Below are 72089 nucleotides of genomic sequence, written 5' to 3' on the forward strand. Positions count from 1 at the left end.
AGGAATAGGCAAAAGTAATTGATGGGGAGAGAAGTCAGAACAGAGGTTACCTCTGGAGGTGGTAAGTATTGACAGAGGAGGGATGGAAGGAGGCTTCTGGAGTGCTGAGAGTGCTCTATATTTTGTTCTGAGTGGTAGTTACACAAACACATAAATTTATCAAGCACACACTTAAAATTTATGCACTTTACATACATAACCTTTAAAAAGAGGGGAGAGGAGGAGGAAGAAGAAGGAGGAGGAGGAAAAGGAGAAGCAGAAAAAAAAGAAAAAGACTTTTTTTTTGAGATGCTGGAGGTAGTGACACAATCTTGGCTCACTGCAACCTCTGCCTCCTGAGTTCAAGCGATTCTCCTGCCTCAGTCTCCTGAGTAGCTGGGACTACAGGCATGCACCACCATGCCCAGCTAATTTTTGTATTTTTAGTGGAGACGGGGTTTCACCATGTTGGTCAGGTCTGTCTCCAACTCCTGACCTCAGGTGATCCACCTGCCTTGGCCTCCCAAAGTGCTGGGATTACAGACATGAGCCATCATGCCTGGCCCAAGAAAAAGACTGAAAACAGTGGTGAAGTGGGGGAGATCCTAGAACTTGAGTCAGAATAGTTATCTCAGCTTTTTAAAGACGGCCACATCTCTTCTACCTGCTCATTACACAACCTGTATAGGTTCTGAAAATTATGGGAGGAGACATCCACATGCTGATGATGAAGAATTTCTGCCGCCACAGCTGTGAGCAGATAGAGTGAAGGCGAACTAATCTGTGATTCAACCCAGGTGAAGGCAAAGCCTGTGAGCAGTGAGTGGGTGGATGTGATTTCCAGAAAAAACCCCTTGGCTCAAAGTGGCAGGGGCTGGAGACCAGGATGGACTGAGAGGCAGCCAGAGTTGAGTTGAGGGGTGAGTAGGGTTCGCTACCATAATTTCTGGAAAGTGCTTCAGGTGTGGGGCATCAAGAAGAGTGGGAATTCCCACATCAGCTCCCACACCTTTGTATGCCAAGCATACTACGCATGCCACAAGCAGTTCGGCCAGGGCTCTGTCCCAGCTACGTGCTAAGAAGAGGTGTCATGCCAGTTACAGAAAGAGAGCCCTTAACTCTAGCCTCTTCTTGCAAGCATGACAAACACAGTCCCACAGGCCCATAGGCCAAACTCTCTTCTGTAGTGAAGGAGCTCAAAACTGGCTCCTTCCAATGTCCTTATGAGCAAATTAAAACTATGAGGAATTTCCCCCCATTTTCCTTTAAATGAGTTGGAAAGATTCGAATAAAGACTCTTGTAAGCTCTGGTAACTACTATATGAAAAGGTTTAAAAGGAAATAACTTGGGGAAGTAAACAATAGGCCGTGAAAGATAGAAATGCTTTTTAGACATTGTCGGAATGAAAATGTTGGGTGAAAACTGATAAGAACATTAGCAAAAGTAAGCTGTCTGAATACCAAATTACACACAAGGAGATGCCAATAAAAATAGTCAACTTGTGCCACAGAACGCAAGACATAGGAATTGAAGGTGAATTAAGATATGGGGCTGGGGGAAAAAAAGGCAGATTCACGACAAAAAAGAAAAAGTGAAAGGAAGGACACCTCAGTCCCATCCACCATGCCCTGAAGGTAGCCAATAGCCCCATCACCACCCGGGTGGAAGGATTTATTATGTGGAAAACTTAAAGCACAGAGGGTACAAAGTGAGGACTCGCCACGGAGGCAGGGGAGTGGGGCCACACTTAACACCGTGAGAGTGACCCGGCTGAGAGTCTGCTCCCCACCCTGAGCCCCCATTAGCCACTTTGTTCCAAGAAGTTTGACTCTACCCATCCTCACCACCAGGAGGAAGTCTCCACTGGAGGAATTACAAGAGAAGTCCTACAGACACTGATATCGGGGAGTTCTCCAATAAAAGAGCCAACACCTGCCAGTCACCCTAAGAGTTCACAAGCCCCAGTCTTGCATGTAGACTTCCAGAAGCCTTACAATGCACGCAAGATATTTGAAGAAAGTCTCCATAGTGAAACAGCTCAAAACAAGCAAAGATTGGAACTGAGGGCTGGACGCAGTGGCTCATGCCTGTAATCCCAGCACTTTGGGAGGCCAAGGCGGGTGGGTCATGAGGTTAGGAGTTCAGGACCAGCCTGGCCAACATGATGAAACCCCGTGTCTACTGAAAAAAAAAAATGCAAAAATTAGCCAGGCCTGGTGGCAGGCAACTGTAATCCGAGCCACTCGGGAGGCTGAGGCAGAGAATTCCTTGAATCTGGAGGCAGAGGTTGCAGTGAGCTGAGATCACGCCACTGCACTCCAGCCTGGGCAACAGAGCGAGACTCCATCTCAAAAAATAAATAAATAAATAAATAAATAAATAAATAAATAAATAAATAAATAAAAAAGATTGGAACTTAGGAAACATAAATGCAAGGAGAAAAAATAGCTTGACCCGCCCTCAGAGAGAGAAAAAATATCTCAACCATAAAATGAGATTAGGAGGCCATGAGAAAATTCAGAGAGCTGTTGTAAATTAAATTACGATAGATGAAAAAAAATTCTGAAGAACAGCTGAATGTAGAACTGAGACAGTATCTTAGAGAGTGGAATAAAATAAGTTAAAATGATTGAATAGGAGGAAAAGGGAAGATTAATCAATCCAACATCCAACCAATAGGATTTCTGAAAGAAAGCAAAGATATAGCACAATCAAAGATATAGCACAATAAAATTCCCAGAACAGACAATATGAGTTTCCAGATTGAGAGGGCCCACTGGGTGTGCAGCACAGTGAATAAAAAAGACCCCAAAAAAATACTCATTATTGTGAAATTTCTAAAGACCTGGAATAAGATCCCAGTAGCTAAAAGCAACCACAGATCTCATTCAAAACACGGAGAATCAAATGGCACAGGGCTTCTCAACAGCAATGCTGAGACCAGATGAAAGAACAGCATTGGAAATATGAGGGAAAATAATATTCAGCTCAGAATTCTGCACCCAGGCAATTATCAGTCAAGCAGGACATTTTCACACACATCTGATGTCTCAAATTATATGCCACCCTTGCAGCTATCTGAGGAATTATTGGAGGACATACTCCAACAGAAGATGAAAATGCACCAAGAACAAGAAAGCAAATTCAGGAAACTGGAGTCCAGTTTAGGAGAGCAACACAAGAAAACCCAGCCCAAAGCCCATGCAGGTGGCTCTGAGAACGAATCCAGAGGACACAGGGCTGGAAACAAAATGAACCGACAGATGACCTGCTATGATCAGAAACAAATAGTCAGGAGTCTTCATAAATCAGTTAGCGGACTTGAGAACAATGGGTGAGAGTAATCTGGAAAATGAAGTAAACAAAGGAACTTCAGAAACAACAAAGCAGACTTCATCAGCTTCAACAACAGCAAAATATAGAGCAAGGAAGTGAGATCAGACACCATCCCTGCAGATACCACATTCTGCAGCAAGCGTTGCTAATATGGTCATTATAGAGCAAGTAACTATTAAGTGACTAAATCATGAAATAATTAAGCTTGAAGGTTGAAGGACAGGAAGAGGCCAGTAAAGATATTCAATCTCCATCTACCATTAAATTAAGACGGTAGGTTATGTCAAAAAAAATGGCAAATCAAGAAAGAACTGAGTAAGCAGATTTTGTAGATGTAAACAAGTAAAAATAATAAAATAGATAAAAGTGTGAAAGTGGAGGACAGGATTCAGGAGTTGGAAAAGATGACACAAAAGCCTGCTGTTTTCTGTCATATACTTGAGGCATTACTTTTTAACGATGTAATTTTCAAACTTATTAGAAAGTTACATTAAGACATGAAATAGTAGCAGAAAGACTGACAGATAGATGAATAGAACTGAGCTGAGAATCCAGAAATAAATTTTCACATTTACAGTCAATTGACTTTCAGAAAGGATGCAAGTAAACGCAATGGGGAAAGAATCGTCTTTTCACTAAGTGGTTCTGCGACAATTGGATATCTACGCATAAAAGAATGAAATTGGGCCTCTACCTCCCACCATATTAAAAAAAAAAACAAATGGATCAAATATGAAAATGTAAGAGCTAAACCTAAAAACTCTTAGAGGAAAGCGTAAGTGTACATATTCATGACCATGGGGTAGGCAATCGGTTGTTAGACGTCATGCCAGAAGCATAAGCAATAAGAAAAAATAGACACATGGACTTCATCAAAATTAAAATCGTGTGTGCTCCAAAGGTCACCATCAAGAAAGTAAAAAGACAACACACACAATGGGAGAAAATATGTGTAAACCACATATCTGATAAGGAATTTGTATGTAGAATATGTATTTTTAAATTCTTACAATTCAATAATAAAAAGACAACCTTTGTTTTTTTTTTGTTTCTTTGTTTGTTTTGAGATGGAGTCTCACTCTGTCACCCACGCTGGAGTGCAGTGGCACAATCTCGGCTCACTGCAACCTCCACCTCCCGGGTTCAAGCGGTTCTCCTGTCTCAGCCTCCCGAGTAGCTGGGACTACAGGCACGTGCCACCACACCTGGCTAATATTTGTATTATTAGTAGAGAGGGGGTTTCACCACGTTGGCCAGGCTGGTCTTGAACTCCTGACCTCGTGATCCACCCGCCTTGGCCTCCCAAAGTGCTGGGATTACAGGCGTGAGCCACCGAGCCCGGCCAAGACAACCATTTTTTTTTTAATGGACTAAGGCTCTGAATAGACATTTCCACAAAGAAAATGTATACATGGTCAATAAGTACATGAAAAGATGCTCAACATTATTGGTCATCAGAAAAATTCAAATCAAAACCACAAGCGACCGTTTCACACCCCCTAGGATGGATATAATTAAAAAGACAGACAATAACAAATGTTGGCAAGGATGTGGAGAAATTGGAACCTTCATGCACCGACTGTGGAAATATAAAATCCACTGACTGTGGAAATATGAAAGCTACTTTGGAAAACATTCTGGCAGTTCCTCAGAGTTTTAACATCAAGTTATCACAGGACCGAACAATTTTACTCCTAGGTATATACCCAGGAGAAGTGAGAACATACGCCCACACAAAAACTTGTACATACATGTTTAGAGCAGCATTATTCACAATAGCTGAAAGGTGAACATGACCCAAATGCCCATGAGCTGATGAATGAAATAAGATGAATAAATAAGATGTAATATATTCATATAATGGGACATCGTTTAATAATAAAAAGAAATGAGGTACTGATACATACCACAACATAGATGAAGCTTTAATTTTTTTTAATTTTTACTTAATCCCAGATGTGATAGTATACCAATAAATCTTGAAAACATGCTTAGTGAAACAAGCCAGTCTCAAAAGACCACATATTGTATGATTCCATTTATGTCAAGTGTCTGGAATAGGCAGATCTATAGAGAAAGAAAGATTAGTGGTTGCCTGGGACTGGAGGGTGTTGTTGAAAGAAAATTCAGGGATGATTAATGGGCACAGAATTTCTTTCTGGGCTGATGAAAATATAAAATTTATGGTGGTGATGGCTGCACAGTCCTGTGAATATACTTAAAGCCACTGAATAGTATACTTTAAATGGATGAACTGTATGGCATGTGAATTGTATCTCAATAAAGCTGTTACCAAAAAAAATGGATTTTGGCTGGTGGCAGTGGCTCATTCCTGTAATCCCATTACTTTGGGAGGCCAAGATGGGAGGATCTCTTGAGCTCAGGAGATCAACGGCAGCCTGGGCAACACAGTGAGACCCATCTCATCAGTTTCCTCTTCTGTAGGATAAGAGAATTGAACTCACTGATAACAGAAAGTAGCACTTAAACAAGTTTTGTGGGGGTTTTTTTGTTTTTGTTTTTGTTTTTGTTTTTGTTTTTGTTTTTGTTGAGACAGTCTCACTCTGTCACCAAGGCTGGAGTTCAGTGGTGTGATCTCGGCTCCCTGCAACCTCCACCTCCGAGGTTCAAGTGATTCTCCTGCCTCAACCTCCTGAGTAGCTGGGATTACTGATGTGTGCCACCACAGTCAGGTAATTTTTTTGTATTTTTAGTAGAGATGGGGTTTCTTCCGTGTTGGCCAGGTTGGTCTCGAACTCCTGACCTCAGATGATCTGCCCTCCTCAGCCTCCCAAAGTGCTGGGATTACAGATGTGAGCCACTGCATCTGGCCTTAAATAGGGGTTTATGGTTGATAAAGTGTGTTCTTTCTCTACTTCTTATTACCTCATTCATCTTAATTACACTCCTGTTACAACTGTGTCATTGTTATTCTCACGTTACAAATAATAAAGTTTTCACTGTCACATTGTTTCTATGTGGTGGAGATTCCCCAGAGGGCTTTGGTTTGCAACACTGTAACACTACTCCCCCACCAGCTCCCTGTCATTCCGTGAATATCATGGCAGACCTACTTTGAGCACCAGGCCACCTGCACGTTGAGTCACACCTGAACACACAAAACTTCCCGCTTTCCTGTGATGTTTTGCTCAGCAACCTGTTGTGACCTGCACCCTGGTTGGCTGCCCCTCAGCACACCCTAATTCTACCTAATAGGTATAATTGCTGGCTGGGTGCAGTGGCTCATGCCTGTAATCCCAGCACTTTGGGAGGCCAAGGCGGGTGGATTGACTGAGCTCAGGTGTTTGAGACCAGCCTGGCCAATATGGTGAAACCCTGTCTCTATTAAAAATACAAAAAATCAGCCAGGCGTGGTGGCACATGCCTGTAATCCCAGCTACCCCTTGGGACACTGATGCAGGAGAATTGCTTGAACCTGAGAGGCAGAGGTTGCAGTGAGCCGAGATCGTACCACTGCACCCCAGCCTGGGCAACAGAGCAAGACCCTGTCTCAAAAAAAAAAAAAAAAAAAGGAAAGGAAAGGAAAGGAGAGGAGAGGAAAGGAAAGGAAAAAGAAAAGAAGAAAAATTGTCAATTACTGACCTGGGGTCAGTAGCCAAAACAGGCAATGTATGATCCCCAAACTGCACTCTTCTCCCTTATGATTTCCAGAGACCACATAATGACTCGATTTGGATGACAAATCCTAAAAGACCTTGACCGTGCTCGTGCCTCTGCTAACACTGTACTCGTCATTCTCCAGAAGAAGAAAGGAAAAAGGGGAAGAAGAAGCAGGGAGGAGGAGAGGACGACAAGGGGGGAGGAGGAAGAGGAAGAAGAGGGGGAGGAGGAGGAGGGGGAGGGGGAGGAGGGACAGCAGGGGAGGAGAGGAGCGAGGAGAGGAGGAGGAAGAAGATAAGGAAAAGGAGGACAACAAGGAGGGCAAGGAGGAGGGGAGGGGAACGCAACACACTTTGCTTCTAATAATTTCTTGAAAGCAACAAATGAAACCTGAAATGACGTTTGTGTTTCTGGGGTGATGCTGGCTCTCACCGTTGTCTGACCTCTCAGCTTTGTCTTTGGCTCCTCGCTCAGGTCCTGCCCCTGAGCTCACAGAAAGCCGCCCCAAAATGAGCCAGTGGCAGATGGAGCCACAGAAAGCCAGAGCTACAGAAGTTGATGCCAAAGCCCAGAGACGTGAAATGACTTGTCCCAGGTCACACAGCTAGTTAATGTCAGAGCTAGGCTAGGACCTCAGGATTATGTCTGTTTATTCCTGATTTGGTCCTCCCTCAACCACCTTGTGACTTGACCATTTCTTTCTTCAGCACCTCCCAGAAACAGCAGAGAGCACTTTGTACCAAAGCCACCATGCTCCTTTCCTGCCTTGTTGCAGAGAAAGTTCTCCTGTCCCATATACGAAATTGTAGGGGTGAGCTCAGCAGAACTGAATTGTGTAACGCAGCAGCCCTGGGGTGTCAAAGCCTGCCAAGAATCAACCACACATCCAGGGAAGGTGTGTGGAAGGACTGCACCGCCCTTTCTTCAAGTAAGCCTCAGAGGACTGACTCATACAAGCATTACAGAGCTACCTCCAGGAGTAGGGAGCAATGATACTAGGAAATTTATTTTAAGCCTGGGCAACAAAGCAAGACCCTGTGTCTACAAAATAATAATAATAATAATAATTTAAAAAATAAATAAACTGAGTGTGATGGCATGCACCTGTAGTCCCAGCTACTCAGAAGGCTGAGATGGGAGGATTGTTTGAGCCCAGGAGGTGGAGGCTGCAGTGAGCCATGATTGCACCATTGCACCCCAGTCTGGGTGACAGAGCAAGACCTTGTCTCTAAAATTTTTTAAAAAATTATTTTATGTAGCTAAGGCTTTATCTTGGAAAAATCAATTCCATACATAAGAACACAGTGGGTGGGTGGGGGGAAGTATTTCCTAATATTCACCCTAGAGTTAGCCCTCTAGTGATTTTAGAGTTCCTCCAGTGGTGTTCTGAGACTGTGGCCATCACAAATGGGCCTCCTTAAACGTGTAGGCTACTTTAATAATATCCCCTTGAATTTGGGTCCCTCCCCATAAGAACTTTCCTGTCACTTGCCACACTGCTGTTCCTGCCATCCATTCATCATCCTGTGTCATCTCTGCATTCCTTCAGCCTCCGTAGTTACCTCCTTAATTTAAGGTGCTGTAGCTCCCACCCTAATGTGGAACTGCCACACTTTTCCTGCTTTTGTACTTTGGAAAGGATGTGTCTTCTGGTTTGCTTCTAATGCTCTGATAAACTCCAACATTTTCCTGGCTTATTGAGCACCATAGCTCGTTAGTTGCACTGTCTTCTTTGCTACATGGTAATTGGTGGTTGAAAGCCCGTCTTTCTACAAAGATTTTTATACTCTCTGCACCTCCTCCCTTTCATGAGGGAAAAACGCATCTCTTCAACTGTCCCACAGTGGAGTGGAGTGCCATTTTATGATACTTTCATAGAAAACTTCTTGCGGCTCATCCTTGCTGGGTGGCATTTTCATTGTTAGAAGAAATTCATCTGACCTGTGAATATGGGAAATCTACCGTGCATTCTCTTCTTTATATTAGTGGCCTTCTTTATAAGGCCACTAATAAAGACTAATTCCATTTCCTATTTTTGTGGAATTCTTCTTTTTACACTCTTCCATATATAGGTTACATTTATGATCTTTAACCTACCTCTGACCTATAATTTTAAAAAGTATCCTGACTTACTTTACAGTGTTTGGTGTTGTCTTATTATTTTTTGAGACAGGGTCTCGCTCTATTGCCCAGGTTGAAGTGCATTCGCACGATCATGGCCCAGTGCAGCCTCCACCTCCCAGGCTCAAGTGATTCTCCTGCCTCAGCCCTTTGAGAAGCTGAGACCACAGGAACATACCACCATGCCTAGCTAATTTTTAAATTTTTTGTAGAGAAGGAGTTTCGCCATGCTGCCCGGGCTGGTCTCGAACTCCTGAGCTCGAGTGACCCTCTTGCCTTGGCCTCCCAAAGTCCTGGGATTACAGACATGATCCACTGTGCCCGGCCTGGTGTTGACCCTTGACAAGAATTGTTTTAAAAGTCTCAAATTGTATCCACTGGCTTCCCTTTATCCACATCTTTGCGTATTGTTCAAACAATGTTAGCTGGCAAGCCAGGAATCAGTTTCTCTGAAAAAAAATTGTTCCCATTTTTTAAGTGTGTTCATTTCTGTAGCAAGCCCAGTCTTTATTATAAGCCCTGCCCCAGGTGGATGTCAGAGTCAGCAGGCTGTCATTGCCAGAGCTCCGCATCCTGCCCCACCCCACTGCCACCTGTGTAAGGTATCCCAAAGGTCATTCATTCACTCTGCATGTGTACTTACAGTTTATATATTTTGACAAACAATTTTATAATTTCACCTTTGAGCTCCTTCAAAATCTGAGAAAGATGTCATCCTGACCAAAGATGATTATAACACATCTGGTTTTGGAAATCAGGTAGTCTAGTTAATGCCAGCCCCTAAAAACATATCCATAAGTCAGGTATCTATCATTTGCACGATGAAGATTCATTGAAAGGTTCAGCTTGAATGTGCTCTTTGATTCAGGGTTTGTGTTGGAGTCCCAGACTCCTACAGAGCAGTGCAAAAATCAGAGCCTGGTGTCATTCCAGATAAAGTCTGAAAACCCCAATCTGATATTCAGGCATCCCAAAAGCCTGTCTGTGTGGGTCTCTCCATCCTGCTTCTTACCTCTATCTCTGCCATTATTTCCCACCCAGCCTATGAGCATCCCACCTGTTCACACTTGAACACAGAATGTATACTAACTTGCAGCATTAATCATTTTTTATACTGTGCACACCCTGTTTGCCCAAACAGATGGGGAGCTACTTAGGGGGATGCCATGTCTCCCACGTCTTTGAAATCCCATCACCCAATAAGTATTTCAAAAGGTAGAAAAGTGTGATAATATTTATAGTATTTGCTCTGTTTGCCCACACACTCTCTTGTGCTATAAAACAACATCTAGTTTACCAGGTCTGAATTAGGCAATAATGTATTTATTAGCAAGTATGAACAAGGTCTCATTACACCCCTCCTATTAGGAAATCTACAATCAGGAGGGATTTCAAGGCAGTTTCTTTTAACTTCTTCCCATGAAATCTTGGGTCTAATCAGTTATTTTTTCTGTCTTTCTTCTACTTTTATTTCTAAGAGTCTAAGAGGTTCAGAAAAGGTAGGAACACACAGGGAAGGTCAGGAGAATGTCAATAACTCCAGCAGAAGAGAAATGGGCTCCTGTTTCCGAAAGATAATGAAAATAGAAGACACTTTTCACTGAGGGTAAAGCCCTTTTAGCAGCTCTAGATTTAGCCACAGAAAAATCACTCACTTTATTAAAAAATAAATAAATGGAAAACAAAACAAAACAAAACTCTTCAAGCTGGCATTTGGCAGCAAGACAATGCTGAGAACATTTTCTCAACTCAGCTGGGAAAACCCGGGAAAGAACATGTTGAGGAAAAGAGGGTAACACTCTTCCGATCTGTTGGGACTATGCCAGAGAAAATCAGGCAACAGATTAACGAGGCTTGTCAGTTGCCCCACTGGTTTCAGGGGCACATTGCTCACTACCGCCTCCATGCAATGAGTCACCCCTTGCAGAACCCGTCACAGCTCAAGTTTAATCAACCTCACAGTAGCGGGAAGGTGCATCACTCTGTCTTCCCATAAAAGATGGGCCACTGAAGCACCAAGGCATAGAGGAAGAGCTACAAGTTACACAGGTGAGAAGAGTATCAGGGACAGTGTCCATGGGAGGGGAGGAAAGAAGATTCCCAGGCAGAGGTATGTGAAGCCCACTGAGCCGTGGGCTCAGCCATGGTGATCTGGTCCCAGGGAAAGATGTGGTCACTGAGGCATCATGAATTCAGGGAGCACCTTCTGCAGCTACTCCTCATGGTCAGGCTCCTCATCACTGTCCTCCCCCAGAGGAAATTCCTTCGTGGGCTTCTGGGTTGCATACATCCGGGTCTCCATGGGGCAGTCCTGACTCAGAATAGCCTGCAGAGAGAGGAAAGAAGAGAAACCACTGCACATTACTATTACTTTTTTTTTGAGACGGAGTCTCGCTCTGTTACCCAGGCTGGAGTGCAGTGGCGCAATCTCGGCTCACTGCAAGCTCCGCCTCCCGGGTTCATGCCATTCTCCTGCCTCAGCCTCCAGAGTAGCTGGGACTACAGGCGCCCATCACCACGCCAGGCTAATTTTTTGTATTTTTAGCAGAGACGGGGTTTCACCATGTTAGCCAGAATGGTCTCGCTCTCCTGACCTCCTGATGCGCCCGCCTCAGCCTCCTAAAGTGCTGGGATTACAGGCGTGAGCCACCGCGCCCGGCCAACCACTGCATATCTTTTTTTTTTTTTTTTTTTTTACCAATCTCCTCATTCCGTTCTCCCACTAGTTCATCCAAGGCTGGCATTGCTAAGTACTCAAGAAACATGCATAGGACCCTCTGCATATACATGCACCGGACCCTCTGCATGTACATGCACCAGCCTCCCGGGGTACCTAGTATATCAACCCTTGTCAGGACAAGTATCTCATACGCTTTTAACTGAATTTAACAGTGGTAGTGAAAGTTACAGCAGGAAGCCAAATGGAATCACCACCACTCCCTATCACACCTTCACGTCTTCTTTTGTTCCCTTGAGCAGCCTCTGTCGGCATCCCAAACCCATCAGGCCCTCAGGATGTTTGTGCTGCAGTAAGAGGAAAGTGCTTTATTAAAGAAAATCCTATGGTATGGATCTCTTCCCTGGGGTTTTTGTACCTTTAAAAACGTGACCTGCTGACCAACATGGATAAACCCCATCTCTACTAAAAATACAAAAAATTAGCCGGACATGGTGGTGCATGCCTGTAATCCCAGCTACTTGGGATGTGAAGGCAGGAGAATCTCTTGAACCCGGGAGGCAGAGGTTGTGGTGAGCCGAGATCACACTATTACACTCCACCCTGGGCAACAAGAGTGAAACTCCATCAAAAAAAAAAAAAAAAGTGACCTGGTAAGGATAATTGTGCACTAGAGTGAATGAGTGGATGAACGGATATGCCAATGGAATTCTGCCCACTTATGACAGAGTTAACTTGGTAACTCACATCTTGCTAGTAACTAGCAAGCTAAGAACAGTAACTACAGGATGTCTTTGATGGTCCTCTGCCCCCATTTCCCTTCTCTACTGAAGACCCTTCCTGATAGCCCCAGAAAGAGGGAAGTGGTTACTTAGAGAAAGGAAATTAAGGAAGTGCACAAAATAAATATGAAGATGAAAGGGGATTGGGAAACATGGCAAAGCAGAGAGAGTTATAAACAGAGCAATAGAGGGAGGAAATAACAGCCCAGGATGAAAGGGAATGAGAGAGAAGATGGAAAGAAACAGAAGTCAATTTCTCTTTTAACAGTCGGTGCTCCTTACAAGCTTCTCTTCCTTGGCCGGGGGGCTCCGCAGGTAGTAGCAGAGTGGAGCATAGACGATGTTGATGACCCCAGTGATGACCATGAGCCAGGGAAAACCGATGGCCTTTACAATGGCACCACCAGTGGATGGACCTGGGAGGGATACATCAAAGTCACAAGTGTCTATGGAGCCTCCATATGGAGCATCCTCCACGTAGGACACTATGCTAGGGGCAGTGGGTGACCCAGAGGATGTCTCAGCATCAAAGATCTCCGGAACCCTAGGAGGATAGCTTCCTGGCTGCACTTCCAGCTGGTAAAGAGTAGATAGGGGAAAGTGGGGCACCAGGTCCTGCCAACATACCTATAGCAAAGCCCATGCAAAAAGCCACATCAGCGATGGCGTAGACACTCCCATACACCGAGGTGTGGCGTAGATCCACCAGGTGCCCCATGATGGGCATCATAGAAGAATCCACCATGCCTGTGGCCAGAGCAAACAGGACACAGTCAGCCCCACCCACAGTCAGTACCATACCGCCTCTCCTCCTCCATTTAGTCAGTTTGCTTTGTCTGCTGTCTTCTCCCTCGGACCAACACCTGTTCCAGGTGGGAATTACGAGCTTATCTCTCCACAACCCTGCCAGCTGCCCTCCTGATCCTTCTGCCTCTCCACCTACCTCCTCTGATGAGAAAAGGGGGAGGAAAGGCATCAGACCCAAAGCCAACATGCAGGGGCTTCTTGTTTTCTTTGAGGGCACTTCTTACCTATGGCAAGGCCAAGCCCTGCATTGGGGCCAATGAGACCAAAAATATTGTGTGCCAGAGGAACCTGCAAGGGGAAGGAGGAAGAGTCATCAGGACTCCAGATGGGTCAGGTGGAAGCAAGGTTCAAAGAGTTTTCACATGAAATGCGTTTATTCAGAGTGCACTATTGGCCACATACATCATCCTCCTGCACTCACACTTTCTCATGGAAAAGAATCTATACCTCCATTTTAAGGATATGAAAACTTGACCAGCACTGTTGTGTTTATTTATTGCGCTATCCAAAGTTACAGATCTAATGAGTGGCAAGATCAAGTTTGGACCTCAGACTTGGCTCCATTATGCTCTAACGAGGGTCTTCCTCTGTTCCATGGATACTTTCTCCCCTTCCTCTACCCCTCTCCACCTAAACATACACTCCTGGTCTCATTCTTCATGGAATAAAGTTGCCTCTGTTTTCCATTATGGACATCACTGAAAGGTTTCATTTAGACTTCTAACTTGGTAGCTGTTGGAAAAAAAAGATAGAGAAGAGGCCCCAACAACCAGTTAGCTGTAAGCTAGAGGGGGCAGGTGGTGTGGCTTGGGTCCCCTGTCAGGAAGCTTGTGAGACTCATTCCCGTTGCCCTCCCAATCCCCCAACAAAAACCCTTTCTTCCCTCTTTTTCACGTTCCTTACCTCCCTCTCTGGGCACCTGCCATTCAAACCTGCTACCCCAGGACACTCACCCCTTAAGGGTTTAGCATACCGTTTAGATGCTGCTGGCTGATAACAATTTTTAGGGTTCATGCCTCAAGAAACGTTTATAATTTATCAATAGTATTGGCTGAGATTCACTATGGGCTCACCATGTGCCAGACACTGTGGTTTATTTGGATTACCTTGACAACCCTGTGGACACCATCAGAACCCTCTCTACATAGATGAGGATGCTGAGCACATGGAGATGAAGTAACCTGCTCAAAGTCACATGCATAGAAAGTGGCAAAACCTGCCATGGAACCCGGATCCCATACTCCTGCTCAGGACCTCCAGCTGGTCTTGAGCACAGTTTACAGTGCCTTGTAGCCCTGTTATTCTCTCCCTCAAGCCTAGGAGGTTTGCGTGTTTCTCATCCCCAGTGGGGAGAGGAGGAAATGAAGGCTTTGAGAGCTTGAGGGGGATTCTTGGAAATGGAAAAGTCCTTCTTTCTTTCTTCTTCTATCAAGCCTCTGGTGCCAGAGACTGGGGCATAGATGATGGTTCCCTGGGGATTTATGAGGCTCTGTCAGGGTGGGATGAGTAAATGAAGTCATAAAACGCACCATTTTGCCATCCCCAGAAATGGATACCAACATGTATCACTCCATATGCCCACATGTACAGCCTCAGACCTCCGGCTCTAGCTGCTCTGCAGCCCTCTTCCTCTCCTTTCCCACTTCCCCTCAAAGGAAAGCCACTGCAGCTGGTGGCCTCTTCCCCCGTGCTAAATTCCTGCCTATTCAGAAGCAGTCTTTCTGACAGTCCTTGCCAAGCCAACTCTGCTCGTCTTAAAGGAAATTAGTCTTTAAATGTCTGGGTCTCTCTCTCTCTCTCTTTCTCTCTCTCTCTCTGTCTGTCTGTCTGTCTCTCGCTCTCTCTCTCTCCTTCCCCTCCCCCAGGTCTTCTTATACTTACACAGAGCAAGCTGGCACCTACTACCAGCATCCCGATTAGGGAACACAGCCACCTGGAGGAAAAAAGCCATCATCAAACACCACTAGGGGAGAGCTCCCCTCCACCTGTACCCCATCACCGCCATGCTGACCTGTCCCACCAGCCCTAATCCCAGCAACCCCTTAGGACCTGAGGACAGCATCCCTACATGACCAGTTTGTACCCAAATGAGCTCTCTCCCTGCCCTTTCCTTGTCCCCCCTGGCTCCATCCCTTTTTCTATAGAAAGGCAGAGGAGGGGCCGTGGGACACACTCTTCCTTCCCTTACAGGAGGAATCAGCTGACTCAGAAGACACTTGCTCCTTAGAAGTAGCCCTCAAACTTAACTCATGCTGTTGCCCAGCTCAGACTGCCTCCTACCTGTCCTATTTTATTTGGTCCTTGAGGTCTGTCTCAAAAAAACACAGAAAGTACCAAACTTCTTTCCTTCTCTGATATCCTATGGCAGTGCTTTTAAAATCTTGATGCTAAACTCCAAAGATAAAATTAAAGCTGTCCTTATTGTAGTGAAGGGACAGAATGGAGACTCGTAGCTCTTGGCCCCCAACCCTTCCTCCTCAGTGGCCTCTGGGGTGCCTCTATAGAACTCCTTAGGGTTCCACAGAACATAATTTGAAAACTGCTTTCCCAAAGTACTGCATTTTTCATAGCTGTTCTCTGTTGTGGTTATTTTATCTCTTCAACTGGACAGCAAATGGATGGAAAGTAAGGGGTGCCCCTCATGTATCCACTGCCTCTTCTATAACAATCAGCTCAGAGCTCACGACTATCCATTCTCCATACCACCCTCACCACTCACTCACTGCCCATCATCCCAGTGGGAAGTTTTTATCGGTGTGTACTCATCCTAAACTTTCAACCGTATGGAAGCTGTTCATCATTCCAAGATCAGGAACAGGCGCTCTTCCATCTTACATTTCTATTGTTCGTCCCAGATCCCCAGGCTACATACCGACCCATCCTGTTGGCCAACACACCAAAGAGGTTGGTGCCAATGAGGTAGGACACACTGGCAGGCAAGAAAGCTAGACCTGTGGAAGGACACAGATCCTTACCTTAGGACATGCCCAATTTACTCTAAAATGCCTTGTCTCCTACAAGACACTGAAGTCCACCCCTGTAACCTTCCAAGATCCCCAAACCACTTTGTTTTATGATCTGGGGACCTTTGCGCAAACCCACAGTAGTTGCCATAGGACCCCCACACCTCTCCTTTCTTCAGGAGCAAGGCTTTGTTTAGCCTCAGTACTTTTCTTTTCTTTTTTTCTTTTTTTTTTTTTTGAGACAGGGCCTCACTCTGTCACCCAGGCTGGAGTGCAGTGGTACAATCTCAGCCCACTGCAGCCTCGACCTCCTGGGATCAAGTGATCCTCCCAGCTCAGCCTCCCAAGTGGCTGGGATTACAGGTGAACACCACCACACCTAGTTGTTTTTTGTTTTTTGTTTTTTGTTTGTTTTTGTTTTGTTTTGTTTTGTTTTGTAGAGATGGAGTCTCGTCATGTTGCCCAGGCTGGTCACGAACTCCTGCCTGCCTCGGCCTCCCAAAGTGCTGGGATTACAGATGTGAGCCGCCACACCTGGCCTAGCCTCAGTACATTTAATGTGCTTCCAGCTCCCCACTTAGATTCCTAAGGAATGGCCCTGATGAGCCATTCTCATGTATAAAATACCCTTGATTATCAGCGTGACAATGTGAACTTCAGAGGTGGCGTGGTTGGGTGCCACATACCCATACATAATTCCTGGGAAGTGAATTCTTGCCTTGCTACTTACCTGCCCTTCTACTTCTCTGAGAGGGATCTTGGATTAATTACTAAACCTGTCTGAGCCTTGGTTTCCACATCTGGAAAAAGCAAAGCTATGATTATATCATATCGGGTTACAATGTGGAGCAACTTAGGTATTCCATGCAAAAGTATTTTGTAAATTGAAGTCCTGAACACATGGCTTTTTGTGACAGTAGAGGGAAGTGTTCAGGAAACATGGGCTTTGGAGCCACACAAAGCTCCAAATTCTGCATTCAAACCATGGCTTGATGACTTGTTAGCTCTGTGACTTTGGACAATTTACTTAACCTGTCTGAGTCTCATCCATTCATTCATTCTTTCATTCATTTTAACAAACTTTGACCATGTGTCAGGTATTCTGGGGGCTGGGAATACAGCGGTGAATAAGACAAACAAAATTCTAGCCCTCAGCTAGCTTATACTCCAGGGGAGGGAGACATACAATAAACAAGTAAACAAATACACACAAAAAAAGATAATTTTGAAAAGTGTTGAGTTATGTGCAGGAAATTTAATGTGGTGATATAGCAGAGCAACTCAGAAGGGCTACCTGGGATTTCAGGGTTGGGGAAGGCTTCTTTGGGGAAGTGACATTCAAACTGAGACCTTAATAACCAAAAGAGAGCACTTCAAGCAGAAAATAAAAAGCACCTAATGGAAATTAAGATGTCTTAAAGAAATCATTCAGTTTGCTCTAAGAATAGAAAGGATATCTGTGTGCCTGAAATATAAGAGGAAAGTGGAGGGTGAGAAAATGAAGGTCCTAGAAATGAATCTGGTTATTCCAAGGGCAATGGAAGCTTTGGAAGGAAATGACATAATTGGATTTATATTTTCTAAAATCCCTTAGAAGAATGGGTTCATGGGACAAGAGTGGAAGTCATACTATTTGCAGAATCCAAGAGAAAAGTGATGGTGCCTAAGATTAGAAGTCATGGTGGAGAGAAGTGAACAAAATGGTAGGTTTTGGAGGTAAGTTGGTGACATTTTCTGTTGGATTGGGTAAAGACATAGCGGGAGTGAGGAGGGGAAGTGAGAAATCAGGGATAACCTAGGTTTTTGTCTTAATCAATTGGGTAGCTGGAGATAGGGAAGTCTGGTCGAAGTGCAAGAGCATGGGGGGAACGTGAGAGGTTTGAAGTGACTGGTAGATATCCAAGCAGATCTGTCAGGCAGTTAGATACACAAATCTAGAGTTCCAAGGAGAGAGAAATTTGAGACCTCGGTTTACGCATGGTTCTTAAGGCCATGCAAATGGATGGGATTGCCTATGAAAGAACAAATAAAGAATAGAGATCCAAGGACTGAGCCTTGGGGGACTCCTATCTTTAGACATTAGCAAAGAAGGCAGAGATAGCACAGGTGATGAGGAGTAGCCAGTGAAGTAGGTGAGGGGAGATGGAATCGAGAAGAGGAGTCTGGCCTTTGATCAGGGCTGGGATGCTCCAACCATAATTAAAGAGAAGACTGGGAATGTGGGTTCAGGTGCAGGATATTGGGTACACTTAGTGATGGAAACACGACAGTTCCATTCTCATTGCTTCCATTTTATCATAGCTTCTGTTTTCTCAATGAGTAGGAGGCAAAGTCAACAACTGAGAATGATGATGGTGAAGGGACAGGAGTGCATATGGGGTTAAAATGAAGAAATATAAAACAGTCATTTTGGAAAAGAAGAAGGAGGACATAACTAGGGGCTTAGAGAAAGATTGTTGGACAATGTGAAACCCACTTTAGGTTTGTGGCCATAAATATAAGGTGAGACCAACAGCGTGGTTGTGCATTTTTTTGCAGCCCCATGCCATGGCTTAGTTACAGACAAGGAGTAGGCAACAAGATAGCTTAGCTAGAGTGAAGTTTTTGGCAAGTAACAAGCCCAGAGGGAGTGAGGAGTTTCAGAAGAGTGACATCCATCATGAGCCATTGAATCCAAGTTGAGGAAAGAGAGAAGTGAGGACAGGCTGGGCGCTGTGGCTCACGCCTGTAATCCCAGCACCTTGGGAGGCAGAGGCGGGCAGATCACAAGGTCAGGAGATCAAGACCATCCTAGCTAACACGGTGAAACCCCATCTCTACTAAAAAGTACAAAAAATTAGCTGGACATGGTGGCAGGTACCTGTAGTCCCAGCCACTCAGGAGGCTGAGGCAGGAGAATGGCATGAACCTGGGAGGCGGAGCTTGCAGTGAGCCACTGCACTCCAGCCTGGGCGACAGAGCAAGACTCTGTCTCAAAAAAAAAAGAAAGAAGTGAGGACAGGAGTAGTGATGGAAGAAAAATTACTCAGGACAGTGAATTGGTGATCTCAGTTTGGTCCAAAATTGTTGATATGGGACTATTAGAACACCTGAGAAGGGAATATGTAAGATGAGAACTGGATTGTTTGGAATTGAGATTTCAGAGGAAATATAATTAATACTGATGTCAAGGTGATATTGCTTTATATTTGTCCTCTTGAAATTTCACGTTATAACTTCATCTCCAGTGGTAAAGGTGGGGCTGAGTGGGAGGTGTTTGGGTCATGGGAATGAATCCCTCATGAATGGCGTGGTGCTGTCCCCATCCTCACGGTAATGAGTGACTTCTTGCTCTGTAAGTTCACACAAGAGCTGGTTGTTAAAAGAGCTGGGCCTCCTGAGGCCCTCACCAGAGGCAGATGCTGGTGCCAGGCTTCTTGTACAGCATGTAGAACCATAAGCCAAATAAACCTCTTTTCTTTATAAATTACCCAGCCTCAGATATTCCTTTATAGCCATGCAAAATGAACTAATACACAAAGTGAGGGCATAAATAGGACTAAATTGGTTAAGGTGAAAAGGAGGAAAGGATCATTGCAAAAGAGTAGATTAAAAAATTAGGAGGCCAAGATCCACAGTTATCCACCTGGATATTGAAGTCACCAAAAATGGTGACAGGAGTAGAGGTGAAAAGAACATGGACCAGATGTTGACAGCTTTAATGAATGAGGAGGGACAACTAAGAGGTCACTAGATGTTTGCAACAAAGAAGTGTTGGGTGGTGTAATCTAACGACATGACATTCAAAGGAGCTGAGATCTTTGAAGGAGAATAGAGAAGAAATGACTCGGAAGCAACAAACGAGAGCAAGGTGTGGAACATGAACTTCCATCTAGATGCTGCAGGAAAACAATGTTCACAGAAAACATCTGGGTCTCAGTAGGGCAAGAAGATGAAAGACATGTTCAGAGGAAAGGATGAGGGCATAGGATGCTTGCTGATGACAAGTCCAGGATTTGAAAGAGCATTGGGAAATTTGGTAAGATCAAGAAATCTCTGAGGGCAACCCCCTTTGGGAGCTCTGTTTTCACTCTATTAAATCTTGCAACTGCACACTCTTCTGGTCCATGTTTGTTCTGGCTTGAGCTGAGCTTTCACTCACCGTCCACCACTGCTGAGTGCTGCCATCACAGACCTGCCATTGACTTCCACCACTCCTGATCTGGCAGGGTGTCCGCTGCACTTCTGATCCAGCAAGGTACCCATTGCCACTCCTGATTGGGCTAAAAGCTTGCCATTGTTCCTGCACACCTAAGTGCCCAGGTTCATCCTAATCCAGCTGAACACTAGTCACTGCATTCCACAGTTCTCTTCTGTGACCCACGGCTTCTAATAGAGCTATAACACTCACCACATGGTCCAAGGTTCCATTCCTTGGAATCTGTGAGGCCAAGAACCCCAGGTCAGAGAACAAAAGGCTTGCTGCCATCTTAGGAGCAGCCCGCCCCATCTTGGGAGCTCTAAGAACAAAGACCCTCCAGTAACATCTGGTGGCCCGTACAGGGCTTCTCCAAAGTGGTGAGTAATATTGGATCACTTTTGCTTGCTATTCTGTCCTATCCTTCCTTAGAATAAGAGGAAAATACCGAGCACCTGTCGGCCAGTTACAAATGATTAGCGTGGCTGCTGGACTTAAAACTCAGCTGTGAGGCTTTCTGGGAAAAGGCTTTCTAACAACACCCAATCCTTCTAGGTTGGGAGCATTGGTCTGCCTGGAACCAGCTTCTGCTTTCACAATTTTCTTGGGGGAAGCCAAAGGCCAACTAGAGGCAGAAAGCTGTCATCCCAAACTCCAGGCATTGATCAGTCAAGATCATGATGCAACCAGAAGTCGCTACTCTATAGTTGCCCATGTGTGCACCCCTACCTCTTCTTCTGACCCATACCTCCTGGGTTCCAACCATGACTTTCTTGAAAGTGTAGCCCCAGAATTCTCCTTACCTCTGAATCTACTTCCTCCAATCCCTGCCTCCTAGGTACTAATGCTTCAGACTTTCACTTCCTCTCCCAAGTATTAGAGCAAGTTGTATCTCCAAAGGGGATCTAAGGAAGCTCTACACTGTGTCCTTAGGCACCAAGGCTATGAACCCACGGAGTCTTGCCCCTGGTGTCCCTCCCAATTTAGGTATACAGCTCTCAACATGGGCAGTTATGTGGGATCCGTTCCCCACCACCCTTGCCAGGGCCACAAGTTTGTAAATGGCTAGGAGGATTGCTCTGCCATTGTGTAAGTACTCTCCTCCCTCAATTTCTACCCAACTTACCCACCCTGTGCAATACAATCTCCAAGCCTCAGCTCCTTGGCGAGGGCCTTAGAACTGATGACCCAGTACTTTAACACTGGAACTGGGCCTGCGACAACATAATAGATCAGTATCAAAGTGAATTGAGTAAATTAAAGGGATGGCCCAAATGCATTCAATCTGTAGTGGCAACTGCTTTGCTAACAGAAGGAAGTAGAAAAATAACTTTTAGAGGAAACCTCATTGTGAGCACACCTCACCAGTTCAGAACTATCCTAAGTCAAAAAAAAAAAAAAAAGGTAGCTTACTAACTCAAAAATCTTAAAGTATGGGGCTAGTCTGTTAAAAAAAAAAAAAAAGATGATTTAACTTTAACCACTGAAAATTCCCTTAACTCAGCCAATTTCCTAACAGGGGATTTTAATCTTAATTACCATACGAAGGTCTGACCAGACTCAGGAGGTAGCCCCTTAAGGACAGGAAGATAGATGGTTCCTCCCGGGTGACTGAGGGAAAAAACCGTAATGGGTATTCAGTAATTGATAAGGAAACTCTTGCAGAAGCAGAGTTGGGAAAATTGCCTAATAATTGGTCTGCTCAAAGGTGCGAGCTGTTTGCATTCAGCCAAGCCTTAAAGTACTTACAAAACCAGTAAGCCCATCTTTTTCTCCTTGCTCTTCTTCTTTTAGGAAAAATGCACACAGGATAAACAGGATCCATCTCTCATATTTCTTACCCAAAAGGACTTAATCCGGGGCAACAAAAAGTTTAAGATCAATAATTAGGGTGTATTCCTACAAAGGAAAAGAAGGACAAATGCCCTAGTGCGCAAAAACTCTATCTCAATCCTGACTCAAAGGGTTACCTACACCCTCTCTGAAATGAATTTGCATAAGAATTGTTGTTTATGGGAATGCATCTTGATGGGGCAACTGAGTTGCACAACCCAGCTCAAGAACTCACCCCTGATTGCAAAGGCAATGTTGGGCACGCTGGTAACGGACCACCAGAATCCAGCAGCCCGGACTCCTTTCTTTGTGGTCAAGAAAGGCAGGAAAACAGGTGCAGGACTGCTACACTGGTGAGCATAACTAATCCGGTAAGCAGATGTCCATGGGTGGTTACACACCCTGGAAAGGAATAAGCATTAGGACCATACAGGACACTATAGGACTAATGCTCATTGGAAAATGACTAGGGGTGCTGGCATCCTCATGTTCTTTTTTCAGATGGGAAACGTTTTCCCCAAGGCAAAAACGCCCCTAAGATGTATTCTGGAGAGATATAATGTCACTGCTAGATCAGACACTAACCCCAAATGAAAGAAGGGCAGCTATAATTGCAGCCTGAGAGTTTGGCGATCTCTGGTATCTCAGTCAGGTCAATGATAGGGTGACAACAGAGGAAAGAGAACGATTCCCCACAGGCCAGTAGGCAGTTCCCAGTGTAGACTCTCATTGTGATGCAGAATCACAACATGGAGATTGGTGCCGCAGACATTTGCTAACTTGCGTGCTAGAAAGACTAAGGAAAACTAGGAAGAAGGCTATGAATTACTCAGTGATATCCACTATAACACAGGGAAAGGAAGAAAATCCTACTGCCTTTCTGGAGAGACTAAGGGAGGCATTGAGGAAGCATACCTCTCTGTCACCTGACTCTATTGAAGGCCAACTAATTTTAAAGGATAAGTTTATCACTCAGTTAGCTGCAGATATTAGAAACAAACTTCAAAAGTCCACCTTAGGCCCAGAGCAAAACTTAGAAACCCTACTGAACTTGGCAACCTCAGTTTTTTATAATAGAGATCAGGAGGAGCAGGTGGAATGGGACAAACGGGAGAAAAAGAAGGCCACCCCTTTAGCCATGTCCCTCGGCAAGTGGACTTTGGAGGCTCCGGAATATGGAAAGCCTGGGCAAATCAAATGCCTAATAGGGCTTGCTTCTAGTGCAGTCTACAAGGACACTTTAAAAAAGATTGTCCGAATAGAAATAAGCCACCCCCTCATCTATGCCCCTTATGTCAAGAGAATCACTGGAAGGCCCACTGCCCCAGGGGATGAAGGTCCTCTGAGTCAGAAGCCACTAACAGATGATCCAGCAGCAGGACTGAGGGCGCCCAGGGCAAGCGCCAGCCCATGTCATCACCCTCACAGAGCCTTGGGTATGCTTGACCTTTGAGGGCCAGGAGGTTTACTGTCTCCTAGACACTGGTGCAGCCTTCTCAGTCTTACTCTCCTGTCCCTGACAACTGTCCTCCAGATCTGTCACTATCTGAGAGGTCCTAGGACAGGCAGTCACTAGATACTTCTCCCAGCCACTAAGTTGTGACTGGAGAACTTTGCTCTTTTCACATGCCTTTCTAATTATGCCTGAAGGCCCCACTTCTTTGTTAAGGAGAGACATTCTCGCAAAAGCAGGGGCCATTATACACCTGAACATACAGAAGGAACACCTATTTGTTGTGCCCTGCTTGAGGAGGGAATTAATCCTGAAGTCTGGGCAACAGAAGGACAATATGGAGGAGCGAAGAATGCCCGTCCCGTCCAAGTTAAACTAAAGGATTCCACCTCCTTTCCCTACCAAAGGCAGTACCCCTAAGACCTGAGGCCCAACAAGGACTCCAAAAGATTGTTAAGGACCTAAAAGCCCAAGGCCTAGTAAAACTATGCAACAGCCCCTGCAGTACTCCAATTTTAGGAGTACAGAAACCCAATGGACAGTGGAGGTTAGTGCAAGATCTCAGGATTATCAATGAGGCTATTGTCCCTCTATACCAAGCTGTACCTAACCCTTATACTCTGCTTTCCCAAATACCAGAGGAAGCAGAGTGGCTAACAGTCCTGCACCTTAAGGATGCCTTTTTCTACATCCCTGTACATCCTGACTGTCTATTCTTGCATGCCTTTGAAGACCCTCTGTACCCATACTTGCCTGGTAAGCCTATTTAATACCACCCTCACTAGGCTCGATGGAACCTAGGCCAAAATCCTACTAACTGTTGGATGTACCTCCCGCTGCACTTTAGGCTATACATTTCAATCTCTGTATCTTAACCTCCTGGTTAAGTTTGTCTCTTCCAGAATTGAAGCTGTAAAACTATAAACGGTTCTTCAAATGGAGCCCCAGATGCAGTCTGTGACTAAGATCTACTACAGACCCCTGGACTGGCCTGCTAGCCCATGCTCCAATGTTGATGACATCGAAAGCACCCCTCCCAAGGAACTTTCAACTGCATGACCCCTACTATGCCCCAGTTCGGCAGGAGGCAGTTAGAGCGGTCATCAGCCAACCTCCCCAACAGCACTTGAGTTTTCCTGTTGAGAGGGGGTACTAAGAGACAGGACTAGTTGGATTTCCTAGGCCAACTAAGAATTCCTAAGCCTAGCTGGGGAAGGTGACCACACCCACCTTTAAACAAGGGGCTAGTAACTCAGCTCACACCTGACCAATCACATAGTAAAGAGAGCTCACTAAAATACCAATTACGCTAAAAGCAGGAGGTAAAGAAATAATCAAATAATCTATCACCCAAGAGCACAGAGGGAGGGACAATGATTGGGATATAAACCCCAGGCATTCCAGCCAGCAGTGGCAATTCCCTTTGGGCCCCCTCCCATTATATGGTAGCTCTGTTTTCGCTCTATTAAATGTTGCAGCTGCCAAAAAAAAAAAAAAAAATAAGAGAAAAGAAAAGAAATCTCTGAAATATGGGGATAATCATAATTTCTACCAGACAGGCCAGTTGTGAGGTTTAAACAAAATAGTGCATATCAAACATTTTGCATCGTGCCTGTTGCAGAGTAAGGGCCCTACAAGCAATGGTCTTGATTATTATCATCATAACTCGTGAGTGACATGTCAGGACTTGAGTCCAGGCCAACTCACTCTAACTCCAAGTGTTTCCACTATGCCACATCCCCAGCGTGGTAGCACAGATGGCTCTGGTATAAGGGACTGTTTGAGATCAGCAGAGTGAGTTTGTCTGGATCTCACCAGCCCTTTTAATCCCTCTCTATACCTAGAAAAAAACAGTGCAGGCTAACAAAAAATACCATGGCAATTACAATTAAATTAAAAGTCAACAATCAACCATTTATTGGCTGACAACTTGTTTGCTTTTAATATTCTCTTCTATGGAGTAGAAGTAAGCACACCTTAGTGTATTTGTGTAGGCTATCTGGACAGGTGGCAATCTGTTGCAAACTGTACCCATTCGTTTATATTTAATTGCTTAAAAAAATTAAAACTACTCAATTGTTTATCTAGTATGTGGAAGTAAGCACCTCTAGGAAGCCTACAGCCTCCTAGATACACCTCCTTGACATCATTTTGAATGGTGTAAAATTTCCTTAATTAGATTTTTCTCAATCCACGTTGCTTGTTCTTCAGGATCTGATTATAGCTTACATTTTAGCAGTATTTTGTGCAAAATAGGTGCTCCAGAATATGTATTTATAGATACATGACCCCTGCATGAAAAACATCTGTTTTTCACAGTGAATCTCTAAGGGGTGAGGGATTACACATTTTGTGACTATCAAAATGGTTTAAAGTAAAATTGTACAAATAATTTTTTATTTACTGATAGTATCCGGTATTCCACGCACTGGGCTAATCCATTTAGGATTCCAGATGAAAATGACTCCAAAAAATATCTACTTTTTTACAAATTAAAAAACTGGAGCTGGTCTTAGTCTGTTTTATTTTTGCTGCTGTAACATATTACCACAGACTGGGTAATTCATAAAGAAAAAAAGATGTATTTGGATCACAATGCTGGAAGCTGGGAATCGCAAGTGCATGGCACCAGCATCTGCTTGGCCATCTGGTGAGGGACTTCTTGTTGGGTCATAATACAGCCGAAGGGTATCACATGGAGAAAGGGCATTTGAGAGAGAAAAGAAAAAGGGGCCAAACTCCCCCCTTTTGTGACTAACCCACTCCTATGATAATTGCTTTAATCTATTCATAAATGTGGTGCCCCTAGGACTTCATCACCTACTAAAGGTTCCACTTCTCAACACTGTTGCATTGGGGATTAAGTTTCCAACACACAAATTTTAGAGGACATAGCATTTTACCCTCGGCCTCCAAAATTCATGTCCTTGTCACAATGCAAAATGCATTCAATCCATCCCAATAGTTTCAGAAGTCTTAAGTGGTTCCAGTGTAAACTCAAAAGTCCAAAATCCAGAGTCTTGTCTAAATTAGATATGGGTGAGATTCAAGGTACGATTAATCCTGAGGCAAATTCCCTCCAGCTGTGAGCATGTGAAATCAAAACAAATTATACTTGGCCCTTTGTATTTGCAGGTTTCACATCCTTGGATTCAACTAATCGCAGATCAAAAATATTTGAGGAAAAAAAATAAAAATAACAATACAAGACAAAAATAATACAAAAAAGAAAACAATACAGTTTAACAACTATTTACATGGCATTTCCATTGCATTAGGTGTTACAAGTCATTGAGAAATGATTATAGTACATGGAAGTATGTGTGTAGATTATATGCAAATACGATGCCATTCTATGTAAGGGACTTGAACATCCTTTGAGTTTGGTATCCGTGAGGAGTCCTAGAACCAATTTCCTATGGATACCAAGGGATAATTTATCTACTTTCAAAAATAATGGTGGAACAAAGATAGAATAGACATTCTCATTTCAAAAGCATGCAACAGGGAAGAAGAAAGGGGTAACAGGTCCCATGAAAGTCCAAAACCCAAAATCGAAAACAATATTATGTCTTAAAGCTGGAGAATAATTGCCTTTGACTCCATGTCCAAAATCCTGGGCACACTGTAGTGGAGTTTGGACCCGTAAGGCATCAGGCAGCCCCATCCCTATGGTCTTTCTGGGCTCAGTCCACCCAGCAGCAATCATGGGTTGGAGTCTTGTGCTTGCAGGCCACCATGCTAGTGCCCCTACAGTTCCGTGATCTTGGAAGTGGCTGTGCATGACATCTTTTGAAATTTAGGTGGAAGAAGTCATGCACCCATAGCTGTTGCACTCTGCGCACGTGCAAAATTTGCACCACATAGTCACCACCAAGGCTTACCACTTGCACCCACTAGAGTGGGAGGCCAGGCCACATCTGGGCCCACTTGAGCCATGGCTGGCACAGTTGAGGGGCACTGCGCTGAAACACAGAGAGCAGAGTCCCAAGGTGGTCCTGGGCAGTGAGCCCATGGAGGGTGCCCCAGGCTTATTCCCAAACCAGTCTGCCCTCCTATATCTCTGGGCCAGTAATGGGAGGCACAGCTTCAAAGGTCTCTAAAATTCCTTTGGGGTCTTTCTCCCACAGTCTTAATAAATGGTGCCTGGCTCCCTTTTATCCACACTAATCACTTTAGGTGCTTGGCCACACTCTTGGTGTGCTCTCCTAAAGATGCCTTTTCCTTCTTTCCAAGGCCAGGCAGCAAATTTTCCAAGTCTTTCTGTTTTGCTTCTCTTTTAACCATAAATTTCACCTTTAAGTCATTTCTTTGCTTTCACATGTCACTATACATGCAGTTAAAACAGCCACAAAGCAGCCTGAAGCTTTGCTGCTTAGATATTTCTTTTGCCAGATATCCTAGTTTATTGCCTCTAAGTTCTTCATTCCATAAAGTCCTAGGTTATGGATACAAGTCTGCCAAGTTTTTTGTAACTGTATAACAAGGATGGCCTTTACTCTAGTGTCCAATACCTTGTTCCTCATTTCTATCTGAGACCTCATCAGAATGAGCTTTACTGTCCATATTTCTATCAACATTCTGGTCACAACCTCTTAACCAATGTCTAAAAAGATTCAGACTTTCTCTACAGCTCTCCTCTTCTTCTGAGCCCTCACCAGAATCACCCTTAATGCCTTAACCACAGCAATACAGGCTCTTTCTAGCCTGCTCCTCCAAATTATTCCAGCCTCTACCAATTTTCCAGTTCCAAAGCTGCTTCCATATTTTCAAGTATATGTTATAGCAGCAGCCCTGTTTCTCATTACCCATTTTCTGTCTTAGTCCATTTTCTGCTGCTATAACAGAATACCAGAGTGCATGATTTATCAAAGAAAGAGATTTATTTGGCTCAGGGTTCTGGAGGTTAAGAAGTTCAAAGGCAAGCCTCTAGCGTCTGTTTGGCCATCTGGGGAGTGCCTGGTTGCTGGATCATAACATGGCCAAAGGGGGTCACATGGAGAGAGAGCACACATGAGAGAGAGGTAAAGGGAGCTGAACTCCCCTTTTATTATAACAAACTCACTCCCATGATAATGGCCTTAATCCGTTCATGAGGGTGCTCCCATGATCTCATCATCTCTCAAAGGTGCCACTTCTCAAGACTATTGCACTGGGGATTCAATTTGCAACATATAAATTTTGGGGGACACATTCACACCATATCAGAGGTCAAAGAGGTTAAATAACTTATCCAAGGTCACAATCAGTAAGTGACGTGGTCAGGATTCAAACCCAGGTGGACCTGGGCTATTTCCTCCCCTTGGTGATGCTACCTAGTATATGGTGGGCCACATAGCAAGCACTCAGAGGCAGACTACACATTACTTTCAAAAGCATGGACTCCTTTGTTGCTCCCAACACCCTTGAGGGATGCTGTTCGTGTACAGCAGCGATTTTCTAGGTGTGATCACTGACCAGCTATATTAGCATCACCTGCAAACTTACTAGGGATGAAAACTTGTTTTGACTAAATTGCCTACTGTCTCCCAGCAATCAGAGTTTTAACAAGCTCTCTAGGTGATTCTGATGTAGTTGTTGGACAACCTTTGATGTCAGACTTTACAGACCAGATAGCATTGAGGAAGCTGTAAAAGATGGTGGTAACTGAGTGACTGGTAACTGGGTAATTGGTAACTGGCAACTGAGAATGGTCCCTAGGCTGCTGGGGAGGAGCTGCTCTGTGTTGTAGCTGCTCACTAGTATCGAGACCCTGAGTGGCCAGAGCCTTAGGGCAGGAGATGAATTATCTGCACTGAATACCGACTAACTCAATTAATCATCATGGTCAAAAGCACTTGCAACCCATAAAAATTCAATTTGGCACTAGGAGTGCAGCTGGGAGTCTTGCTTAGAATTGTTCCCCCAAAATTAGATTTAGTGCTTTTTATTGCATGCTGAACTATATCATGTTCTTATCAGCTTCCCCTCTGGCCCCGTAAGCCTCTCCTCCCTGCAGTGATGGAGCAATTTGCACGTAGCCTTCCCTGTCCTCTTTCCTCAGGGTTCCTGGGAAGGGCTAGATCCTCCTCTCCAAGCTCCTCTCTAAGTCGCTGCATGAACAAAGGAAGCTGGAACCCTCTCTCCTGGGCCCATAGCTTTTCATAAGTGAGTGCTACATACACTCCTTTTTAGAGGTAAAAAAGATAACCAAAGGGTAGTCTTGAGGATGAGGAGCTGAAGGGAGAAGAATGTGGATGGTAATGGTGCACATTAATATTGTACAGGGTACAAAGCATTTTCACCTCATATGTCATTTATTCATCCAATTTCTCTTGAACTGGATAGTATTTTGATGCTCATTTTAGCAATGAGAAAAGTGATGCTCAGAGGGTTTAAGGCATCTGCACAAGTTTTCACAGAAAATCAAAGAAGCTGAAACCAAAACCTGAATCTTTGGACTGGAAATCATTAATCATCCTACTACACAGCTAGGTATGTGACCTCTCCATAGCCCCTTTCATCCTCTCCCACCCTCCCCTTTCTCAGACTGCTTCTCTGAGGGACCACACACCCGCTTGGGCTTGATTCATGGGTGTGGATGTGGGAGGTCATTCTACAAAGGAAGCATGTTGTCCCTGTGTGACACTGAATGAAAGGACTCATGGCACCCACCTCCTCCTGCCAGGCCCTGAGCGGGGGGGCTGAGGTCACTTACCCAGCTGCCACTTGGGGGAGCACATGGTCTGCATCATCCAGATGGGCAGTGTGGGCTCCAGGATGGCCACTCCCATGTTGGCAAAGCAGATGGACCCTGGGGAGACCGTTCTGTGAGCAGCCGTGGCTGCTTGAAGCCCAGACACTCCCCGCCCAATGGGAGGTCATCGCCAGCTTACCTGCAGCCACCAGGATGTAAGGGTCTTTGAGAAGCATAAAGAGGGGAGTCCCCTTGGCACTCTGAGAACATGGATAACAAAAAATGTCCATTTGTACAGTGCATACATCTCTCCTGTTTTCACAGAATCTGAGAAAGTACAATTATGGGCTTAGAGACCATCTACAGTAGCTCCTTTACTGCAGAGACCAGGAACCCCAGTACAGGGAGAGAAAGTGACTTGTCTGATGCCACAGAGGAAGCTGGAGGCAGGACCCATCCTGTGTGCAAGGTAGGCACTGTAATAGTCACAGATAGAGAAGCAACATATTCCAGCCATGATTCCTGCCTTCACGTGACCATCAACAAGGTCAGAGTGGATTGGTAGCAAGGTCAGGGTTGGACAATAGATGTCTGGACTCCTGGTTTCCACTAGATCTCCCTGGTACTAATATTTGTCCTGGGAGAACCACAGGCAGAGCACCAAATCCCAAAAGCAAGCACAGAAGCCATAACTCAGAAAGCCTCTCAAGTATTCTGAATTCTTCATTCTGATCATTTTGAGCCACACTGAACTAAGGTAGAAGAAGCAGGGTTAAAATACAGCCTAAACATCCAGGACCCACTCTCATCAGGACACGCTCTCATCTAAACTTGGTCGCCCCACCCTCTTTCCATGCATCCCAGCAGTCCCTCAGCCGTCATTATTGCCTTTGCCTAAACTACACGTTCTGAGCTTCTCCGTAGTTCCATGTTCTACCCACTCTTTAAAGTCAAGCTTAAATGGCTCCTTCTTTTCCAGAGTGCTCCCTGACTCAGTAGCTGGGGCTTCTCTCTCTTCCAAACATCCTGAACACTATGTCCTAATCCTTCATGGTGTTTACTACATTCTATCTTGTAATAGATTGGATCATTTTGGTATGATAACCCTCTCTGCATACACACAATAGTGGATTGATAAATTTAGAGATCCTAAAACTAAAAAGATCATTCGCTTACCCAATTATTATTCGAAGTAAAGAAACTGATGTAAATCGTTAAAATATACATTTAAAAGCACAATAAACCCTTTGACCCAACAGTCCCACTTCTAGGAATTGACTCTAAAGATTAATGCCAACACTATAAACATGCAGTCATGCAAATTACAGCACTATTTATAACTATAAAATACTGAAAACTACCTAAACAGAGGAGATGGAATAAAATATGGCAGACACACTATTGTGTACCATTGTGTACACATACACAATTGGGTGTGTGTATATATATATATATACCACACAGGTGGAAAATAATAAGGAAAGATTCTGTGAACTAGTAGAGTAATTTTCAGGACATATTATTGAGAAAAAAAGGAGAATGCAAAAAAAGAATACATAGTGTGCTGCCTTTCATGTAATAGAAAAGGGAAAAAATAAGAAAACACATAAGCGATTTATTTTGAGGAAAAAACACTAAGACACAGGAAATACAAACCAGAAGGCATTAAAATTGGTTACCTACGAGTGGTAGGGATGGGAGAGGGGGAGGGTTAGAAAGACTGGAGGGATTGACACTTTCTGAGTACACCTTTTTGAATAATTTTGACTTTTAGGTGGTAATGTCCTATATATTAAAAAAAAAATTATTTTAGTGTTATGGGCTGAATGGAGTCCCCCCACCTTAGTCAAATTAGTATGTTGAAGTCCTAACCTAATACAACTGTGTTTGGAGACAGTATCTTCAGGGAGGTAATTAAGGTTAAATGAGGTCATAAGAGTGGGGGCTCTAATCTGAAAAACTGTTTTCCTTATTAAAAGAGGAAGGGACATCAGGGCTCTCTTCCTCTGTGCATGCACACTGAGTAAAGGACATGTGAGGACACACTGAGAAGGTGGCTGTCTGCAAGCCAGGAAGAGAGGCCTCACCAGAAACCAACCCTCAACAGTACCTTGACCATGGACGTTCAGCCTCCAGAGTCGTGAGAAAATAAATATGTGTTGTTTAAGCTATGCAATCTGTAGTATTTTGTTCTGGCAGCTTGAACAGGCTAAGATAATTAGCCAGAATGGAGAAAAAAAACTAAAACTAAATGCCAAAAAAAAACCCCACAAATGGATGCAAATGAATTTCAAATGTATCATGCATTATATAATCACACTAAAGGTGGAAAAAAGAACTAATGGAAGTACGGTAATTTCTAGATACAGTATTTGGCTATATTCATTAAGTCTAAGGGAAAAAGAACTGAAAAAGTCTTGAATATTTCTTGGTAGCTTTGTTTTTTGTAATGGCATGGGTAAGTATTATAGAATTATACAAGTAAATTTTTTAATCTATTTGTATAATAGGTATTTCACCTATTTGTATAATAGGTGTTTCAGCTATTTGTATAATAGGTGTTTCACCTATTTGTATAATGGGGGAGACAAATTTCTTACTTTGAAAGAAGAAGAATACATGTATGGAATGGGGCAAGCAGGGAAAAATCCCGTGGAGTTGGGCTGGAAGTGGAGGTCTCAGTACAAACTCGTGTGTGTGTATTAGCTCTGTCATCAAGATGGCAGGGAAACAAGGTGACCCCAATGGCAAAGAGCACATTGAGTCCCCATAGTTTTTGTTTTGTTTTGTTTTGTTTTTTTTGTTTTTTTGAGACAGAGTCTTGCTCTGTAGCCCAGACTGGAGTGCAGTGGCATGATCTTGGCTCACTGCAAGCTCCTTCTCCCGGGTTCATGCCATTCTCCTGCCTCAGCCTCCTGAGTAGCTGGGACTACAGGCACCCACCCCCACGCCTGGCTCATTTTTTTGTATTTGTAGTAGAGACAGGATTTCACTGTGTTAGCCAGGATGGTCTCAATCTCCTGACCTCATGATCCGCCTGCCTCGGCCTCCCAAACTGCTGGGATTACAGGTGTGAACCACCGCGCCCGGCCCCATAGTTTGGTTTCTAAACACCATTCCCTACTAACCAGAACCTGGGCTCCTTGGGGAAATGAATTCAGGGCTGAGGCAGGGAAAGTACAAGATGAACGTAGGACATATTTTTGTATCAAAAAGTAAAACTTTACTCAAAAAACAATGAAGGTATGTTAAAATGACACAGCAACCAGTTAACGGGCTTTGACTTGTCAAATCTAGGACAATTTGAGCATCAAAATAATTAAGGACGGGAGGCCGGGAGTTCAAGGCCAGCCTGGGCAACACAGGCAGACCCCGTCTCTATAAAAAGTTAAGCTGGGTGTGGTGGCATGCCTGTGTAGTCTCAGCTACTCAAGAAGCTGAGGCAAGAGGGTGACTTGAACCCAAGAGTTGGAGGCTACAGTGAGCCATGATCACACCTCTACACTCCAGCCTCAGTCACAGAAAGAGGCCCCGTCTCCAAAAAAAAAATTAAACAAGTAAATAAATAGATTGATGAACTACAAAAATAGGACTCCATGATTCTACACTGATAATATCAGATAAATAAATGTTTTTTAAGTTTTTTGTGAACATAATCACATGTACATAAAATTATTATATACCTATTTGGTATAAATATTTATAAATATATACATATAAAGAGAGTAAGAAAGGAATGGCTATTGCTTTTTTGTTTTTTACAGTATTTTTTTTGAGACAGAGTCTTACTTTGTCACCCAGGCTGGAGTGCAGTGGCTTACTGCAACCTCCACCTCCTAGGTTCAAGGGATTCTCCTGCCTCAGCCTCCTGAGTAGCTGGGATTACGGTGTGCACCACCATGCCCAGCTGATTTTTTTGTACTTTTAGCAGAGACAGGGTTTTGCCATGTTGGCCAGGCTGGTCTCAAACTCCTGGTCTCAAGTGATCCGCCTGCCTTGGAGGAATGGCTATTCCTTATAGCAAAGTGCCAACTGATGATTTGGATGAATTTGTGAACTAGAAAAACCAGTATTTTATAACATTATAGTAAAGATTGGGTCACTCAAGAATCATCAATGGATAACAAATCTAGGCAGAAAGGAAATTTAAGGAGGAGTAGGAGATTTATATGACTTTACAACATCTCCCACAGGTTATGTATTAGTTACCAGGTGAAGAAGTAATAACTACACAAGAGACCCAGACAACACCTTGACCCAGTGATCAAAATGGACATCACCACTGAGAGGCGACGGGCATTAAATACCTCCAGACATGAAACTCAGAAGGTTACGGTATCATGAAGAAACATCAGACAAACCAAATTTAGGAATACCCTATAGATAATTGTCACAAATGTCAATGTCATGAAAGATAAAGGCTGAGAACTTTTCCAGATTAAAAGAGGCTAGAGAGGTGTGATGCATAAATGTCTTACACAGTCATGGACTGGGCTCTGCATTAGAGAAAAAAAGACTTCCATGGAAGACATTATCGGAATAATTGACACAATCAGAGTAGGCATGGCAAATTAGACTAAAGTATTATATCAATGTTAAATTTCCTGAATTTGATAGCTCCATTGACATTACATAAAGAAATAATCCTGTTCTTAGGGAAAATGCTCTAAAGTATCAAGGGGTAAAGGAATGATACAATCAATCTACTGTCAACTGGCTCAAAACATTAGTAATAATAATAATAATGTATATTTGTTAAAAAGAGAGAGAATGGGCTGGGTGCAGTGGCTCATGCCTACAATCCCAGCACTTTGGGAGGCTGAGGCGGATGGATCACTTGAGCTCAGGAGTTTGAGACCAGCCTGGCCAACATGGTGAAATCCTGTCTCTACTAAAAACATAAAAATTAGCTGGGCATGGTGGCACGTGCTTGTAATCCCAGCTACTTGGGAGGCTGACACAGGAGAATCATTTGAACCCAGGAGGCAGAGGTTGCAGCGAGCCGAGATCGCGCCACTGTACTCCAGCCTGGGTGACAGAGCAAGACTCCATCTCAAAAAAGTAGATATTTATGGGTGCCTCACTTTCCTGGAATCTCAAGCTGGATTCACTTGCTGAGTAATTCACCAGAGCTGCACAGTTAATAATAAACAGTGGCTGAACCACCTGGATGAGTGTCCCTATGCCTGGGCCAGGGCTGGAGGGGTGCTGGGCCCAAGCATATGCCAGGCCTGGGAGCCTGTGCAGAGGGTATTTGGTGCTCCTTGCCCTGAGGAGTCCTGGGTGGGTAGTGGTTATGACTTCCCTCTCCAGGACCCAGAAATCCTACTCCTAAAGCCAGTCTGTAAAGAGCAGAGCATCTCAGGAGACTGCGGGAGGCTCCTAGCTGCTCTGGGGGAATTGGCACTCTAAAAGTATTGATTATGTCATAGTTTCAAATTCTTTCAGATGCTTCTCTGTTCACCCTCGATTTCATTATCTGTAGAGTGAGGCTAAAAATTGTACTTATTTGATGGAATGTGTAAGATGCAGCATAGATGGCGCACTAAGCTGAGCTCCTGGCGTGTGAAAAGCCCTGAAGAATGATGAGGTGTTAGTGTCATGACTTCCGGAATACCTTGACAAACTATGGAATGCAAAGTCAAGGCCTTTAGATCAAACTTTTTTACACTTGATGCACTTTCTTACTTTTTTTCCTTCGTGGTGGGATATGGATTTTCCAGAGCCGTTTTTGGCTTAGAGTCAAACAAGTACCAACTCTGATATTTATTAACTGTGACAGAATGACAGTTAGGGATATTCACAGAGGATGTCTTTTATTGCAGAAGACGTTGTCTAGGTGGCCCCCCACAGCCTTCATCTCTGAGATGATGTTACAGCTCCGAATACTCAGTCCCAAATGTCATTATCTCCTAGCTATAATTACATGTGTGTGTGCACATATATATATATATATGGAGATCTCCAGATATACATGAATATATATACACACCCCATATATGTGTCGAATATATATATATATATATACATTCTCTATGGCTTCTTTGATTATGCACAAGGCTCTTCCACCATCTTTGTCCAACATCAAGCCAAATACGTCACTATCCCCCACACTACCTGAAATGTAACCCTATCCTGGAATCCAAACACAGTTCTCACTTTCGCTGACCCTATTCCTCTTCACTTTTCTTCTTATGGTTTGGCAGGCATGCCTGGGTTCCTGCATTCAGCCATCCTGTATAACTGTTAGAAATGGAGCTTTGTGTCTGCTTACCTCAGGAGAGACTTTGGAAGGCTGTAGGATGCAAAGCTGGAGTGCTAAGAAAGAAAGAAGTGAGACAGTTCAGCGTGTCTACTGATTAGCTGGAGGCTCCAATAACAGCTGTAGTGCTACCACCCTATTATGCATAAATTTAAATCCCTGAGTTTCTTCTTTCTTTTCTACAATGGGGCAGTCCTTGATCCATCAAAACATGTCCAAACCACCCATTCTTAGTGAAGACTGACACTACAACATAATGCATTCCCAACCTGACCTGGGCTGTCACCTGCTGGAGGCTCTGATGGTGACTTACCTCCATCCAGTAGTGCCAGGAAGGCCAGGAAGAGGAAGGGTGCAGACTTCCCAACAAACTCGTACATTACACTTCCAAAGGGAGCTCCCACTGGAGAGGCAAAGGAGACACAGATTCCAGAGGTGAGGATGAGTCCTTTCCAGTGAGAATTGTCCATATTTACCCCGTGAGCATTTGCAGAAGGCCTGCTAGGGGCTAAGCTCCACCTGAGGCTCTGGGAATTCAGAGATGGAGACATGATCCCTGTCCCCATCAGGCCCGCTTTCTAGTGGAGGAAGTGTGTGTGTGTGTGTGTGTGTGTGTGTGTGTGTGTGTGTGTAGGGAGGGACACAAATAATTAAAGCATGGTGAAAGTTTGACAGTAAAATGTTGAATACAATGAAAGCACAGTCAATGTCCCAGGAAGTTCAGGCAGCCACGAGTGCTTTGCCAAGTGTAGAGTATCTGGAGGGGAAGAAGCTTGTGTGAAGAACACAGAGGTGTCAGAAAAGAGTGTGTAGTTGGAGAAGAAAAAGAAGAAAGTGGGTGTTAGCAGAGTATGAATATTTGCGAGGAGAAAAGAAGAGCCTTGTATATGCAGGAACCTTGTATATGCAGATGACCATGTACTTGGCCTTGCAGCCTATGGAGAAACATCAGGGGAGAAACACCACCTGCTCTGGGCTCAGGAAGATTGTTCAGGCAGCATCGTGGTGGAAGGAGGGAGTACACAAGAGGGAGGATGCTGCCAGATTCTAACCCAGAAGTGACAAGGAGCCAGGAGTGGCTGTTGAGGATCTAACAAGCTTGTTCATTTCGGAGCTTATTCATTTGGGACATGATAAAGGATTTCAAGATGCACAGGTTTTAGCTTGGGCATTTGGGTTGATGGATACTAACAAATAACAGGGATTCTGTTTCCTCTGCTTCCCATGGGGCTAGAGGGTGGGGCATAGGCCAGGGAAGAAATTTCAGGTGTTTTGTTTTCGATGAGCTTGTAAGCTCCTAGAGGGCAGGAACTATGCCTGGGGCTTCTCACCCTACAGTACTGGCACTGTGCTTGGCATGTAATAAGTGAAAGCATGTAGCTTGTCAATTAAGTTGTATGAGGGAGGAGCCTCAAAGAAAGGGTAATTTTATCGTTTGGAGCTTGGGTTTCCAAGCCCAGAAAATCGGAGTCTGTATCCTGGCTGTGGTGTTTCCTAGCTGTGTGATCTTGGATGGTGTTTTCGCCATTCTTATTTTCATCTCTATAATGGGGATAATCATTCCTCCTTTCATTCATGGTGGTGAGGAATAAAAGAGATTATGCCTGTAACAGATTTAGCAGACATGCTCCGGTGCTGTGTGCATGGGAACCGAGGCGAGGCAGTGGCCTCTAAACAGGGGAGGCTCACTTCCTCCAACAGGCTGGGCTTCCGGACCTTTCTCTGACGTTTATGTGTTTCCCAGCTTCTTAAGGAGAAGGAAATTTAACCTTTTCTCAGTGATATTTCTAAAGGAGTTGAAATACGATGAGGCCAACAAGGGAAGGAAAATACTCGTCTTCCACACCTCGGGAACACCTGCTTCCTGGAGTCCCACCCTCCCGAACCCAGAGCTCCAGCTGGTGCCACTTACCCAGCAACCCCAAGGCCAGGCCTCCCAGAGCAGTTCCCATGGCTCGTCCTCTCTCATGGTCGTCAGTGTAGACACTGGCCAGCATTCCAAGACCTGCGCAGAGAGTGACAGATGCAGCTGGCCCCCTGGGGGGCTTCTATCCGCCTCTCAGAACCCTTGGTCCCACCCTGTTATCTCTTCAGTGACAATCTTAGCTAGAGTTTCAGTTTGAGGGGTTTTACAAAACTTAACCCATAGTATTTTTCAAGTACTACCCTCCCTAGTCCTCCAAGCCCCCACATTGTCCACTCCTGTTCAGAATATTGTTGATAGTGCAAGGCCTCTGGGAAGGATAACACAGAAAATCCATTGTCTGATTATACCATGTTTCATAACATTTTATCACTTCCTAGCACGTTTCCCAAAATGAGGGGTTACAGAGCAGATCAGGGAAAGGAAAATCTAGGCACACAGAGACCATTCTATTTAACAGGGGTGCCCAGGGAAGAGCAGGAAAGCACTGCAGACCTGGAAGAAAGCGTGGGCTGGTGCTGTACGGCAGTTGGACTCTCTGGCCTTCATAGCCATGGGTAAAAATGACATAAAATGCCAACTTCATAGGATTGCATTAGATATTGTATTCACCAGTACTTTGAAAACTGTGCTGGTGTTACCAGTAGTATTAACATGATTATTCCTATAAAGTACTAAGAGGGGGACAGAAAAAGGACCATTGAGTGGCACTAAATAAAAGCCTGCCCTTCTTCATGGCTTCACTGGAGGCTTGCTCTGACCTGAGCTAGCTGCATCTGAATATTAGCAGAGAAAGTTACGTCAGGCTCAGAGATCTATGGACATTCCTTTCTTTTTTTTTTTTTTTTTTTTTTTTTTGAGTTAGAGTCTAGCTCTGTCACCCAGGCTGAAGTGCAGAGGCACAATCATGGCTCACTGCAGCCTTGACAACCCAGGCTCAAGCCGTCCTCCCACTTTAGCCTCCCAAGTAGCTGGGACCACAGGTGCACACCACCATGCCTGGCTAACTTATTCTCTCTTTTTTTTAATAGAAATAGGGCTTTCACTATGTTGCCCAGGTTGCCCGGGTTGGTCTCAGACTCCTAGATTCAAGCTATCCTCCTGCCTTGGCCTCCCAAAGTGCAGGGGTTACAGGTGTGAGCCACTGTGCCCAGCCCAATTCCCTTATTTCTGAATCACAATTTCTACCTATCCAGGTGACATTTTCCTTAATTTCTCCATGTAAATATAGGATCTGAGGTAGTAAGAGATGTGTGTGTGTGCATGCCTGCATGTGTGTTTGCATGATGAGTTGCCAGTGTTACCTGCAACAGATGAAAATGAAGATCCAATGCCTTGAAGGGTTCGGGCCACAAAGAGTAGGGTATAGGTCCCAGAAAAAGCAAACACTGGGCAGAGAGAATAGCAAGATAACCGCAGTTAGCAAATTGCCTTTGCTTCCCCAGCCGCCAGAGAACATGCCCGTGATACTGCAGATATGAGTCATGATGCATATGTTTTTAATAAAGCACGATGACTGTTCCCTGTTTTTTGAGTTGTCTTTTCAATCTCCCACTCCTCAGTTTTGCTTTTTAAATGGCAAGAAAACTGAGAAACCACAGAAGTGTAAACCAAGTCACCACACAGCAGATGGAAGGCTGAGTCTGTACATCTCTTGTCAAGAACCCAACATTCTGTCCACTGAAATGAGGGATGTCCATGAAGCTCAGTGTCCTAGGCTGGAAACTGGTTCTTAGATCATACTCCTGGATCGTCCATGTGCAACACCCAGATCTGGTCTTTACCATTACTGGGTCCCACAGGATCACCTGGAGTACAGTGACAGTAAGTAGGTGCTTCGAGGATTAAAGGAATCGAGTAGAAAATAATATCTTGTGATACAATCAGATCTTTTTTATATCTTATATTGAACGACCTTTTAACCAGACAAAATCAGCACATATTAAATTATACTGAATGCGCAGCTCTGCTAGACTCTGTAGCAAATGCAAAATAAAAATAACATCTAGTTATTGCCCTTGAAGAGAGTCAGTCTGTTGAAGATGGACACCCAGGAAACTGAGAATCAACAGGAATATGTCATCCAAAACAATAAGAGAAATATGGCTCTGTCCTGCCAGGCTCCCAGGCAGTCAGACCTAATGGTTATCTCCCTTGTTCCCTGAACACATCCATTATCCTATTCTTTTTTCAAGGTGCCGAGATCTCATATTGTTCAAACACACACGCTTTACGAACAATTTGTGCAGTTAACGCAATCCTCACAGGGTCCTGAGTCGACATACATCCTCAGTTTAAGAAGATGATGGGATTTAGAGATTAAAGTAAAGACAGGCATAAGAAATTATAAGAGTATTGATAATTGGGGAAGTGATAAATGTCCATGAAATCTTCACAATTTTATGTTCAGAGATTGCAGTAAAGACAGGTGTGAGAAATTATAAAAGTATTAATTTGGGGAACTAATAAATGTCCATGAAATCTTCATGATTTATGTTCTTCTGTCATGGCTTCAGCAGGTCCTTCCATTCAGAGTCCCTGACTTCCCGCAACACAAAACTAAATCAGAGGGTGCTGGTGGTCAGGGTAGTTAAGTCCAGACATGTCTCACCTCCAATTCCAGAATAATGTCTCCTAGGGTAAGAATAATCTCCTCGAAGTGTCTGAATCAGAAGAATTGTAATCCCTTTGCCCATTCATTACAAATGTCTTTGGTTGTGTTTTTAATCTTCTCCCATTACTTCCCGGCAGACATGATCACACTGAACTTCTCCTTGTCTCCCAAAGATGCACATTCTTGGTCTCTTCTTTCCTGGCCACCAGCATCTTTTCTCAGACTTTGTTATTTCCAATCTTTTCTGTCTGCTCTCCCAATGTCCTTTGAGAATAGAGTGACCCACTCATCTTGGTCTGCCCAGAACTTCCTTGTTTTTAAAACTGAAACTCAAAACACCCCACAAAAACAGGAAGTCTTACATCCTGGGAAGCCCCTCACTACAGTGTGGACATGGGTTGTTTGTCCCCACCAAATCTCATGTTGAAATTTGATCCCCAGTGTTGGAGATGCGGCCCAGTGGAAGGTGTTTGGGTTATGGGGAAGGATCCCTCATGAATACTTTAATGTCTTCCTTTGGTGGTGAGTTCATTCTCACTCTACAGTTCTCTCAAGAGCTGCTGGTTAAAAAAAGGCTGGCACCTCCCTCTCCTCTCTCTTGCTTCCTCTCTCATCTCTGCACAGCCAGCTCCCCTTCACCTTCCACCATGAGTGGAAGCTCCCTGAGGCCCGCACCAGAAGCAGATGCTGGTGTCATGCTTCTTGTAGAGCCTGCAGAACCATGAGCCAACAAACCTCTTTCTAATATAAATGACCCAGCCTCAGGTATTCCTTTATAGCAATGCTAAATGGACTAAGACACCCCTCAATTCTAGGCAAACCAGGAGAGTTGGTCATTCTATTTAGGAAGACCAAAGCAATTATTTTTTTCACTTTGGACCCTTTACATGGGCCACCATTTCACTCTTGATTACATTAGGCATGGCTCCTAGTTGGGGGGTGGAGGGGTTAGGGGTAGTAACGGGCATCAACAATCTCTTTTAAGTATTTTTTAGAACATTGGACAAGGATACCCTAAACATCAAACGTATTTTCTTTTGGTTAGAATTAGGCCAACTCCATGTAGCAACACAGCTATCCTATGGAAATAATAATTATTTAACATATATAGTTTGGTATAAGTTAAACAAAAATTACTTAACATATACAGTTTACTTTTAAAGTAAAGCTTTTAACACATGAAATCTTGGCAGAGAATCAGGCAAGGATATCATGCTAAAACATCTCAGATCCACTAGCACACCGCACTGTCTTACTTCTCAGTGTGCGTCTCATGTCTCCCCAGGCAACCATCATATACACTTTTGATAGCTGGAATCATGTCTTTTCCTTCTTTATGTGACTATGGCCATCTGGGCATTATACATGCACTGCATAAAGTTGTTTGGAATAAATCTTAAGCCTCATTTGATGAAATAGGGCACCTGGCATCTTATTATTTTTAAATTTGCTGTCTAACATAGGCTGAACTTCTAGAAGTTCCATGAACAGTGCTAATTTGAATTTCTTCATTTTCTTCAAGTCCACTAAAATTTCACAAACAAGACGTAGTTCTCAGAGAGAACCTCACATCTCAAGTTCTTACACTTTGCAGCCTTCCAGCCCAGAATGCAACAAATTCTTGTTAAATATTGGGTTGCTAGGAATCAAGTTCTGTGCTGGGGAAGAAGAAAAGTTGAGGAAGAGAAAGAGAGAAAGTAGACAAGGAACAGAAAGGTAATAAGAAAAATGAGAGGCATGTTCTCACTCATAGGTGGGAATTGAACAGAGAACACATGGACACCGGAAGGGGAACATCACACACCAGGGCCTGTCATGGAGTCGGGGGACGGGGGAGGGATAGCATTAGGAGATATATCTAATGTAAATGATGAGTTAATGGGTGCGGCACACCAACATGGCACATGTATACATACGTAACAAACCTGCACATTGTGCACTTGTACCCTAGAACTTAAAGTATAATAAAAAAAAAAAAGAAAGAAAGAAAAACGCGAGGGAGAAGGAGGTGTGTTGTTGGAGAGCAGAGGATCAGCAGGGCCATCGGGAACCAAGGCTGGATCCACAGGCTGCCTTCCCCTGCCTTAACCTGCTAACGCTAACCCTTTTCATTCCTTCTTCCTTTACTTCTCAGCATCAATTTCCAGACTTACTTTTCTCATGTACTGTGTTTATCCCATCTCCATTTTATTAGAAACATTTAGCTGATCCTGGATAGAGTATTTGTCTTTCTCTTTCTTGTTTCTTTAGCAAATTTACTTTTCTAAGCTTAACCTTTAAAGCCCTTAACTGAAAAGCAGTAGGCTTTTTGGAATTTTCCAGATGTTATTGTCCAATTTCCGTTTTTTTGTGAGTTGCCCTTTACCATGGCATAACAAAATAATATCATTGCTTCTCATAGATGGAAAGTTTGTATTAAACTTGCTCAAGGAATTACTGACGCATACATAACACACACACACACACACACACACACACACACACACACCGTAGCATACATATTCAAACAGCTCTCATTATGTCCAGGTGAAGTGAAGTGAATAAAATATCTGTTCTTCTGTAGCAGAATAGGCCAATTCCAACTAGACTGAATTGTCACTACTGTTCTAGTCCACATACCAAAAACAGCAGAGCATTTAAACCAATATTCCAGTCTGTTTAGTCAGATGCCTAATTACATTCTAGGTTACCCTGCTATCCACACCGCATTCACTTGATAAAATCAAAGGTAATCAGTGAAGGGAAGAAAAGAGGAAGCAAATTACTTACTAACTGTGGAGAGAAACATGATAACAAAGCCAGCAAACATGGGGATATGATATCCAATCCTAAAAGGGAATTGAAAAAAAAAAGATACAATTCCAACAGGCACTCACATACTTGGACTACATTTTTAAATGTAAGTGGGAGCAGAAATGCAGCTATTTGGGTGTATGGTAAAACATGCCTCTGAATGTAGTGTGGAGATGAAATAGGGCATGTGGATGAGTATGAGCAAACAAACTAACATGCAGATATGACCACAGATCAGGGCCAAAATTCTCATTTCCAGAAAGGATAGCCTAGGTAGAGTGTATATCTCTTGAAAATATCAGAATAATCCTAAATACAACTCCTGGGAAGCCAGTACTCTAGATTACAACAGGACTGTCCCATTCATACCCTTTTCCCATTCAAGCCATGCTCCAGGTCACTGATATAACTTCACAGCACACTGCTGTTCATGGTTCTCTTCTTGGTACTCAATACTCAATATATCACTAAGAAAATCTGATCCCGTAACATTTCATCAGTAACATGTTATTCTTTGAGTAACGAGCTTTCCAAATAGCTGACTCCCCTGGGGAACCATACAAGCGAGTATTTCTTCTTTTTCCCTTCCAACCCCCTTTCTATGCTTTTCTAGTCCTCCTACTCCTGTGTACCCTGCGGGGCACTGCACCCAGTGAGATACCTGTTGGTGAGAGGGCCCACGAATGGGTTGACCAGAAGTTGCATCACAGCCTTTGAAGCAAACAGAACCCCGACCCGGGTATTCTCTTCCTCCAAGAATTCTGTGCCTTGCAAGCAGCTGTTTTTATGAGCTGAGATGGCTTCAGTAGCTGGAGGTGGGTTGGTGCTGGCAGTGTCATTCATCCATGCTATTCCACTAGGTACGCTTTCTTCAACAGCCACGGTGTTGTTGTTGAAGAAGGAGAAGATGGTGGAAAAGGCAGGAGAGGCGAGGGCATGTGGGGAACTTCCGGCATGGCCGAGGTGCAGAGAAGAGTTGACTTCTTTGAACTCCATGTCATATAGGAAGGTGGGCACAATTGGCACTGAAAGTCAAAGATGACAGGTGATGGGGGCTAAGGACCGATGTCATCTTACCACTGAAACTCAAGGGGTTAAGGACAGATGTCAATTCTACTGAAAGTCAAGGAGGACAGGTGACAGGGGCTAAGGACAGATGTCATCTTACCACTACTAGGATCAGGGGACTATGATGAGGTTCAGCCTTATGCCCAAGGCTGGTGTCTGGAGTGGCATGGTTAAAACCTACTAAAAGACTGTGCCTGCCCAAGTTATCCTATTAGCTAAAGTAGCTAAATTCTGACCTTATACAGTTAGTCCTCATTGTTCATGGTTTCCACATTGGCTAACTCTCCTACTCGCTTAGATTGACATGTAACCCCCCAAACCAACACACACTGAGCTACCATGACGTTTCACAGACATGTCCAGCTCTCACACAGACCTGGCCAGAGGAGGGGATGGGAGGAGGAAGGGCAGGGTTGTCAGAGGAGCCTCAGCTCTGGGACCCCTGGACAGGGTTTGAATCCCAACTCTGGCACCTGCTAGTGGAGAGGCCTTGGGCAAGTCACTTAACACTTCTGAACTTCTTTTTCTCTTTTATAAAGAAAACACGATGTGCCACGATGTTTAAGATTTAAGATTATAATTTTGTGTGTGTGTGTGTGCGTGTGTGTATGTGTGTGTTTCCCCAGGAGCAATGATTCAGTATTCACTAATTCAGTGTTTGCAGCGACTTTATAGAGCATAACTGTAACTACAGAACTATGAACAATGAGAAGTGATTGTATTGGATTAACAAGTTGTCTCAGAAAGATCCTTTTTTAAAAACATATGTTTTACCAAAGAGGAGAAACCTTTTAGTGCCCATTTATACAAGGGTGTAACTTAATGTAATGATTAGGAGAGTATCAACTAAAAATAGCAGGATTCTGAGGGAAAGAACCACAAGGAAGGCAAGGTCTTGATAAGAAATCAGATATCCAAATAAAATATGCTGTTTTTATAGAGCAGAGGCCAGAAAGGCACCGCTGTGAGAAGATCTCGCTGCCTCAGAGGCACTTGGAGTCATTAGCACCTTCAGAAGACAGTTTGGGGAGAAAGAAAAGCACAGCCAGTTCTGGCTCCGGGCCATCCTCTTCTCCAGTCAGACCCTCTCTGGACCTCCTGCTCTTTGAACCTCCAGAGTCTTTTAGCTGTGTTTGACAAGTGTCAGACTCCATTTTCTGCAGGGCTTTTTTTCCAGTCCCCAACAAACTCTGTGTGTTTTTGAGCATAAAAAGGAAAATTCTCAGATGGATTCACTGTTGAACTCAAGCAGGGTGTACACTACCTGCTGGGGCCCACAGCAAATTAACCCTCAGCACAAAGACCCCCAAACGTACCCACCACCGTAAACAGCATGTTGTCGAGGAGCAGAGCGACGAATACTACCACCAGCACCAGCTGCCGGGACGCTCTCCCCTCCTTCAGCAACCTCTGGGGAGCATCCAGAATGGTCCGGAGCATGGTGATGGCCGGACTGGGGCAGTCTTCCCCTGCGGGCTCTTAGGGAAGGTCCTGTGACAGCTACAGGTCTCCTGCAGCCTTTATGGAAGAGGGGAGGGAGTCTGCCCAGACGAATGAAACTCACTATTAAAACGAAAAGTGCAAAGGGTTGCAAGTAGTAGGATGATATTTGGAAACATCTCCATGTCTGTATCACTGTTCACTTCTTATAAATCTCAATAACTGTACCTGGTTCCCAGAATGCCTTCCTGGTAAGCATCGCTTACTAGCTATTTATGTCTGAATTTATATCTAGCCATTAATTTCCCTTGAATTTAATGGCTAGATATAAATCCAGATAAAAATAGATGCTCTGCAGATCACTTAACCCTGTGTTTTTCAAACATCCAACATTTATTTGCCTATCACCTTGATGGTTTATGTCATATCTGAGGACTACCTGTACTATCATTTACTTCATCTTTTTCCTCTAGATCCACTCTTTTAAAATATTGAGATACTGCCAGGTATGGTGGGATGTGCCTGGAGTCTCAGTTACTTGGGAGGCTGAGGTGGGAGGATATCTTGAGCCCAGGAGTTTGAGTCCAGCCTGGACAACATAGCAAGACCCCTAACTCTCAAAAAATTTTTAAAAGCAACATAGATATTGATATCATGTTTCAAAAAGTTATTTTATGTGGTATGCAAAAAAAGTATGGCCTTTGTTCTAGGTGCTACCCCAAAATATTTCATGTGGCACAGTGTCACTTGGGCTGCCCACTGAGAAACACTGATGTAGACCAACCTTCATCTCATAGACAAGAAACCTCAGCCTCTGGAGGTTAGGAGATTTGTTTGGGGTTACACAGTTAGTGTCAAACTGGGATGAAACCCCAAGCTTTTCAACTTGCAGGCTGATCCTCTACCATGTTCCCTTCCTCTGTGGTTCTAGAAGCACGCTCATTCTTTTGTTTGAGCTACAAACCCCTGATCAGAAAGATGCCTTCATCTGTGAAAATAAAATATTGACTTTCATGATTAGTTTTCTATTTAGGATTTCATATTATTAGTCAGCATTAAGTCACAGTACCTTGTCAAACTTCAAGTAATAAGAGTTTCTGGGGAGAATTTCATTTTCTTTGACGTGGCTTCTGTTGCGGTATCAACAATATCACTCATTTAAATTTTAAAATACATTACCATCATGAAATCTATCGGGCCCTAAAAATTGTATACTCTTTGACTTAGTAACTCTACTTCAAAGAACCCATCCTAAAAAAAAAAAAGGTCATAGATGCATCCAAAGACTTATACTCAAAATGATCAATTGCAGAATTATTTTTCTTAGTGAAAAAAGTCAAACATGTTAATGATGGATTATTAAGCAGCTCTTAAAAATTATATTTTCAAATAATTTTAATGATACAGAAAATACTATTACTATAATGTTAAGTAAAAAAGGGAAATTAAACTGTGTTTTCAGCTTTATCTCAATTGTCTAAATATAAATATATGGGCACATTTTTGAGAGAGTAGAGAGATACTCAAATGCCAGTTATTTATAATCAATGACTTCAGTTATCTTCTGTGTATTTCTAAATATTCAATAATGAGCTACTTTTGTAATTAAAGAAGTAAATAATTTTAAATGATTATCACTGAAATTCAATAGTCAGCCTCAGGTGTTGGGAGTATCCCAAACACTGAGGTACTCTGTTCTAAGCCCAGGGCTGGAAGAACCCTCTGACTACTACAGATTAATGTGACCAAGGTCCTAAGTGAACCAAATTCTCAGTTAAGTTTTAACCAGTAAATGCATGCAATTACTTAAGATCCTTCATTTCTCTGTATAAATGAGGTATTTCTGAATACAAATTGACTTAGGATATGTATGGATAAGAATAAAAGACAGGCCATGGAAAATTAAAAAACATAGTGAATGAAGTAAGTACTACAAAGAGAGAGAAACACACACACCCAAATCCCAAAACAAAAACAAACAAAACCAGGAATTTGCCAACAAATCAATAGTAAACTTTACTTAACAGTCAAAATCCTCTGACAGAGACACAAATCACAAGGAAAGATTAAATTTGTCCAGAGAGAGAAAAATCTTACCTTGGAGCCCATCTTGGTGTGAGGCACTCAGTGAGGTATTGGCAGCTGTGAGCAAGACAGCAGGGACACTGTTCTCTGAACGTGGATGTGCTGTTGGATTTATTGCCTCCTGTTATCTGAGGATTCTGTGTATGTGTGCGTGTGTGTGCCTTTGTCCACAAAGATTTAATTGCAACCTCCAACAGGGTTCATTCAGACCCTTAGCTCCCTGCGTCAAAGGCAGGAAGGCAGGGCTGGAGAGGATAAAGAGAGGGCAGATATTAGCCTAAGCAAAGAGGCACTGGACTGCACTGTTTTGCATCTGTGCTTATCTATCATCGAACTCTTTAACTATTGCCTGGGTCTGAATACAAATTGGAAGCCAAGATGGAACCAGTGTGCAGTTCCTGTTCCTTGCTACTTAGTCAAAGAGGCTCCACGTACCCCAATTAGCTTCCTGGAAAGAAACAATGTATGTTGTTCTCAAGCCATAAAAACCCAACATCAACGGCCTCTGTAAAGGCTTAGATTATGCACTGTGTCTTCACATCTCAATACTGGCTCAGTGCCTGATACATGGTAGCATCCAATAAATATTTCTTGCATGGATGACTGGATGGTTAACTACAGGAGAAAGTGCAGTTCATTGTGGGATCTTGAAAGGCTCTAATGATCTATATTATTCTGACATTAAACCATTGGTGGCTCAAAGAACATAAACAATTTATGAAAAAGCAAATACACTTGATGAGCAAGAGCAGTGCAGAGGTTTCCTATTTATGGAACTGTTGGGCCCCTCCTAATTGTGGGAATTAACTAGGGAACTTTCGATTTAACGCTAAAAAAAAAGAAAATAGTTTTTTAGTTTTATTTTTTTTATTTTTGAGACAGAGTCTCGCTCTGTCACCCAGGCTAGAGTGCAGTGGCATGATCTTGGCTCACTGCAACCTCCACCACCTAGGTTCAAGCAATCCTCTAATCTCAACCTCCTGAGTAGCTGGGATTACAGGTGCATGCCACCATGCTCAGCTAATTTTTGTATTTTTAGTAGAGACAGGGTTTCACCATGTTGGCCAGGCTGGTCTCGAACTCCTGACCTCAAGTGATCCTCCTGCCTTAGCCTCTCAAAGTGCCGGAATTACAGACAGGAGCCACAGCGCCCGGCCTAGATGGAAACAGTTTTAAAATGTAAACCTAGAGCGAGAAATAGGGATAGGAAACAAAGACATCAGCAGAGTGTATTCATTGCTATAGTTTGCTGCTGTAACAAATTACTACAATCTCGTGGCTTAAAACAACACGTATTTAGTATCTTGCAGTTCTGGAGGTCAGAAGTCCAAAATACATCATACCGGGTTAAAATGAAGGTGTCGGCAGGGCTGCATTCCTTCTGGAGATTCTGGGGGAGGGTTGTTTCCTTGCCTTTTCCAGCTTCCAGAGGTCTCCTGCATTTCTTGGCTCCTAGCCACTTTTACCCTCGAAGCTAGTAGCAATGCATATTCAACTCTCCCTCTGACTCTGAGCCTTCTGCCTCCCTCTTTCACTTGTAAGGACTCACGGGATGACCCTGGGCCCAACCAGATATTCCAAGATCACCTCCCCATCTCAAGATCCTTAATCATATCTGCAAAGTCCCTTTTACCATAGGGGACTACCAAGGCAACATACTCACAGGTTCCAGGATTAGGAGGTGGACATCTCTGGGGTGCCACTGTCCACTCCCTACAGGGAGCATGGCACACTGCCCCCCACTTACATGCAGGGCCTGTGGCCTGAGCCTCTAGGGAATGAGGAGGTTAGGGCCAAAAGATGGAGGAACTGTATTAATAAAGATATTTGCAAGACTCTGGGCATAAGGCAGCATCCTTTTTGGAGTCCAGGTGACAATTCTGCCACCACGCCCTCCACCCTAAGGTACAGTGTTAGAACTCTGAGGGTTGACAGCCTCCGGCATAGTGTAGCTGTGTCCAATAGAGGGCGCTAGAGGCAGAGGGCTTGGGTAGAGCAGCCTCACAGGAAAGTTCCGAGACAGCACCTAACTGGGGATGCCCCCCAAAAATTGGGAAATCATGATTTTGGGAAACTGAGGGCCTGGGAAAGCAGGTATAGACTAAGAATCATCACATGTTGGGCAATAATAAGAATAACAGCAACAATAACAGTAGCTATCATTTATGGATTACGTACTATTTGGGCATGTTTCTAATACATACTCATGTATTATATGGATAATACATATTAGATCAAATAGGTATATTTTTTCAGTTTACTGTAACCATGCTAGTATTTACAGGCTGGCCAAGTCTGGGGTCTCCTCACAAATGTCCATCACTATTAATAATCAAATTGTTGTCCATTAAAAATGAATGAGCACTCAACTTCCTCCCTTTAATCATAGAATAAAAAAAAAAAGCTGCGAGTACTGTGGAATGGAAATTCACATACACTGTTAGTAGCTAGGGAAATACCATTCTTTTAGAAAGCAATGCGGCTTTGTATCTTTTATCTTTTAAGTTATAAAATGTATGTTGCTTTTGACCTAGTAATTTCACTTCTTTGGAATCTATCTAAAAAGGTATGCTAAAATATGGGGGAAGGGAGGGAAATCATAGGTATAAAATTTTTGTCATAGGATTTAGAGAAAAACTAGAAACATCTCAAATGTCCAACTGTAGAAATTATTTAAGTGCATGAGCTTGAAGGACTGCCATGTGGCCCTTAAAACAGATGTAAAAAAAGGTTATAATGAAGACTATATATCAAGCTGGAAAAAATTGTATATATAGAAATAAATATATAATTTATATTTATAGATTACATATATAACATGTAATTTATATTTATAGATTACATATATAACATGTAATTTATATTCTATAATATGTTATACATAATATATGTAATTTATATTATTTGTATATACACACAGATATTATGACAGAAAGTAAAAAGGTAGAATATAAAACTTTATGTAAGTTGGGGCTGGGCGTGGTGGCTCATGCCTGTAATCCCACCACTTTGGGAGGCTGAGGCAGGAGTTCAAGACCAGCCTGGCCAACATGAGAAAACCTTGTCTCTACTAAAAATACAAAAGTTAGCCAGGCGTGGTGCTGCACACCTGTAGTCCCAACTACTTGAGGGGCTGAGGCACAAGAATCACTTGAACACGGAGGCAGAGGTTGCAGTAAGCCGAGATCATGCCACTGCACTCCAGCCTATGCAATAGAGTGAGGCTCTGTCTCAAAAAAAAACCAACAAAAAAACCTTTATGTAAATTCACGGTAGCATTATGCACAATAGCTAAAAGGTGAAAGCAACCTACTTGTCCCTCAATGGATGAATAAAGGAAATTATGACCCATGCCATAACATGGATGAATCTTGAGGACATTATGCTAAGTGAAATAAGCCAGTCACCACAGGACAAATACTATGTAATTCCATTTATATGATGTAAGTATAACAGTCAATTTCATAGAAATAGAAAATACGATGGTGGTTTCCAGGGTCTGAGGGAAGAGGGAAATGGGAAGTGATTGTTTAACGGGTGTAGAGCTTCAGTTTTGCAAGATGAAAACTTCTGGAGATTGGTCAGTTGCACAATAAGGTGGGTATAGTTAACACGAATGAAGCATACACTTACAAATGGTTAAAATGGTAAATTTTATGTCATGTATATTTTGCCACAATTAAAAACATAAAAACAATACTTTATGAGCATTGTGATTATATAAGTGGTTAGGCCCAATGGCAAAATTGTGGAAGATTGTTGATTTATTATTTAAATAATAGTGAACAAAACTTAAAAATGAAGCGTTGCCAGTAAAAAGTAACAGCTCAGTCTATACTAGTGGACTCTGAGCCCTTGCAAAGAACTAATAATTTCTAGCCAGAGCATCCTGTTGAGAACTCTCTGAGACTGAAATTGAAGTTTGAGGCTCTTTGATAGTGGCTCTGTTATCTTTCTAGTTAAAGTGGTTGGCATACAACATCCTCAGACGGACAGCTTTTTCTCCGGGCCAAATAATATCTATAACCCAATTACATGTACCCTGGGCTGTGGCTGACATGGCCTGGCAGAGGAGACGGCCCTGTGACTCAGAGCTGGAGGGTGCTTTTGTTTCTCATTGCTTCCTGTTTCCTGTGCTGTTCAAATATTTTAACAATCAGTTCCAATTTCTTCCATTCAGCATATGTCATTATCCCAGCCTCAGACTGGAGGCTGACTTTGGTTCAGAAGTCACAGGCTTCTGAAAACAAAGCCAAAGAGGAATCAGGGCTGATACTTTATGGCCATGATCTACAGGGCACTGTGGACCCTGTAGGAGTAGATATGTGTCCATAAAGATAGGGAACTGCATGTCTGTAAACACGCAAGGGAAGTGCTGGTTTCAGATCCAAGGGAATAGGAGGCTTTAAAAAAGAAAAATCAACATCGGCTGGAACCCCATTGAACAGTTCTATTGTACGGACAGCTGTAGCAAACTCAGCAACAAATAAGTGATAGGAAAATTCAGTTAGGAAAATTCAGGCCCTACCCCCAACCAACCACCAAAACTGGCATCCCTTCACAACATCAAAAATATTTGGAAAATAAAACAATAAAAAATAACAATACAGGCTGGGTGTGGTGGCTGACATCTATAATCCCAGTGCTTTGGGAGGCCAAAGCAGGAGGACTGCTTGAGCCCAGGGGGTCGAGGCTGCAGTGAGCCATGATCGCACCACTGCACTCCTGGGTGACAGAGCGAGACCCATGTCTCAAAACAACAACAACAACAAAAATCCAATCAACCAACCAACAAACAAACAAAAAAAACCAATGCAACCATAAAAAATAACACAAGTAAAAAACAAATAAAGTAGAATAACTACTTCTATAGCATTTACCTTGTATCAGGTATTAAGAGTAATCCAGAGATGACTTAAAGTATACAAGAGGATGCACATAGGTTATGTGCAAATACCACACCATTTTATATCAGAGACTTGAGCATTCATGGATTTTGGTTTCTGCAGGAGGTCCTGGAACCAATACCCCACAGATACTGAGAGATGATTATATACCATTTCAAAAACCCTCTTTAACTATCCAGTGTCAGCCTGGCCACTTTCCCGGATTGTCAGGGTGGATTAACTGCCTAGTTTGACTCAAACCTGCTTTGCATGGAAAATGCAGCCACAGTTACATCGACTGGCCAGAACTTCTGCCTCCTTCCCTTTGTTTCATCTTGGAGCTATGCAGGAGATGCTTAAGAAGCAGACTGGCCAGATCCAGAAGCAGAGATATCAAGTCCTATGACACGTGGGAGACGTTGCCCTGGATTATGGTTATCTGTCTCTAGAGCCTAAACTTTAAGGGCAGGGGTTTTATCCTACCCGTCTTGGTATTCCACCCAGCACCAAGCATCTGGCCCAGTAGAGGTGATCAATAACTATTGATGGTTGTTGTTGGTAATGATGAGGAGGAGTCATTCTCGCCTCTCTGAGCATCACATAAGACTGGCAAGGTACTGGAAGCTTTGAAGGAGACATGCACCTCCCAGAGCCCTGGTGCTTCAGAATGGGAATAAGGACATTCCAGCTTTCACTTGCAATTCAGCTCTCAACCCCATCTGTCCTTGATTGTGTGCGCAAAATTTCACAGGCAGAGCTGATGCGTTTAAAACCCACCACAGATTCTTGAGATATTAGCGTTGGCAATGGCTCCTTGTTAAGTTTAATTTATATGCAAGGTATAGAAAAAAATCTACCATCCCTGAAATCATTGTGGGTGACCAGGGAGTCTATAGAAATATCCATAATTTCAATGGAGCAGGGAGGACCAGTGTTAATATGTCTTAGAGACAAATGCCATTTTTTCTACAAATATCTCTTTAGAAATACTAGGACACAGAAAAGAAGCATCTGAATGATCAGTTTCAGTCCTGGGTCTGCCATTCACTTAGCTGTGAGACTTTGGACAAACTACCTGATTGCTCGGTACTTCCATTTGCTGACTTAGAGCATTCTTGTGAAGATTCAAAAAAATAAATGAACAATAAACACTTAGAAGAGTGCCTGGCACACAGTAGGCACATAATACTTATCCTATACACTTACTTAGCGGAAAAACAGTAAACCACTAACTCTGCTCTCACTGAACTCTTCTTTTTGTTGAGGGAATTTCTAAACATTAAGTTCCCTAAAATAAATTCCTCTTCTAAATGCAGCATTCACCGTGAACTGCCTCAGAACTCTTATCTCATGCTAACCATAAGAATGCATAAACCTTGCTCAAGACTTACTTCCACCCAACATTGTTCCTCAAAACCAAATCCTTCCCAAGTTACGTCTAATTGAAAAAACCCACCTCCCCTCCCCAGCGCCCCTGTGGAGAACCATCTGACCTAAGCCACTACTCTCTGACCTTTCTCTTATCAGGTAGGCAACCCAGCATGCTCTTCCACACTGTTTTGGATGAAAAATCATGTGTGTTAATCTTCTCTACAATTCAGCCTTTAGCTGCTTTGAAATAATGTATTACATAGTAATGTCGCCTTTGCTTTAAAGATGCAACCCAAGCCCAGAGGCACAGAACTAATTAGGAGCAAACCTGAGGCTGCTCCTTCAACTCTCAGTCCAATGTACTCACCACTGAGAGCAGAAACATATCCTACGGTCCTTCTGTGGTTCTGCGGTTTTCAGCATCACGTTGAGTTCATGAGCAGTGCTCACTTGGTATGTACTTGCTGATAGAAAATGTCATTCAAGTACTTTGACTTCTCTGATGAACACATCATAAATAAGCCAAGAATTAAGGTCTTTACTGGCAATGGTCAGATTCAGACTTTGAGACAGTGCTGCCACATTGCCATGACAACTGGTGGAAATCATCCAAATTAGAATATGTCCCTAAAATTTTTCCAGACACTGTCCGATGTTATCAGCCCAGTTGCTCTCCAGGTGATCTTTGACACAGAAAAGAGGCTTCAGGCAGATGCCAGGTGAGATCCTGGGTCTTAGATTTTTATTTCAGAGGAGCAGACACCCACAACTGTCTTAGAACTAATTTGGTTTTCCGAAGTTCCCTTAGATGGGGTTAGAATAAACCCTCTACAATTACTCTGCATCAGAAAGGATCTCTCAGACTTACCCAGATTTGTAAACAAGCAACAGAGCCAAAACTAGGTGGCTTCAGAGGCCAGGGAGTAAAAAAGGAACGACTGTCTAGAAAGCTTAGACTGCTGGTGTGTCACTTCCAGAACTTAGGAAAATCACTTTACTTCCCTAAGATTCAGTTTCCTCATCTGTAAATTAGGGAGTTAAGTCTAGCTGAGTGCTAAGATCTATTCTAGATTTTACAATCATTCTGGTCTTAGAAGTAAAACAATGAATTCTCATCTAATGTTGACTCTATGTCATCTGTTACTAACCCCTTTGAACTGATTTCTATCAGGTCTCTCTAATATAGAACTTTTAACTTACCTGATTGCATGCTTGTTTTACCACTAGCCATAAAACTTGCTCCCTCTTAAAGTGAAAATTATACCATTTTAAACAGAAGCACCTTATTATTTCTCACCGTACTTTTGATTCAAAAGCATAATGAACGTTCATGTCAAAAATGTGACAAATCAAAAAAGAAAGCAAAACATCTCATAACTCAGAGTAGTCACTGTTAATATCAGTATATATTTCTTTACAATATTTTCCAAGTGTATGTGTACACAAATAGATAATACAAATTATATAGTGTATGCCACTTCATATAGAATGCTGTACTCAGTACTGTGTTATGAAAATTTTCCCAGGCTTCCATCTTAATGTCTGAATAATTTTTCATCAAATCAAAGTATCTGATTCCTTTTTGTTGGAACATTTGGGATGTGAGAAGACTCTCATGATCTGGCAACAAAAGAGGGTCTTTGACAAAGGATACTTGGAGTTTCAAGGACAGGTGTCCCCATTTCAGACAGCCAGGCGACAGGAAAGCAGTACTCGGTAAGAGACCTTCCATCCATCAGCTTCTTGGTCTGTATATTTAAACATTTGCATCACCTTCTTAAGCAGCCATTGTTCTGATTATAGGGCGCCCTCTGCTCTTTCCCCTCTATCGTACAACACATCTGTGACCCCAGTGACAAGGAAAGTAATATAGGATATGGAAGAAAACCAGAGATCTCAGTTTTAGGAGGTCAAAATACAGTTTCCAGCCTATATACCTCACTCTGCATCGGATGGTCAGAATTTAAAAACAGCCAACATGGCCAGGTGCAGTGACTCACGTCTGTATTCCCAGCCCTTTGGGAGGCTGAGGTGGGTGGATCACCTGAGATCAGCATTTGGAGACCAGCCTGGCCAACAGGGAGAAACCCTGTCTCTACTAAAAATACAAAAATTAGCTGGGTGTGGTGGTGGGCACCTGTAATCCCAGCTACTAAGGAGACTGAGGCATGAGAATCGCTTGAACCCGGGAGGTGGAGGTTGCAGTGAGCCGAGATCATGCCACTGCATTCCAGGCTGGGCGACAGAGCAAGACTATGACTCAAACAAACAAACAAACAAACAAAAACAAAAACAAAAAAACCAACAACAAAATATATAAATAATTAATTAGCTTCGTCTCCCATCTTATGCTGAAAATGTTGTATTGATGATTTTATATTGGCATATGCCTTGCTACATAGAAACACATAGGTCTGTTTATTTAATCTGTTGTGGTTTGTCTTCATAGTATTTTCCTTGATTAGAATTTTCCAGCAAATAAAGAGAGATACACATTATATGGAAAAAAATCAGTCATTGGCATGAGATTTTCTGACCCCTTTCTTCTCTATTTTTCTTCCCCAATAATCATTTGTAATAAAAGAATAAGAGTTTGCCTTTCTATCTAAGATGTTGATTTCTGGAAGCTTCTTTTTAAATTCTTGAGAAGCAGGCATGACGTGAAATCTTCCCAACTCACAGATGGAGATTCAAAGACAGAATGAATTGAGGATTGGCCCAAGGTTACACTGTGCATAAGGAGACAGTCAGCACTGAAACTGGGCTGGTGATTCTGAGTCTCATGTTTTGACCACATTCCCTACTCCTGGGGAATTCCTGGGATTTTTGCATTCCTTGGAAGTAAAACAAGGATATGGTTTCAGCAAATAACAGGAGGACAATAGCCAGTATACAATATCCGTAGGGTGACTCTTCCTTGGTGGGGGGCGGGGAACCCTCCCTATGGAAGAATAAGATTGGTGGACAACTGTTCATTTTTAAGAAAAAAGCAACACATTTTCATTTATCTAATAGATATTTACTAAGTACTATGTGTAAGTTACCTTGCTAGGTACTTTAGATAGAAGACAAGAAAATGATAAGGTACAGTACCCGCTTAATACAAACTACTCAACTAGTCCAGGAGACATATCATTTCTTTCTTAGAAAAGAGCCTGACACAGCCAGGCATGGTGGCTCATACCTGTAATCCCAGCACTTTGGGAGGCCGAGGTGACCGGATCACGAGGTCAGGAGTTCAAGACCAGCCTGGCCAACATGGTGAAACCCCGTCTCTACTAAAAATACAAAAATTAGCTGGGCGGTGGCAGGCACCTGTAATCCCAGTTACTCAGCAGGCTGAGGCAGGAAAATAGCTTGAACCCAGGAGGCGCAGGTGGCAGTGAGCCGAGATCATGCCATTGTACTCCAACCTGGCTGACGAGAGCAAGAATACGTCTAAAAAAAAAAAAAAAAAAAAAAAAAAAAAAGAAGAGCCTGACACATATTAATTAACACAAAAATATTCTGTTAATCAATAAATCAAAGCATGTAATAATAATGTTAGCTAAGACATATCTAGCCTTTGCTATTTGCCAAATACTTTGCATTATCTCTTTTAATACAATAATTTAATGAAGATAATATTATTATTCTAATTTTATAAACCAGAAAAGTGAGGCCTAGAGAGAATAAATTTTGTTCAAAGTCATAGAACTAATCAACTCAGGACTTAAACTAAGTCTGTCTGACTTCAGAGTCCATGCCCCAAGCCCCTGATAGAAGAAAAACTTCAGCTGAATTAAATTTAAAGGTGTTTAACTGAGCAGTGAATGATTTGCGAATCAGGCAGCCCCCAGAATCACAGCAGATTCAGAGAGACTCCAGGGATGCCTCGTGGTCAGAACAAATTTATAGATAAAAAAGGGAAGTGACCTACAGAAATCAGAAGTAAGGCACAGATAGAGCTAGATTGGTTACAGCTCAGTGTTTGCCTTATTTGAACACAGTTTGAACACTCAGCAGTGTATGAGTAGCTGAAGTACCACTGCTGGGATTGGCCAAGACTCAGCTACTGTTACAGGCGCAAACTCCTAAGTTAGGTTTTCAATTTTGTCTACCTATTAAGTTAGGTTGCAGTTCATCCACAAGGACTCAAATATAGAAGTACAGAGTCCTTCTCGGGCCATATTTAGTTTGTTTTAGCAACTCTTACCCTTAATATTGTGCAAACCCCCCCACCTCCAGGTGATACTCTCTCTGTGTGAGTATATGTGACTTTTGGATATTTAATACACATTTTAGAAGAGAAAAAGATTTTTCTCTCCAAATTGCAGCACCAATTATTGACATCAATGCACAATTTCCTGCTTTTTACCAATGTACAAACATGTTCTACACTATTGCAACTGGTCTATATCTGTGCTAAGCTTTCACTCAATATTATTTTGTATAAAGAGTTCAAATACTTGAATTCCACCAGCTATATATCATATTCATGTCAGTATCTATTAAATATACACTACTGGTGCAGTTTACTATTTTGGGATACTTAGGTTACTATTTCATTTTCACTCTGATGAATAGCATTGCCATAACAAGCTATAAACATTTATTCCTTTGGTTAATAATCATATCATTGAGATCATGGAATCAAATTATTGGATCAAACTGTGTGAACAAGTTTATGATCCCTAACCTATACCAGGTTGCTTTGCAGAAGGCCTGGCCAATTTCCAAAGTCATCAGAAATGAGCTGGTGCAACACTTAGCCCCGAGTCCTGCCACCACTTAAAAAAAATCATTCAGTTTTCTTAATTTAACAGATAAGGTGGAACAGTGATGCTTAGTTTGAATTTCTTCATTACTAGAGAAACTAAAACTTTTCTATATTTTCCTAAATGTATTTTTCTATGTATATAACACTTCATTTATCCTTTTCCTTCTTACATATTAAGGGGATAATTTTTTTAAACCCAAGGAAAAGCATTTATATAATATTGCTGTAAATAATTCTAAGAAACTCTGAATTTCAGTTGACTAACAGTTTTGGATTACCTGCACTTTGCACAGGTACCATCATAAGATCCAAATAAATTACACAATTTTTAAAAATGTAGTTGTCTGAGAAGTTAGAGACGGTGTCAAGTAATATCAACTATCTGACACAACCATGTGGCAATTTGATTAAACACTTGTGATTCCATAAATGGCAATACCACTCTCCCAATTTGTCAGTGATGCTTACTTGGTGGTTTTCTTTAAGAGTTTCAGGCTCCTTTGACAATCTGATAGAAATCTGTGGGTTATTTCCACGGAAAATACCCATATGCACACATCTTGCACAAGGTTTCACAGACTTCCTAGGGTGCCAAGTTAATAATCCCTGTTTTACAGCAATCTTGGACTTATTTCTATCATTGTTTTTTTCATTTGAAACGTTTCTCCCAGCTGCACTGTGCTCCACATCCCCCTTGCCAATCCCCCATTCCATATCTGAGGTTACAGAATGGAAAAGTGCAGGAGAAAGATATAAATGGCCACTTTTTAATGATATCATTATTGCGATGAGTTCTGTGACAGAGCTAAGGCCAGCGAGCTATGTAGGAAAGCCATCATCTGGTTTGAGTCCATGTTGCTCACCCAGACAATCACAATAGCTTCCTAACTGATCTCTCCATTTTTCTCTTGCCTTCTTGACCAGTTCATATTTTGCCCAGTAGAATAACATGCCTCTTTAAAGCCTAATCAGATCATATTCCTCCTTCATAAAATTCTACAATCACTCTAAGAATATAATTCAAACTCCTATCTGCATAGCCTCCAAAGCTGTACATGATCTGGCCCTGCCCTCTCTCCTGCTGCTCTCTGCTTAGCTGTGTCCATTCTAGCCCCACTTTCCTTCTTCTGCCTCAGGACCTTTGCACTTGCAAAACCCTCTGCCTATGCCACACATCTCTTAGAGCTTCCCATGATCTGCTTTCTCTCTCCATTCAGATCTCAGATGACTGAGAAGTGCATTCCCTGATCACATCATCTAAAATCTTATCTTCATCTTGATCACTCTTTTCTCTTTATCTTGTTTCATTATTTTTCATCATACTTGTCACTACCAGGCACTTTATTTACATGTTTGTTTTCTGACTTTCTCCCTCCAACAGGTATCAGGATGACAGAGTCTTTGTTTATTTACAAATATATCTCCAGGACTTAGATCAGCACCCGATACACATGTGCATTTTCTCAACAGATGTTTGTTAAATAAATGTTGGGGTTACAACTCTACTTATACACATTAGACCACAACTAATTTCTATTACCAGAGTAAAATGTTAAAAACAGGTTTTTTTTAAAAGTAAAAGCCATGAACTACTCCTAAAAGAATAACATAAAAATTGTAACAACTAACAGTCTGATATTCACATATGAAATTTACCTACCATTGTGAAAAATTGGCATGAGAAGACTCGATTTATAATTTTTATTAAAAAAGTTGTCATGCATTGTATTTGAAAAAATCAGTACAAACACCTGTTAAAGCAGTGAAACTACATAGAAAGATTATTAAATTAAAAATAAAAGTTCTCCTACTGTTCACATATTAATCTACTTTACATGGCATTTTGCAATTGCTTTTTTATTTTAAACCTAATAATGTGTCTTGGACTTTTTTTTTAAAAAACTCAAACTTGAGCCTCCACTGAATTCTTTTCAAAAGTTTGAGAAATACCTTTGACTTAATAGGCTATAATTTATGAATGGGCATTTAGATTGTTTCTAGGTTTATCCTATTACAAAAATTTTTTTTGAATATCTGTGTGTATGTATATATACATGTATATGTCTGTAGACCATATATAATAATATATACCATATGGTGCATGATGTAATGCATTATATATAATGGAAAATATTTGTCACATACACTGAGTGGATAGATAGATACAGATATATCTACAGAGAGAGAGAACGATAAGTTCCTAGTACCAAAATATTTGAATGAGATATCACCAAATTGTTCTTCTAAATATCATACCAATTGTGCTTTTATCAGTAAAGTATTGCAATTCCTGTTTAATTTTACATGTGCCAACTTTGGACATTAGTTAAACTTAAAAATTATAATCTTCTGGGTGCAGTGGCTAACGCCTGTAACGCCAACATTTTGGGATGCCAAGACGGCGGGATCAATTGATGTCAGGAGTTCGCGACCAGCCTGGCCAACATAGTAGAACCCCGTCTCTACTAAAAACAAAAATTAGCCGGGCATGGTGGTGGGCACCTGTAATCCCAGCTACTTAGGAGGCTGAAGCAGGAGAATCGCTTGAACCCGGGAGGCGGAAGTTGCAGTAAGCCGCGATTACGCCACTGCACTCCAGTCTGGGCGACAGAATGAGACTCCCTCTCAAAATAAGAAGAAGAAGAAGAAGAAGAATCCATTCCATTGCTCCGGCCTCCAGCCTGGGCTGTCATCCTACACTAGTCCCACCCCTTAGACAGCTTCCAAATCTGCCCCTATTTTCCACACCGCTACGCACATCCTATAACAAGCCAATATATGTTTGTTGAATGGATACATGCGTGAACGAATTGGGTAGGGAGTAAAGGGAACTAAATGATGCCACATGTGTTAATAATCACTAAAACATGTTTTCCATTGTTTCTGTTTTTCAAAGCGGTTTTCACAGCTTGAGTTCTCTCCATTCAGCGTCATGAAAGCCGATTCGAAATGGATATCAGCTGACGTTGGCCTGCACGCGTTTGCCTTCCTCCCCTCACTCCGCTTGTGCGTCTCTCTTTCGGCTGGCTTTCCTCTCTCCTTCCATCTCCCCTCTTTCGCTTCCCTTCCCTCTGCGCCCGCGCGCGCCTCCCAGCACGCTGGTCAGCTCCTCTTGCTCGCAAGCGGGTCTGGCCCCAGCGGCGCGAAGTCACGAGGCTGGGGGCGGCCGGCCGCGAAGGGGGCGGGGCGAGGCCGGGGCGCCGCAGCGCAAATGGGCGGAGCCTCGGGCCGCGGGCCGCCTTGGTATATCTGCGCGTGCGCGGCGTCGCTGCTGGGCCAGTCGGGACAGAGGAGACAAGATGGCGCTGCGGGCGATGCGGGGAATTGTCAACGGGGCCGCACCCGAGCTACCCGTGCCCACCGGTGGGTCGGCGGTGGGAGCTCGGGAGCAGGCGCTGGCAGTCAGTCGGAACTACCTCTCCCAGCCTCGCCTCAGTGAGTATCAGAGAGTAATACGTCTCCGGTCTTTGCTCCCTAGCCTAGCCCTTTGCTCCCAGTCACCTGCTTAGCCAGCGGGTAGGGGGTAGGATTTGTTTTTCCCTCCCGCGTCTCCCCTCCGACCCTGACCCACTTGTCTCTTTAGAAGGAGATTTGCCTGTACCTAATATTTCCAGGAGATGGGCTGAGGGCAAGAGCACCAGCGGGAACTTTTTCCTGGGGTTGGTGGGCTCCTGGCTGTTGCCCTACCCCCTCCCCTCCCCTCCCCAGCTTCCCTAGGCTGGAGCCTTCTTAGGCACTTGCTTCACGTCCCCGAGGGCCACTTCTTGTCACTCCGATCTTAATCTTCCCCTGACTTCATTTGCATATCTAGGGGTCGAGGGAACGCCCCTTCTCCCCTCCCCCTGGTGAGGACCTCAATGGGGTCTTCAACTCCTGCGGAGGGCAGACGGTAGAGCCTTCGCTGACGTGGTCAGGCCTTTCGTGGATGGAGGTCAGGCCAGTAGCCAGAGGGAGATGTGGCTTGGTGTTTGGTGGAGGGGCTGCTCCACAGAAGGACACCTAGATATCAGAGAACGCTAGAGCTGAAAAGTACCTTGCAGGTCATCCACTCCAACCCTATCATTTTACAGGTGAGAAGCCTAAGGTTCTGGAAGGGGTAGGATTTGCCATGCTTCAGACACTTAATTATTGGCAGAGCAGGGACTAAAAATCCAGGTTCTTAAATTCTCGCTGGGCCTTTTTCTACCGTTGCCTCTTCATTTACTGACCAGTTAACCAAACTTGGTTGAGTGCAGGGTTCTTTGGGGAAGCCAAGTGGCTTTGCCCATAGGTGGTGTGTGTGCATAGGCTTGTTTAAGTGTTGTGATTATTTAAATAAAAAGGCCTTAATGAACTAGGTTTAAGTGGATAGCTCAGCAATTCCAAAAGAAATGGTTCTTGATTACTAGAGAATGCAGTTGTGTAGCATCTAACTTCTTCACAGCTTTCTTCGGAACTGGCAATGAGCCCTCGAAATAGACTTTTTAAAAAACTGGGAAAAGAACATGATGTTTCCCCAGGTGGTGAGACTGCATTTTCACTGGTTAATTGCCACAGTGTCTGTCTCTAGGTGGCCGATTGGTTAAAAAGGATTTCACATGAAGGGTGTTAGTCTGGGCGATCTGAAGCCTGACTAATCCACATCCTGATCTGTCACTGGGTCATGTGATAGCACTGCAGTGTGAAGAAAAACGAAAACATTTGATTCGGTGGATTGCTGAGATGTGCCTTTTACACTGGGAATTGTTTGAATTAGAAAATGTAAGTTGGGGCTTATCTGAGCTGAAGTAGCTACTTCAGGAAATCGGCAGATGTTTCATTCTTATGCAAACCTTGGCAATAAATTTATACCTACGAATTACAAATTCTCTTTTATTAATTGCGTTTGTATGCATTGCCTTTCTTTGGGTAGAACAGATAGACATTAGTGGTGCCTCTCAAAAAAGGTTATAAAGGTGGAGTAGTCAGTTTCCATATAATTAATCATTCAGTGTCAATTCAGAGAATATCAACTGAAATAATGTTGTTTAAAGAGTACTCCATGATTAAGATTGTAAACCTTTAAGAGAGATGAATATGATTTCTCCATGGTTTGTACGTACTTACCCAGTTGCTGAGGGATTTTTCCAGACGTTATTCTTGACAAAACTGTTGTAGCATAGGGCTTCACACTCAACTGTTAGAGGTCAGGGATCCTTTTTATGTCCCCACTGCCTAGCACAGTGCCTGACACATAGAATGTGTCTTGTAATTGTGTAACTTGCATTTAAACTCCTTGCTCGAATAATTCAGTGGATAGATTGTGAACATGGGTGGAATCAGAGCAGGGAGTTGAAATGCCCGGTCGAGTTGAGTTTCACTTATATATCCGTGTTATTCTAAAAAGCGTAAATGATATCATACTTAGGCTAACAACTAACAGCATTTGAATATCTTCTTCTTTTGCCATATTTTTATTCTACTCAAAAGTTTTAATTGCTTCTGAGAAAATATTGATTAACCTCTTAATTTTTGTGGGTTTTTTTTTTTTTTTTTGAGATGGAGTCTCGCTTTGTCACCCAGGCTGGAGTGCAGAGTGGCGCGATCTAGGCTCGCTGCAACCTCCGCCTTCCAGATTCGAGCAATTCTCCTGCGTCAGCCTTCCGAGTAGCTGGGACTACAGGCGCACGCCGGCTAATTTTTTGTATTTTAGTAGAGACGGGGTTTCACCGTGTTGCCCAGGCTGGTGACGAACTCCTGAGCTCAGGCAATCCGCCTACCTAGGCCTCCCAAAGTGCTGGGATAACAGGCATGAGCCACCGCGCCCAGCCAACCTCTTAATTTTTGTAAATTGATTGTAAATTTTTGTAAATTGATTGATGTTATCATTTAAGGGGACATGTAATTATAGTTATTGTGTGTGTGTGTGTGTGTGTTTGTGTGTGTGTGTGTGTGTGTGTGTGTGTGTGTGTGTGTGTTGAGACAGGGTCTCACTCTGTTGCCTAGGCTGGAGTGCAGTGGTGTGAGCTCAGGTCACTGCAACCTCCACATCCCAGGCTCAAGCGATCCTGCCACCTCAGCCTCTCAAGTATCTGGGACTACAGACGGACACCACTACCTCCAGCTAATTTTTTTTTAATTTTTATTTTTTATTTTTGGTAGAGTTGGGATTTCTTCATGTTGCCCAGGCTGGTCTACAACTCCTGAGCTCAAGAGATCTGCCCGCCGTGGCCTCTCAAAGTGCTGGGATTACAGGTGTGAGCTGCTGCGCCCAGCCTAAAGCTTCACACTGAACCTTTAGAAGTCAGAGATCCTTTTTGTGTCCCCACTGCCTAGCACAGTGCCTGACACATAGAATGTGCCTTGTAATTGTGTAACTTGCATTTAAACTCAAAAAGCTTTGTTTTTTGAATGAAGAAATGGAGTAATGTTGACAGTTCCACTGTACAAATTAGATCCTTTTTAAAAATAGCTTCAAGATTATAGGACTTTTAAAAGAAATGGAAAACATATTCAGGCTTGAAATTAGGAAATTATCTTGAGCATTTTAGTTGAATTTCTGAAGTCACAAGGAATGAAAACTTGATTTTCTCTTAAAAGAAAAGATTCAACAACATACATAGAGCTTTCGGGTGCTATGTATTTTGAATTTGGTCATCTCCATTTTTCTTGAGACCCTAGATCAACTGGCCTTAAGTTTCTTATATCGTAAAGCAGAGCTAGCCCTGCAAAAAGTCAAAATAGGAATCTTGTCCTTGCTTTTTTCCTAGAACCTCTTCTTCAGGTGCTCACTGCTCATCATGCAGATCTCTACTCTTCTTGTACAAGGGAAGATGATTGCTCTGGGTTTTTGTTTTGCTAATAAGGCAGAGGCTAAAAGACTAGGACACTTATTATGCAATGGCTGTCAACTTTTTTTCTGAGTATTTCATAATCCTTAAATGGTGTTACTAGTGTTGAGCAATCTCCTATCCTGCAGGAGGAAGAGGATGTCATCTGATAAAATAGGTGCTCCTTAAAACCCATGTAGATTTTGGGTTTTAGATGTTACTTCATAAATACTTGTCTGGCTCATATGATAGTTCAGAATCAAAGCCAAGACATTTTGGTTGTAAAATATGCTAAGAAGGTAATATAAGCATATATCTTCTGTGTTGTCAGAAGTTCTGATTATCCCCCATTCACACACCTACGGACTCAAATTCTTGTTCATTTGGAGAGGAGTGGTCAATATGTAGGTAAATAGAAATATTTAGGTAATTTACAAATGGGTTTTTGCCTTTTTTGAAGGGCAACTTAATGTCTTTGACAGCCATAGTTTAAACTGGTATCTCCGTTTTGGGCTGTTAATGGTAATGGTGAGGAAGGCTGGATAAATCTAGAGATAAAAGGTAGTGTTTGTTATCATTCTGCTTGGTTTTCTTTGCAGATAGTTTTAGTACCATGGAAAAGAGCTGTAGTTTTATACAAATTGTCTTTTTGTCCCCACTTGTAGTCCAAGTGCTGGAAGCTGTATGATCTCCATACTTTTTAATTGTACTGAAGACTAAGGCCAGAAATATTATAAGGGTCATAGAGTACCAATCCTAAGATTAAAGAAAAACAAAACAGTTAGAAGCCTGGCTCCCCCATTTAAAAACAAACTTATCAGGGCCTTAGTTTCCTTAGGGTGCATCAGCCTTGCCTACTGTCTTAGCCATTTTCTGCTCCTTTTAACAGAAAACCTGAAATTGGGTAATTTATAAAGAAAGGGAATTTATTTCTTAAAGTTCTGGAGTCTGGGAAGGCCAAAGTGGAGGGGCCGCATCTGGTGAGAGCCTTCTTTCTGGTGGGACTTGTAAGAGTCCCAGGGTGGCTCAGGGCATCACATGGTGAGGGGGCTGAGAATGCGGGGGCACTAGCTCAGGTCTCTCTTCCTTTTGTAAAGCCACCAGTTCCCTTCACATGATAATTCATTAACCCATGAATGGATTCATGCATTCATGAGAGCAGAGCCCTCATGACCCAGTCCCCCCTTAGAGGTCTCACCTGTCAGTACTGCCACATTGGGGATGAAGTTTATTGCCTGGTGCGTTAAAAAGTAAAAACCTGTTTTGCATACCTAAAATTGCAGGCTTGTGAAATTGTTTTGGGTGGTATCGCTTCATAATTCTTACAAGATACCATACCACAAAAAATGAACCAGTTCAGTTTTAGAATTTGGGCTGTAGTAGAGTCAAAGAATAAGTGGCTTTGGAGCTAGAGTGTACACATTCAGATCCTTGGGCTGGTTACTTGTGTCCTTGGGCAAGACACAATAATTTCTCTGAGAATAATTTTTCTCTTCTAAAACTTAGAATAATGATAGCTAACTCTGTCTGTTACGGAGATTAAATGAGAATTCCTGAAAAGTACTTATTAAATGTATGTTGGTGTTATCAATTAACTTGCAAGGTTACTTACTAACTTTTTAAAAGGCTGGATACGTCGTTGCAAATTTAGAGACTTTTGATGAAGTGGAATCTTGTCTTCTGTAGTAGATGTCAACTTGATTCACTGTTTCCAGGAAAAGCAATGACTAGTGTTTCTTTTTCTTGGTCATACTTTTGCTCGTGACTGGCAAAATTTCATAGTTTGGAATGAGCTTGAATTTTAAACATGAGATTCTAAAGCAGTATTGTTGTAGAAATCAGACCTATAAAGGAGATACAATCTTGTTGAAAAAATAAAGAGAATTTTAAGAACCTGATGTATTTTACTGATGTTGCATTTTATTCAAAACATTTAATCATAAATCTCAATACCATATCCCCTCCCTCACCCCAGCTGTTTGGTAAAGGTTTTGGAAAGGTTTTGGAAAGTTTCTGCATTTCTGAAAACTGGTTTCAAGAAAACATATTTCTAATGTAGCTCACTTTCCATTTCCACTTGGCAATTTTAGAAAGCCATTGTAGAAAAATGCTGGGAGTCTTTTTAAAATGAGAACAATGAAGAAATCTTTTAAAGGTTTGGCATTATGTTTTTTAAGAGTATTCAGTCATTTTAAAACAGTAGGGATGGTTTTCATAAAAGTGGCAGAAAATGTGGCAAATGGGGTCTTCCTAGTAATCTAGGGGAATGATTAATCCTTTCACATGACCATCCATCCAAGTAGCTTGCTTTTTATCTAAAGTGGGGAAAAAAAATACAGTTCAGTTGGGGGGCCTCTACTGAGACAGTTACAGTACAATTACTGATGTATTCAAGCAAATATGTGATGCCTGGATTTAAACGTCCTGTTAGCAGGACAGATGGAAGCCCTGACAGTGCTGTCTGCTCTGTCCCAGCATTTGTACCAGGGCTCTGGCTTCCCCGCCTGAGGCTGAAGGAATTGTAATTTTAAATTCCAAAGCCTCTTGAGTGGACAGACTGGTTAGTAAATGGTTTCCTCATGCTTGGGAGTCCACATCTGTGCCAGGAATCTCTGTGCAAGGTCATTATAAGACCTCAAAAGAAATCAAGCAAGTGAAAAATTCCCAGTTGCTAGACAGCTTCATGTTAATTATTTTAGGCCTTATAGTAAATTTTCTTCAAAACTTTAGTTCATGTATTTTTTTCAGTTGTTCTGCTTATGAAATTTAGTGAATTTTGTAGGTGTCTGGTAGAATTACTCTCCCCTGAGTGTTCTTATACCTGATCCGCATTTCACTTGCCATGCAGGTGTGATAGGTGAGGGCTTTGGGTAGGACCTGCTGGGGTAGAGTTAGCAGTTTATTCCTAGGGCGCACTTTGCAGTGGAAAACAACAGTCTCTAACCTGGCAGTAACTGACTTTTTTTAAAAGGATCCTTTTCTTATCTTGTTTGACCCCCTGGCCTTTCTTTCCATTGCCTACTCCGTCCTTCAAAAGCTCTTTTCCCCTAGTTTTTATGACACCATTTAATTGTGGCTTTTTACCTTGCAGGCTATACAATTTCTCCAATTTCCTTTGTGACTTTTGTCACTTCTGCTTAACATTAAGGATTCCCTTTCCTCATCTACTTAGCTAATTCCACGTCCTCCATAAAGTTTTTACTTTTCTGCCTGAGGTGAGAACTATTCCCCTGTGTCTGCTGTGCTCCCACAAACTCTGTGCAGGCCATAATTAGAGCCCTTATCTCATCACATTGTAACTCCACCCCCTCACATAAGACTGAACTTTTGAAGACAAGCCGAGTCTTTCACTCTGTGTCTTGTTTTTGTATGCTGGGTGCTTACAACAATGACTTACTAAGGATTCAAAATATTTTTGGTTGGATGACAGTGGATTATGAAAAGTTGTATATGCACAGACGTAGTTTATAAATGCATTGAAAAATTTTGTAGCTATTTGAGTGTACCGTATTCTAATAGACATGATAACGTAGAAAGGATTTTTGGTAATGCCAGAGAGCTAATTTAAGCTTTTGTGCTATTTGACTAAAACTAACTCTTCTGTATTTCTTTCCAGCATACAAGACAGTATCTGGAGTCAATGGTCCACTAGTGATCTTAGATCATGTTAAGGTAATACCACTATCTGTTTTGGTCTATTTATGTAGTTAAAAATGTGGCATTAAGTCCTATTTAGTATACTTCAAATTTTTGTTATGATTTTTAAGCCATACTTTAGACTGAGTGTCAGTCAGTCTAAAGCCCAGATACCCTGATACCCTGGGCTATCAGATACCCTGGGCTAAGATTTTTACCTGAGCTGTTTGACCAAAATATCATCCAAGAAAATAATTTCCATAATATGTTTTCTAGAACAGTAATTGTACATTGGTTACAGGGGTGGGTCAGGGAGAGGCATACAATTACTAGTTTGTTGAGAGAGGTTAATGATGCATTTGTGCTTGGCATGTGACCCCTCTGGAAGCAGAAAATACATTGAGAAACATTTCTTAAAAGAAAGGGCAAAGTGCATTGCCTCTTCTGCTTTATCACTAAGGTAATATCTTTGTGTATGATAAGGCACCTGTAGAAACTAATCTCAAGATGAAACCTAGTGAGTTTACCTCCTGACTACAGTTTGATATGTGCTGCAGATTGATTCAAAGCCATAATCAAACTGAAGTTGTACAAGATTTAGGCAGGTGCCCATTAACGTTTTGTAAAAGAATACAGCCTCCTCTTTAGTTTTCTGAGGAAAATATTAGGAAGCTTTGTTTGTTTCTTCATATTTTAGTTGTTTTCTATATTCTTTGTTAAATAAACTTTTGGACTCATTTTTAAAATATAATTTTTTAAAATATTAGTAAGTGTATTATTGAAACAGCTCAAAAAATATTTGGGCTCAATTGTGTTAAATGCTGAGCCCAGTACAGAAAATATAATGGTGGACAACGAGAACGGGGTCTCCCCTAGTTGAGCATAGTATAGTGGAGATGCAGATATAGTATCAATGTCTAATTGGTACGCGCTGTGAAGAGTCAGTTAGGGTGCTGTGAAAGATGATACTGGGAAGGACTTAGAAACCGTCTCTGAGGAAGTAATTTTAAGAGACCTAAAAAAGTTTCACTGAATGTTACATTGGGTTGTAGTTATAGGTGAGGGAAGACTGGTAAATCACTTTTATGTAGTTGTAGAAAAATCTGTTTAGACTATGAGATTTATAGTGATTTCTCTTGATTTTAGATTTTGGCTTTTGTTTTTAACATAAAACATATAGGATCAAGGAACAGATAATCTCAGGCAAATTATATCAGAATAGAAGAAGATGAAGCACTGCTGCCAACTAATTTTGTGAAGTTAGCGTATCTTTGACTCCAAACCAGAAAAAGGATAGTATTAGAAAAGAAAAATAGCCGTTCTCACTTATAAACACAGATTCCAAAATTCTTAATACATTCACGTTAGATATTAGCAAAATACCTATGTAAAGTATCAGCAAAAGTAGATAATTTGATATTAGAAAATCTAACAATGTAATTCAACACATTTATGGATTAAAGTAGAAAAAGCTTATATTCTTCTCAATAAATACAGAAAAAAATTTGATGAAATTACTCATTTTTTAAAAAGCCTCTTCAAAAATAAGGAATATAACAAACTTTTAACCTCTTAGTGAGTATCTACCACAACCTGCAGCAAACCACGTACTTAGAAGATTCTATAAACATTCCCATTGAAATCAGTGAAAGGAAAATAACTATTTCCTCTCTACTGCTGTTCTCAGTATGTACTTCACTTCTGACACCAGATGTGTGTGTTTTTTCCTATAACAATTCAGTTCTTTGGCGAACACCTGTTGGATGCCCTGCAATTTAGCTCAGTTCTGACACTCACTGCAAAGAGTTGTGTGTACCCCATAGGTTAAGGGCTTAGTCCCACAAGACTGCAGTCCACTTCAGATGCCAATCAAAAGTAGTGGGTCCCCAGGTTACCCACAGCTACTGTCCAACTCGGCTACAGATTGAAGATTCCCTTCTGAAGTTTGATAATTTGCTAGAATAGGTTACAGAACTCAGGAAAACCATTTACTTACTATTACTGATTTAGGGTATATTAATATATTAATATTACTAT

At 42.6% G+C, this 72089-nt stretch overlaps 2 protein-coding genes across 3 annotated transcripts in view; one reads left to right on the forward strand and one right to left on the reverse strand.

Annotated features, from left to right (window-relative positions):
- Positions 1-10361: 10361 nt before the first annotated feature.
- On the reverse strand, positions 10362-49109 carry SLC18A1 (solute carrier family 18 member A1). Of its 2 annotated transcripts, XM_004046726.5 has the most exons (16): positions 48625-49109; positions 46404-46650; positions 44681-45044; positions 43996-44054; positions 39917-40000; positions 38601-38693; positions 37002-37091; positions 36701-36744; positions 30626-30686; positions 30448-30543; positions 16197-16275; positions 15206-15257; positions 13549-13612; positions 13145-13264; positions 12800-12933; positions 10362-11384 (listed from the first exon to the last, which is right to left on the reverse strand). In XM_004046726.5, exons 2-16 carry the CDS (start codon positions 46525-46527, stop codon positions 11271-11273), a joined length of 1578 nt encoding a protein of 525 aa, XP_004046774.3. In that variant the 5' UTR covers positions 46528-46650; positions 48625-49109; the 3' UTR covers positions 10362-11270. The 2 variants fall into 2 exon arrangements, with proteins under 2 accessions (XP_004046774.3, XP_055205075.2); XM_055349100.2 differs by lacking the exon at positions 12800-12933.
- Positions 49110-62818: 13709 nt separating this feature from the next.
- Positions 62819-72089, forward strand: part of ATP6V1B2 (ATPase H+ transporting V1 subunit B2) — a 24400-nt gene continuing 15129 nt past the window's right edge. The window contains exons 1-2 of the mRNA XM_004046730.5: positions 62819-63063; positions 70033-70088. Coding sequence (XP_004046778.1) covers positions 62928-63063; positions 70033-70088 — 192 coding nt within the window. The 5' untranslated portion in view covers positions 62819-62927. The remainder of the gene's footprint in view (positions 63064-70032; positions 70089-72089) is intronic.

This window comes from Gorilla gorilla, chromosome 7, assembly GCF_029281585.2.
Source record: "Gorilla gorilla gorilla isolate KB3781 chromosome 7, NHGRI_mGorGor1-v2.1_pri, whole genome shotgun sequence".
Taxonomy (NCBI): Eukaryota; Metazoa; Chordata; class Mammalia; order Primates; family Hominidae; genus Gorilla; species Gorilla gorilla.

Bases quoted from the DNA above. Each gene is read 5' to 3' on its own strand.
- SLC18A1 (XM_004046726.5), bottom strand. From the start codon at position 46,527: ATGCTCCGGACCATTCTGGATGCTCCCCAGAGGTTGCTGAAGGAGGGG. The intron at 44,055-44,680 runs GTATCTCACTGG...ATTCCCTTTTAG, and splicing joins GTGGGCCCTCTCACCAACAG to GATTGGATATCATATCCCCA. The intron at 36,745-37,001 runs GTAAGTCACCAT...TTTCTTTCTTAG, and splicing joins CCTGGCACTACTGGATGGAG to CACTCCAGCTTTGCATCCTA.